General features: G+C 47.6%; 1 pseudogene; it reads right to left on the bottom strand.

Annotated features, from left to right (window-relative positions):
- Positions 1-14,387: 14,387 nt before the first annotated feature.
- On the bottom strand, positions 14,388-32,541 carry LOC119455686 (uncharacterized; annotated as a pseudogene).
- Between the last annotated feature and the right edge of the window lie 28,407 nt (positions 32,542-60,948).

Below are 60,948 nucleotides of genomic sequence, written 5' to 3'. Positions count from 1 at the left end.
TAATAGGCCACCTCATCGAGTAATTTAGAACAATTTGGACAGCACAATTGTGCTGTCTGCCACATGTTCTTAAAATTTAGTTCAGCTGAAATAAAAAGGACCATGTAGAATGAGAACATACCGTATGTTCTCATTCTACAAGGTTTTATTTTTTTTAACTGATCCAAATTAAAAAAAAAAAAAAAAACATTGCATGTGGCAGATAGCACTTAGGCAAGTGCAATGGTCCAGTCATATCACATGCCTCAAACCATTACGTTAGGCTGCTTTCTGTGTCACATAGAGAGAGAGAGAGAGAGAGAGAGAGAGAGAGAGAAACATTGTTTAATGAAATGCTGGAGATGGTAGCCTGGCTATTCGCCTGACATGCTATTCTAGGTGCTTAATAACGTAATGGTTTGAAGTAGTGATATGACTAGCCTATGGCGCTTGTCATGTAATTGTCATTTTAATTGAGTATGTTGTTACCGGTAAGCTGAACCAACCGCTAAGTAGGTTGAGCTTACCACTGAGGCGAGGATGACAGAAGAAAGTGAATACGCCATTGAGGCCTCAGTAATGACAGAACAAGATGTTGGCCTTAAGAATAACACACGGATGCAATGTCAAATCGTTTGCGCCTTTAAATAAATAAATTCTAAGTGTGGCCTGTATGTGCGGCATATGCATTTTTGTGTCCTCATTAACTGCTAGTTTCGACCGAATTTTTTTTTATGCTTCTTCACTTGGTTATTGACAAATCTATCAGTCCTAATTTAAACCACAAGAATGATTAATACGTAGAATTTTGCTCACATTGACTTGCATACTTTGCAACAGCTAGGATAATCAGTTCAAATTCAATGCTGCATCTGGCTTATGTTTTCTCTTGGTTCTGGAGTTCATGTTACAAGAAAAAAAAAACAAAAAAAAAAACAAAGGACGCCGATCAAAAAGTGCTAATAAGAATTTGACGTACGGAAGCCTTGATCAAAACACGAACTGCTCGAAACGACGGCATTCTGCGTCTGCAGGCAGGATATTGCCATCGTTGCGATACAGCGTTTTCTTTTTTCTGTAGTTTTCTGTAGTCTGGATAGCAAGGTATTCGGGAAACTCTTTTCAAATCCAGTTTCTTTAGCAATGATAGAAGCCTTTTCTCGTCGGTGGCATATTCAGCCTGCCACGTGCTCCGCAACTGCAATGTAAACGACATTGTTTCTTCACTTCTGATTCATTTTTAATTCATCTCTTTGACATAATTTCTTGCTTCAAGCGGTTTCAGAGAGACTGCTTTCGCTGATGTAAAGATAGTCGCGATTCGCGCAGGCTGTTCTGTATACAATGCTTGGAACATATCTTCTGAATCTTCACATCTGCCTGTTCATGCTGCAACTAGCGGGCCTAAACGTGGGACATTGACTTCATAGGGTTTCAGAACAATTGCGATGGCCTTGCTCACTCAAGTGACATAGGCGAGGGTCGTGCGAGCTCGAGGGCGCGCGTGGCGGGCAATGGGGCAGGCCTCAACGATATTTCATGTAACGAATGAACATTTCCGGTTATGCTCACTCGGACGTAATCTGTGCAAGTCATTGTCAGAATTCTGGTCGCGAGGATTTTAAAGCAAAAATTTTACGGCGATCCCGGCAAATTTGCTCTAAATCAGAACGCTCAGGGCAGTGGCGTATCAGGTGGGGGTGGGTGACCGGGCTTCCGCCCCTCCCCCTCTCCAAATTTTGTCTATTTCTTTAGGCCGGCGCCCTGCTCCCTTTTGTGCCTGGCACGTCGCCTATATTAACAAAGGCGCGTATCCTTCGAACGTGCGGCTATTATGGGCATTCGCGTCTCAACGCTTCTCCGACGCCTGGGAGCTTAAAAGAACGAAGCACCACAGTCAGGACGATCGCAGTGCTTTAGCTCCCCCAACCCCACCCCTGAAAAAAATATCCGGGCTACGCGCCTGGCTCAAATTACGTCGCGAACATTCTGAGTGCGGTTACCCCGGAAGTGTTTCATTCGTTGCGTAGAACATCGTTCAAGTTGACCAGTGACCTCGCTTGGCCGCGCGTCCTTGAGTCGACGCTGCCATTCAACATGTCCCAAGAGGAGGCCTTGTCACGTTTTCTGAAAACCTATGACGCGCGGCGCATATATGTTCCTGCCTGCACGTTGCATCAGGAACATGTGAAGGACACGGTGTAGAATTGTTTTTCGGCGCAAACTGCTACTACATTTAAATCAACAAAAGATGCAATTTCGAAAAAGGGCTTGCAGCATGTGTATGATTTGAAAACGAAAAATGTCGCTTGCGATGTAGTTGTGGATGACGTGGCAACCTCCAACCATGGCACTGGCCTTCTTGGACAAGGATGTTGTTACCGCCAAGAATCCGGATTTCACGGTAGTATATCGGGAGCTTGCTACCGGGGCTACAGATAAGGCCGAATCGCAGCGATGGCATTATTGCATCTGCATACGGAAGATACCTAGGTCGGATTTCTAACAGTTAGTGTTTCCAAACAAGGCTGCGGTATAAATGAGTCGGAACTCTTACCAGTCATATGCAATAAAATCTTTTTATAGCGAAGCCCAAGGGGGAGCCAAAATTACGTCATTATATTCATTACTGCCGTTCACTGCAATACATGCGCAATGTCGCGCACAAATTTCAACCTGTATAGAAGAAGACGGCTTTTCGGCCAGCAGAACCACTACATGGCCACGTGCTCGCTGAACTTCTGATAAAACAGCAAAAGAAACTTCGGTGTCCTTAACACACCACTTCTTAGCATCTGACACGATTGCCTTTCCGATAGCTGCCTTCTGTTTCAATGTGATGATCTTTCGTTACCGCTTTTATTTGGGTCGTCTCCAGCATCGCGAAACCGCTGAAATGGTGACGGTTGAATAGGTTGCACGCTGCGACACCAACAATGCTCGTCATGTGCGAGCAGCACGTGGTACACACAGGGAGGCGTGGCCTGTGAAATTGCACCGGCGCAATCTCTGAGGCCTCGCCCATAGCTGCACTAACTAGCCTGCGCGGTGCCGCAGTGAGAGGAATTGCCACGACGATCTAGAGTCTGCTTATGCGCACCTACGCGTAGTGGTGACAAGGACCAGTGTTGAACGGTGGATTCAACGCAAATACGTAAACGTTTTAAACATCGGCAAGGAATGTGTGCTCTACCCTGCGGAAAGCAGAAGCGAGCCTGCAAGGGTCGTGCATTTCTTTTTTCGGAGAAAACTGAAGTTTGGTGTATCTATTGGCAGGATAATTTTACTTCGTTGAAACGAGGTTATAAAAACATTCATCTCTTCGGTGATTTCAGCGGGAACGTCATTTTGTTGTATACAGTAATTTGTTATATCCTGTTTCGTTATAACGAAGTTTCACTGTAACATATTTGTTAATCTTTTGTCTTACCTTCTAATTGCAGGTGCAAAATCTGAGGCCAAGCATCATTAGAACGCGCTAAATTTTCTGCGGGTGCATCATCAGCCTGTGGAAATGTCTAAGCCAGTTCCCTGAATTGTGAAGTGACCAATTATAACAGACAGCCACAATGCAAAACTCTAGGAAGTGCATTAGAAACATTTTGCTTATGTAGTGGCATGTTACTGATTTATTAAAAATTCTTTCAAACCTTTGACCACTTTAGCAATTCATTTGTGTGAACAATCTTGCTTAATGTTAAGCCTACGTGGCTTTGACACGTGTTTATCGCTTTTGTGGCTTTGCCAATGTTTCAGTGTTGCTATGGTAGGTTGTAAGAAATGGGCCATAGGGATTGGTACTGTCGGTAAAGCCAACCTTTTTTCAATATTGCAAAGAATACGAACATCCTCATTGATTTCTCTATATAGCAGATAACAAGGAGACACTAAATTCCTTTATAATTAATGCTATAATTGAAGGGTGTTTGGTGTATCTAAATTCTTGAGTGTGCCAAACATCCATGCAAGGAAAACTTCTGTAATAGTGTTGCAGGAGTCTTTGATATTATTCCATCTGCAAATCTTGACCAGTGTTGACAACGTAAGTAAAATGATATTGGGTCTTCCCGGACCATAATGGGCAATGTATGCCGTTTCTAGCAAGATCACTGAAGCTACGCAACATTTCGTTGGATAGTTGACATCGGAAGGAGACAGACCATCTGGATTGTAATATGACGTAATTTCAGCTTCTAGAGACTTTAAAGTATGCTAGTGCTTCCCCTAGCTCACAATAGATTACGTGTTGAACTAAAGTTGTACTTAATATAGTGTGTATATATTGACAGTCACCGTGTTTATTCCTTATTTGTTTCTTCACTTTTTTTCCACAACGGGAAGACTTGGTAACTTTATGGAATACATTGTGTTGAAATAACCTACGTCGTGTTCAGATTTCACGTCCTCTGCACTTTAGACTAAGTATATTTACACTCACTATCTTTTGTAAATACTGTAAAACAATTTAGGGCTTAATTAGCTAAATACGAACGGCTAGAAAAGGTCATGCCTTAGTTGGCAAGTAGATGTTTAAAGCATTTAAAAACGTTTTCAAGACATCCTCAAAACGTCCAGCAGAACGTTTTGTAGCCGTTTTCAAAACGTTCGCAAGATGTCTTGCAAGATGCTTTCTAGCCGTCTTTAAGACGTCTACCAGATGTCTTGCAAGACGTCTGATATCCCAAATTTGGCGGTGCATTAGACGGTCTTAGAGACGGCTACCGAACGTTTTAAGACGTCCGACAAAATCTTGGTAAGATGTCTTCAAGAAGTCTTAATATCTTGCCAGAACGTCTCCAAGACGTCCTGTAAACGTTTAAAATGGTTTTGAAGACGTCTTGCTTATCTTGTCAAGACGTCTTGAAGACGGCTTCTAGACCAATGTGTGTTCAGTGGGTAGTACGCCTGTTGAACTCTGGCGAGAGTTCGGGAGGAGGCTAAGTGACCAGATGTGGGCTCGCCATGGCAGGCAAGAAGAATGTCGTCGCGCATGTCAGCAGGTATGACGAGAAGGTAGGGTTTGCCGTTGCTGTTCGAGTTTTTCTTATACAGGACACCTCTTCGAAGGCAGAAGGACGAGAAACTGCGAGAAAGGCGTCGAGGTATGGGAGAGTTGCGTCCTTCGAGGTTCTCGATGATTGCGCGGATTTCGGTATCCTCGCGCTGTCGTGCAATCAAGTCCGTTGCGGTGAGGGCCCCAAGGAATCCACTGTCATCCTCAGCGGCCGGATCACAAACATCGGTGGGTGCACGCGACAACGAATCCGCATCTTCGTGCTTGCGGCCTGATCTGTATACGATGGTCAGATCGAATTCTTGCAGACGAAGGCTCCATCGTGCGAGTCGCCCAGCGGGGTCTCGTATATTGGTCAACCAGCACAATGAATGGTGGTCGGTCACTACTTTGAAGGGGCGACCGTAGAGGTAAGGCCGAAACTTCATGGTCGCCCATACCACTGCAAGGCACTCTTTTTCTGAGGTGGAATAGTTTGCTTCTGCGCGTGAAAGAGTACGGCTGGCGTAAGCTATCACGCGCTCTGTGCTCTCTTGGTGTTGGACCAGGATGGCGCCAAGACCCACGTTGCTGGCGTCGGTATGGACTTCAGTATCAGCGTCCTCGTCAAAGTGAGCAAGAACTGGTGGTGTCTACAAACGCTCCCGCAGCTCGGTGAAAGCCGCGTCCTGCTCTTCATTCCAGACAAATGGTACATCTTCTCGTGTGAGGCGAGTCAGAGGTTCGGCAATCCTAGAAAAATTGGCGATGAAGCGGCGATAGTATGCGCAGAGCCCCAGAAAGCGACGGACTGCTTTCTTGTCACGGGGAACAGGAAACGAGGCTACGGCGGTGGTCTTGTCAGGGTCAGGCCGAACGCCATCCGCGCTCACAACATGGCCGAGAAACTTAAGTTCTTTGTAACCGAAGTGGCATTTCTCTGGCTTCAGCGTGAGGTTAGCGGCGCGGAGGGCGTCCAGCACAGTCTTCAGACGATTCAGGTGTTCCTCAAAGGTCGCCGAAAATACGACGACGTCATCAAGATAAACGAGGCAAGTATGCCACTTCAAACCAGTGAGAACAGTGTCCATCATTCTCTGGAATGTCGCAGGTGCAGAACACAAGCCGAAAGGGAGCACTTTGAATTCATACAGGCCATCCGGCGTAACAAAGGCCGTTTTCTCGCGATCTCGTTCATCAACTTCAATCTGCCAGTATCCACTTTTCAAGTCTATAGATGAAAAATACTTGGCGCGTCGCAGTCTGTCGAGTGAATCATCGATGCGGGGCAGTGGATAGACGTCTTTTTTAGTCACGCTGTTTAGCCGCCTGTAGTCAACGCAGAAACGTAGTGTTCCGTCCTTCTTCTTCACGAGGACGACCGGCGATGACCAGGGACTTTTGGAAGGCTGTATAACATCGTCCTGAAGCATCTCTTCGACTTGCGTATGTATCGCGTCCCGTTCTTTGGCCGAAACTCGGTAAGGCTGTTGTTTTATGGGCGAGACGTCGGTATATGTAATGATTCGGTGTTTCGTGATGGGCGTCTGACGCACCTTAGAGGACGAGGCGAAACATTCTTGGAATTGAAGCAGCAATTCATGCAGCGCTATTTGTTGTTCCTCCGGTAGAGTCGAATTAATGTCTACTTTGCTTAGTGATGCCGTCGCAGCCCCCGGTGTCGATTGGAGAGCATTGTCCAGTGATGCAGACGTAAAACATTCAGCAGTCTCTGTTATGGGGTAGGCGAGAGCGATGGCAGTGCGACGAAAAAGGTGACGGTGCTCATTACTAAAATTCGTCACAAGCAGCGTAGAACGTCCGTCACGAAGCGTGACGAGGCTGCGAGCGGCGCAGAGACCTAGTGTGAGCAAGAGCGACATGTTGCCTTCAGCGACTGCCTCACCATCACGCAACTTGTCACACACGACATCAACGAGGACACTCGAACGGGGGGGTAACGCGACGTTGTCGGCATAAACGCGAAACGTGCTGAGATGGCTGTCGTCGGTTTTGTCTGCTGCTCTCTCTGTCGAGAAGGTCACGGTGCGCTCCCGCAGGTCGATAATGGCGCCATATTCCCGTAGAAAGTCGATTCGCAGGATGACGTCTCGGGAACATTCGCGAAGTACAAGGCAACTGGAGAGAAACGTACGTCCACGAATGCCAACTCGGAGTGTGCATATACCAAGTGGGGTGACTACACGTCCGCCGGCAGTACGAATTTGTGTTCCGTACCAAGGCGTAACTACTTTCTTCAGGTGTGTCGCTAGTTTTCGGCTCACGATCGAGTAATCAGCCCCTGTGTCCAATAACGCACTGACTTCATGGTGACCGTCGAGCACCACAGGTATATCCAAAGACAGTCGGCTTCCGAGTTCAGTTGTTGTCGAATCACTGCCGGTACCTGGTCGCGTCGCTGGGAGGCCTTGCTCGCGTCGATTATCAGCGGCCTCGCCCCCGAAGGTCGCTGTCTTTAGTTTTCCCGTCTAGGGCTTGGCGAACGCCCCTGCGCCGCCACTGGGGAGCTCCGGGAATTTGGGGAAAATCGTCTCGGCTACGGTGACCGTGACTGCCGTCGCAAGGGCAGTGGCATGCGCTGTTGAGACAGGTATTCCTCAATGGCTCTTGGTCTTTCGCCGAATCTTGGCCTTGGAGAGTCGACGGCAAAACCCTGAAGTCCAAGGCGGCGATATGGGCATTCACGGTACACATGTCCGGCTTCGCCACAGTGATAGCACAGCGGTCGCCTGTCCGGTGTGCGCCAGACATCCGATTTTCTTTGAAGTGGTTGGCGGTTCTCCAAGTGCTGGATCGGTTGCACTGATGGAAGTGTATCGTGAGGTGTGGGGCGGACGAAGCGCGGAGAAGCAGGAATATACCGGCTCGCAGCTTCCGCGTATGATGCGCGCCGAAGCTCCGTCGGCACAGGTGGTGTGACCTCCCTGGCAAGCGGGACTTGCAGAGCATGCTGCACCTCGTTCCTGATGAGGCTGGATATGGATCCCGCAGCAGGTTCAGGCGGGCAGTGTATTCTTTGCAGCTCGTCGCGTACCACTGATCGGATGAGGTCGCAGAGGGAGTCGATGTTGATGCTACCTCCGGCAGCTCCGATCTGATCCATCGATGACGCGACGCTGATTTGCCAGTCGTACACTGCTGACCGCTGCTGAAGCACTTTTTCCATTGTCGTGGCTTCCGTTAAGAACTCGGCCACAGTCGTCGGGGGACTCCGAACAAGGCCAGCGAAAAGCTGCTCCTTAACCCCTCGCATTAAGTGCCGGAGCTTCCTATCTTCTGCCATGTCCGGGTCAGCTCGACGAAAGAGGCGCGTCATGTCCCCAACGTACATCATCACACTTTCGTTGGGCATTTGGATGCGCGACTGAATGGCCCGCTCGGCGCGTTCACAGCGATCAGCATTGGCGTAACTTGCCCGCAGATGACGACAAAAGTCGCTCCACGACGAGAAGGGTTCGCGGTTCTCGTACCAGGTGCGAGCGCCATCCTCCAGGCTAAAGTATACATTCTTCAGCTTGTTCGCATCGGTCCACCCATTGAAATCAGCGACGCGTTCGAACTGAGCCAACCAGTCTTCGACATCCTCAAGGATGGAGCCATGGAAGACTTTTGGCACTTTCTGTAGCGTATAGTGAGCAGCACTAGTAGTGCCTTCCATACCGCTTTGGTGCGTAGCTGACGTAGTCTCGGGAAGAGGTCCAAGCTCAGGGGGCAATCCTCGGACTCTTCGGCTGGCCCGGTGAACAGGTGTTGTCACTGTAGGCACAGGGCTACCAGGAGGCGTGTAGGACATTTGCTGGGACTACCCCGCACCTCCACCAGTTTGTCACGTGCAACAGAAGGCCTTCAGAGCAAGAAGTCCTGCACCGGCAGAGACGAGTACTAGCCAGGAAGATGGCTGACCCCAAAAACGAAAAACCTCTTCTTCTTCTCTCCTTGCCTGAATACTGGCTCGCGCTCGCCGCAGCTCGAGACCTCGTGGCAATATTACCGCCTAAGCATACTTGAAAAAACAAAACAATCGACTTGATATATTTAACCTTCGGGCGAGGGGAGAGGTCCGGATAAAGTATTTAAATCAGCCGCTCCCAACGCCTTACTCATGAATCAGCCTTACTGCATGAAATGGTTGGATTATCAAATGCTGGAACTACTGAATCTCCGTCCAGAGATAGTTTACATAGCGTTGCAGTATATATATATATATATATATATATATATATATATATATATATATATATTATCACCATCAAAATTCAATCAAACCACTTACAGGTGTAACTGCCGAATTTATTTGTGTAATCACGACTTATCGTATATTTATTTATTTATTTATTTATTTATTTATTTATTTATTTATTTATTTATTTATTTATTCATGATACCTCAAAGGTCCCAGAACGGGACAATACATGAGGGGTGGGTACGCTCGCGTGCTCTTTTTAGTAAAGTTTATTCCCTCTCTCTCTCTTCAATATCAGTTTGGAAACGGGAAATGTCGGGAATGAGGGTGGTGTCAGAAGGAAGGGTGTTCTATTCTCTGGCTGAATGCAGGAAAAAAAGAACGCTGATACGTGGTGTAATGGGCGCGTGGTAGATACACAGTATTGGGATGCGTATGGCGGGAGAAACGATGCGCTGGAATGATGATTTGGTTACCTGTGGGCAGCCAATGAAAGAGCCTAAAAAATAAAAAAAGACGAGCGCTTTTGCGGCGGGAGGTGAACGAGAGAAGACACAACCGGGATTTTAAGGCTGAGACACTTGTATTATAGGAGTAGTCAGAGAGAATGGACCTGGCAGCATGGTTCTGAACCGATTCAAGGGAATCAATTATATTAACCTGGTGGTTGTCATAGATAGCACTGGTATATTCTAGTTTAGAACGGATTAGGGTTTTATATGCAAGTTCATTTATTCATGATACCTCAAAGGTCCCAGAACGGGACATTACATGAGGGTCTGCGAGGTGGTATGTTCGTGAAAGTGACCTCGGTTGAATTACGTGAAGAGCCATTTCAGTGCCAATAGAACACTTAACTGAATTTTTTCTAAAGGCCTTTGTCACTACTGCTTTTATCGATTTAATTTTCAGGCCGTTTCTGAGTAAAAGCCACCCTACTACTTGTTTCCCGGCAGGAGCAAGAACAGCAGATATATTATATTTTGAAGAAATGAAGACCACTTTATTGTGACGTGTTCCGAAAATTGAACTGCCGTGATTGCTTACGTACTAGAAAAACCGCTACTGAATACTCGCTTTCACCCAGTTTTTATGCTTTATACACGGCATTTAGTTGTTGATCCCGGTATCCTCAGTAAACTATGCGGGACACGGTGTTAATATGTATTTGAAGTACGAAACAATATCCTGAGTGACGAGTGATAAATGTTTTTTCTGTGTAGGATTAATTGCAAGCCTTTGTAGAAAGTTACATATTGACGTGTTCTAGGGTGCCATACCCCCCCGCTTTCCCCGACTCCTAAAACAATTGCATGAGATGTGGACTTTATATTTCATGAAAGTAGGGAGAATTTTAAGCGCAGTGCGTTGCGAAAATCTCACTTTCCTGGATTAAATGCAAGTGTTGCAGATAATTACTAAACCCTTGTTTTCCCATTTGTTCCCGTGCATCATACGGGATGTGTATAGGTTGCTTCTTCGGTGTCCTCAGTGAGCTATACAAGGCATCTTGTTTATATCTGGGGATAATGAAATTTTCTGACGAAGTAAGATGTGTATTGATGAATTACTGTCTTTATTAAATTTCCAGCAAGAATTGCTTCAAAGCATTACACGGGGACAAGGTTTAAAACGGAACACTAATATACGGGTAACTTTTCAAGGTATGTGATGTAATCACAGGAAACTAAAACATTTATTGCAACTATTCGAGAAAAAGAAACAGCTGCCCTGGAAATCGGGTTGTACTTCACCAAGTTCGCACACCTCTGCCGTCTTTCTTTCTTTTGAGTATTGAGAGTAATTTATGTTGATTATACTTCGTTCTGTATAACCTCGACAGTACTATTACCTTAACTAGCGATACATTTATTCTGTAGACTTAAACACCAAGTAAAATTCGTTAATTAGTAAAACTGACTGCAGCAAATATGCATTTTTTTGTGAGCTGCACTGCTGCTACTGGGTTGGATCAGGGACCTCAGGGCGCTCAATGCCATTTGTCCCTGCATCACATATAGATTTTATAGCGACAAGAAATAAATGCAAATTCAAATAATTTTTCGGGCCTCGATGGTTCATCATGTACGTGTGATTGTGAAATAGGTCTATATGTCTGTTACCTGAGAGAAAAATACCTGACAGATGCATTTCCAGGCTTTTTCACTTATTATAATAGTAATTATATATATATATATATATATATATATGGAGAGAGAGAGAGAGTCAGATCTGTGGTTTGCCCCCCCCCCCCCCCCCCCCCCCATTTGAGAAATAGTTGGTACGCCTCTGGTTTTTAGCACTTGTTATTGAGCGTGATAACGACGACACCCCGGGCCCCTAAAGTGCTTCGCACTTACAAGGCGCCATCACGAACATGTAGTAATAAAACGTGAAAGCGAGCTCGACAAGATTTGCGCGTGACCGGCTAAAAAGGCGAGCTGTTCTTGCGCGTGCCGAGATGGCTGCATTCTTCCTGAGGCCACGTTATATCGTGTGATCCACATAAACTGCTACCCCTTACAGATCCATCCAGCGAAAATGTGATGATAATGCTGTCCTTTTGGAATCGATGCAAGGTTCCTTTCGATGTTCTAAAGTTCACTGAGACGTGATCCCAGGTAGCACAAAATGGATACATAACGTTTTTTTCGCCGTTTATCCTAGACGATGAAAACGTGCAAAGGAAGCCGCGGAATAAAGCTCATACTCTAGAAAACGCCGTATATCTGGTCTAATGTCCGGCTTGAATCCATTTTATAGACGGTCTAAATCTGGTTTTAAAAACTTTGCAAAAAACCTCGTCTAGAAAAGGGGTTCCCAAATACCCAAAGACTCACCGAAACCACTGTCAAAATCCGTTTTAAGACGTTTTCAAACCATTGTGAAGAATCCGGTTCAGTGTTCTGCTCTTGTTTCTGCCGCTTATGTTAACTTTTTTGTACAGTGGCAGCCGAAAAATCTCAGCGCGAGTAACCGGCGATTGAAGCGCCGAAACACGTTGCGCTGCAGCTAAAGAGTACCGGGCCGTGCACACTCGAGTTGTGGTTTGGAAGTGGTAAACGTACGAACCAGAGCTAAACAGATCCATAATTAAGCCGTTGTCAATAAATTCTGATTTCGCCACATATAACAAACATGAGAAAGAGCCCAGCACTATCTGCACATGCCTGCACCAGAGCGTCATGTATTTCGCTGCTCCAACCTTTGCCACAGCTCTTGCACCGTAATAAGTGGATGCCGAAACAGATATTGACCAATTATGATTCTATTTTCACAACAATTACAGTACACAAGTGTAATAAATATTATACTACCGACAATGTAAAACTAAACACAGTCGTTCACCAACACAACACATTGGAAATATAGATCAAGGTAAAAGGCTCCAAAATAATCACAATAGCAGAAACTTACACGGTGTGGTGAACTACAACCATGTAAAAAAAAAATGCCTCCAAGTTTTCAAAGAACGCGTGAAAGGTTTATCAAAAACAAAGACCTTTGATAGCTTTTCAATAGACTTTGTCGCTACTAGTACATAGGATGGTAGCAACCAGTCATCAGTGGCAAAAACACAGGTTACCTAAATATATAGATTTTTCAAAAATGAATATATAATGAAATGTCTTGATTTCAATGAAAGGACATGATGAACTGCCCACTTGTAAGAAAACTGTCTCTGCAAAGAGCACTGCTAACAAAAAAACTTAATTGCAATGCATCCTTTCAAGTGACTAGAACCTGACGGTAAGTGCCAAAAAATTTTCAATTCGTTCCATATAGTTATGATTAACAAAAATGAGGCCCCTCGGTTTCTATTCTTCCAGTACAGTGTTTCTAGTTGCATCTGAAACGGAGAAGACTAAGCACAAAAAGTATCTCGAATGGATTTCTTACCGCCTCATATAAGCAACAACAATTGCAGGCAAATGTATGTAGGTTATCAAAAAATATTGAAACAATGTAGGCAGTTAACAACATCTAACATAGACTTAGAGTCATGGACGTAGAGTCAGACGTGGAGTCAAGGGGCCGTATTCTGAAACGTTCCCCTAGGCGAAATTTCTTTTTTCGCTTTCAGGGTGCGCGCTGATTGGCTGGTTGAGCAAAATTGAATGACGTCGGGCTCAAGCACCCAATCAGCTCATCCAATTTTGCTAAAACAGCCAATCAGCGCACGCCTGAAAGCGAAAAAAGAAATTTTTCTGTCATCATTGTTCTTATATGTTCTATTGCCTCATCTCCTTCTAGCCGAACACCTTGATCTGTAACTATAAACCTCTGCTCTAGGCTAGTCTTATTACTCAAGGAGTTGAGATGTTTCCAAAATTTCTTCGCTGCTTTTCTATCCTTTTTGTTTACTTCTGACAACCATTGGGTCCCCTTTCTTCTAATCTTCTCATTGATCAAATGGGATGCTTCCCTTCTACAGTTCAAGAAGTTATTCAATTTTCTGTCTACATCAGCCTCTGGTTCACCCTTCTGCTTTGAATATCTGTGTTCCCTGGATGCTTCCTGACGTTTCTCTATGGCCTTCTTAACCTCCTCATCCCACCAGTTCTTGGGTTTACGTCTTCTGTTCCATTTGGGCGTGACTCGTACCTTAGCAAGCTCTAGCTCAAATAGCCCTGTGAAATTTGCTTATGTCCATTCTGCTTTAGTATCATCTGTAATTACTTCCTCAGTTTGTTGGGTTCCTATTTCCCGCTGCTTTTCCGAGTAAGATATCCCACCTGGTTGTTCATCTTGCCTCCTACCTACTTTCATTTCCCTTCTAAAACTCACCTTAATACGTTTGTGATCACTACCTAGCCTTCTGGAGCCATATTCATCTATGCTCATTACCTTTAGCCTATCATGCATCCTATGTGACATTAGTGCATCATCTATCGTCGACTGCAGGCTCCCTACCTCCCATGTTATGTGCCCTTCACACTTCTCAGTACTGTTGCATACAACTAAGTCATGCATTTCACACATATCCAGCATCATGTTTCCTGTTGAGTCTGTGTACCCGTCCATGTCTTCTATGTGTGCGTTCATGTCTCCTAGCATAATAATCTCGCACCCTCCTCCTCGCTCATTATTGTCACTTGATATGCATTCCAGCATTTTTTTTCCTCTTTGGAATTTGCTCCTGTCCACAGGTATACAAAGCCAAGGAGTGTCTGCTCTCCTGCCACTTTCCCTTTTAGCCATAAATGCTCCTTGCATTCCTGTTTGACCCTTTGCCAATTCATACTTTTATGAATGAATGTCCCAATTCCACCCCCTTTTCTGCTGCCCTCTGTTCTATTGCAATATTCCCATGCATAGTCAGGATTACAGGTTGGTTGCTCCATGTCGCTAAGATGTGTCTCCACAAACCCATATACCATCAGCTTTTCCTGCCTTAGTTGGTCGTCTATCTCCTCCCACTTCAGCCTATTCCTGCCACCTTGCATGTTAATATACCCTATGTCCGAATAACCTTGTCAAGGTGCCTACGTCTATTTCTTCTCCTACAGACTCTACGTTTCTTGAATCTTGGGGCCTCCCCGGGTCCGTCTTTATCTACACTGGTGGCCTCAGGGCTCTGGGTCCCCCAAAAAAGCCGTAGCTTGGCGCCCTATCCTACTATCTACCCTCCTGCCCGTGGCACCACTGTAGTGAATGCCATCCTGTGCAAAAGGGTGGGAGTTAGACTCGTACACGTCCCGGTTTACGTCCACTACGCCATACCCAAGTGGTCGGCTCAGACCCCTAATGACCCGGTTAGCTACAACCACACTCCGTTCCATCCCGCTAGCCTGGCCCTGGACCTCTGTGATTGTGCATATAGTCACATGCACATTCGCAGAGGCTTCTCTGAGTTTACGCAACCTAACCTCTAACTGTCTCTTTAGGTTCTGGCTCCTTCCCTTCAGCACATCGTTGAGACCAGCGTGGATAACGACCAGATTTTCGTGCTCCATGTTGTCCCATACCACCTTCTGAGCTTTTGCCATTGCGTCAACCATGCACTTCCCTGACTGGGCCTCCACCCTCACCCGCCCGTCTGCCTTCACTTTTGTAAGGACGCCCTGCTCAACCCTCGCTACGTTGGAGTCCCCCACGACCAGGACCCTTCGCTCTACACGTTCGCCTCCCGCCTGCGCCTGCTTCCTCCAGTTCGCGGTAGCTGGTTCTCCACCCGCCTCGCGCCACTGACACGCGGCGACAGGCTCCCTGCTGCTCCCCGCCCCTAGGTGTCCCTCGCTGCTCTCATAGCATGCCTCTGCCTGAGACTCCGCGCTGTCCCCGCCGTCGGCCTGTGCCATTAGCGCCTCCACCCGCTCTTCCAGCACGGCCCGCTTTTCCCGTTCTTCTTGTAGCTCGCCAGCTATTAGCTCTACCAGGCTGGCCTCGGCCCCTGCCTGTCAAGCAACTCACCGATCCGAGTTTCAAGCTCAATCCGACGCTCTCGCTCCACCTTCAGCTTCCCTTTGAGCCCCTCCACACTAGCTGCCCATTCCTCTTCCATCCGCCGCACAGCCCCCTTAAATCCTTCACACGACCTGCACGCGAAGCTAGCCTCCTCAGCGTCGGATAAACTTGCGAAGTGCGTACGTCTCGTCCAAATAGCACCAACGTGTGCACTCCTCGCACTGCACCAGCTCGCCATCACCCCTGACTTTCCTAGCCTGCCGCGCCATCGCCCGCCCGACCACCTAACGAGAAAGCCCACCAAAATACCTGAACCCACGGTAAGCCCTACGGCAATCTCGCTATCAGGCTACCTCCGCTAGCTTCCCTTAACACGGTTTAAAACTGCCGCTCTACACTTCTTTCACCTTGCAACACGTGCGTCACTACCCGCTTCCAAAAAATACAACTATTCGTTACCTACTAACATCCAACCAAAATAACCAAGAAACTAAAAAAGCATGAAAAACAATATATATAGATAGCTCGGTTAACCTAACACTTCTATCAACCAAATAAACATAAACAAAAATTGAACTTATTCTTTGGTATGCTGCTCCTGCTACGCTGAGATCCACTAGGCCACGTGGATGGATGGATGGATGGATGGATGGGGTTGAACCCTTTATATCGGGCGGTGGCATACGCCACCTAGCCATGACTATTAACATATTTTGTACTTTGTGGTGGGTGAAATTTCACTCCTGCCTTGATTTTAGCCACCAATCAGATAACCTCCGTTTGGTTATTTCTACCCGCTTAAAGTCTGTTTTGCCTTCACTGTCCCTAAACCCCAATGCTTTGAAAAAATCAGCCCCGTTGCCTTGCACTGCAGGGTTAAGCCCTTTACAGAAAAGTATGAGGTGTTCAGCCGTTTCCTCTTCTCCACACGCACCGCACAACGTGTACTTAGTACCTTTGTACTTGACTCGGTACATCTTAGTCCGCAATACTCCCGTCCTGGCTTCAAACAACAAAGAGCTTCCCCTAGAATTATCATACATATTTTCTTTGGCAATTTCTTGCTTGAAAGTTCTGTATGTTCCCAGTGCTGATTTCGTCTGCATCTCTGTTTTCCACAGACCCCCCGCTTTTTCTTGGTTTGCACCCATCCTGCAGTCCAAATATTTGATTGACAATTTTCTGGTCAGCTTCCTCCATTTTGTGTCAACATTCCTCATGTACAAATAACTGAAAACTCTCCTTGCCCACCGCTTTTCTGCCATTTCTCTCAATCGCTCCTCAAATTCAATCTTACTGCTGGCTTCCCTGCCCTCGAATGACGTCCATCCCATGTCACCCTGTACCCCCTGATTTGGTGTATTTCCGTGTGCTCCAAGAGCAAGCCTACCTACCCCTCGCTGCTTAACTTCCAACCTTGCTCGAACCTCTGATATCATGCACAGGACCGCATTGCCGAAAGTCAAACTAGGGACCATCACCCCTTTCCAAATCCCTCTCACCACTTTGTATCTATTGTAATTCCACAGTGCCCTATTTTTCATCACAGCTGCATTTCTGCTACCTTTAGCCGTTACATATTTTTCATGTTCCGTTAGGTACTCAGCCCCATTGTTTATCCACACTCCAAGATATTTGTACTTATCCACCACCTCCAGCGTAACCTCCTGTATTCTATGCTCGCTGCACTGAATATCATTAAAAATCATGACTGCCGATTTTTCTTTACTAAACTTCCAACCTAAGCTATCTCCCTCTTTATCACAGATGTCCATTAATCTCTGCAAGTCTTCCTTGCTGTCAGCCGTAAGTACAATGTCATCCGCGTACATCAGTCCCTGTAATGACTGTTTAATCCATTCTCCTTGCTTGAAAAAGGAAAGGTTGAAGCCAAGTCCACTCCTCTCAAATTTTTTCTCTAATCCTTGTAAATATAGCATGAACAACAGAGGTGACAGAGGGCACCCCTGCCTAAGCCCCTGCTGTAATCTCTATAGGCCCAGATACCTTGTTTTCCCATTTTATAAGCACCTTGTTACTTTTATAGATATGTTTTAAAAGATTACTTACTACACGTAAAGCTGACACACAGCGCACCTTGCGGACATTGCACGTATTGTTTAGTCATAAACAGAAGAAAATCCCCAGCGGCGGCATACGGTGGGCAACGTTCAAAACCCGCAAAAAAAAAAAAATTGAACTCCATCGTTAATCCTGTGTGGTTAATTGCTACAACTAGAAAAGCCGTAATATAGCCCTATCATTCTGTTATTTTTCGCGAAAACTACGATCATGAGCAACGGCGACGTCGGATTTAGGCAGGCCTGATCGCACGCCGTTTTTAATATTCAACTATCCCTACAGCTTCTCCGGCATAATATCCGTGTGTATTTGGTTTTATAGAAAACGAAAATGGCATTGCTTCTAGTACAAAAATGTATATATGTTCTTAGTACAAGATCGCATATACACAGCCGGCATTTTTTCGGGGGCGCTAAGAGTAGTGCCAGCCGGCGTGTAAATTCCCGCTGGGTTTCCAGCGGTGCGTCGTGCCTTGTGACAAAATGAAAAGGCAGCAAATGAGATTGCTAATGTCTCACAGCGAACATATACGGTGAACACTTTGTGTTTACAGCAGAAACACAGCGCATCGACGCTGCGCCGGCGACACAAACATTGCTTATACAGCTTCTATTCCAGGCAAAATGATCTCCGCTAGACTAAAGTGACGCGTGTATATTGTTTATTTAATAAAATAAAATAAAAAAAAAAACATGCCCATGATGAAACGAGAGTTCCGATACAGTGCATGCACTGCGAACGGGCTCGGCCGTGCTCGCATTGCATACATCGGCATCTTCGTGTGGAATTATTGCGAGGAAAGCGGCAAAAGCGGTAATGGCACGTACACACTAGCGGAAAAACGCGCGCGGCGCGCCGCCGGCGGCAAGACGCGCGCCGCGAAAGCAGCCGCGAAACGGGTTTTTGTTGCCGCGGCAGAGATCGCCCCTGGACCGATTTTTTGCGGTTTGCCGCGTGCCGCGGATGAAGGAGACCAATGAGAGCGACCCGCTTCCGTGACGTGCGCGCGGGAAACTGGTGCCATGCGGACCCGCCCGACCGCTTGTTTCTCGTTTCGCACTATCATCTGCACGCGTGAGCTCCCGGATAGTTCGAGAAGGGGAGAGGAGTCTAGTCGGTCACGTGATTGCCGCAGCGGCGCGCCGCCGGTTGGTGTGGCTACCCTGTCGCTGCTGCGTTTTGCCGCCGGCGGCGCGCCGCGCGCGTTTTGCCGCTAGTGTGTACGTGCCATAACAAAACATCGCTGCTTGTGAGCGTCGTTCTGAAGCGCCGGCAGCTACAGATTCGAGCAGGCCTAGCGACGATATCGGTGGCGAGCGATCAACGATGGCGACGCTGCCGGCGACGTCAGAGCGCGACCACTCCTCTGTCGCTGAATGGCCACGCCGCTGTGCCGCAGGGAGATCTAGCAGAGAGACCCCTTGCATGACAGGCAGATCACTGTTTTCCAGCAAGATCGCCGTCGGCCGGCGGTCTGCTAACTGACTGCTAACGGCGTGCGGCGAGTTGCCGTGTCGCTACCGTGGACGCGCCGTGGACACCATAAGTGGCTCCAAGGAAATCAACGTCACTCTGCTTACGAAGAAGCTGCCTCTATTTGCGTCTGGAATATGCTGAAATGGAACATGGTGATCGGTTACTTGAATTCCGACGGCGTTTCTTCACTCGATCGTAAATTGGATTTCGTTGAAAGTGAAACCCTGAACCGTCGTTGTCAGGTATCGTTGTCTCAACCTAGAAAGCAATTTACTGTATGAAATCCTCGCCCTTCTCGAGTTATTTTGCATCAAAAGCTCTTACAGTGAGCCGATCAGTCTCGAATCTGTACCGTAACACGATCGGCGGTGCACACTTTCAGCTGCTGGTGCATGCAGCTGCAGTTTTCTGCGCAAGACACTTTTAGGGCGTTTTTCACAGGGAAATTCGTCCTCGATTATCGGAGCCTCTTCAATGTTTTCAATATTCACGCTGAGAGAAACGACAAAGAAAAATAGTTCAAACTCGCTAAGGTTACAGTTTTGTAAAACGTAAAAACAACGTGATTTTTATTTGTTGCTAAAGTCGAGCGAATATGCTAGAAAGAACGACCACACGGTTCATAAGATACTAAATAAATAAATGAAAAAAAACTGAAAAACACGTAACCTCTTGGCAGACATTCATAACGCGCTTAGTCAAAGTGAGAGAAAGCACTGGGCAGCACGAACATTTCCTCAACAAGCTAACAATTCAAATAACACAAAATCAGTACAAACCCTTCTTTTGTAAGAACCACTGGACAATACAAACATTTCCACAATAAACTATATATAATAATTCAAAAATTAAAAAGATATTTTAAACTCTTCGTGTCTAAGAAACACTGGGCAGTATAAATATTTACACAATAAGCTAACAATATAAAATCAAAAGACAGATCATAAACTCTTCGCTATTCAAAAATGTAAACCAAATACCAAACTCGATACAAAACAAAAAGGCAAGAACACTACTCAAAGGGCAGAGGTTGTAATAACGAAGCGGCAAAATGCTGATTTTATGGTAGGGGATAAATTAAGGTCAGGGCCTGTTACAGCTTGAATAAAGCTGGGGCATTATACTGCGATGAAGTTCACTGTCCTTTTATACAAACGCTACAAAACAATTGAGAATGTGTTTCTACGCACAGTTGATCTCTGAATAAACTCGTCCGCAATGTCACTGAGATTTATTTTGCGAGCGAGCTCTTCGTGCCCATGGAGAACTGCTATGTGATTTGACCACGCTTGTCCCATTGTTGACCTAAGGTATGTTTTGACACGACGGAGACATGAAAACGATCTCTCAGATGTGCATGACGGAATAGTAAAAGCGATTTTGACAAGCTTAGCCACCTCCGGCAAAAGATATCGCAGCTGCTCACAGTTATCGCCCGAAACCATCTCTACAACGTCCTGAAACGTTTTCAATGGTATATTGCGTTGCCTTGCTATATCTATGAGCATATTACCATAGAGAAAGAAATTCAACAAGCGGGAACACTCGGCGAAACCTGGCAACAGGAAACATGTCACGCTATAGTATTGATGCCGAACGTTAGCTGCCGCGAGCATCGCAAAAAAAGAAAGTGAAATTAAGTTAACAGACATTGTTTTATTTTTTAATTCTTTGCCGCGAAAACTAAAGCGTTTTGCGTATAAATGAACTTAAACTTTGTGACTTATTTTTCTTGCGTTACCTAGCGACAGGCCAATGACGGGCCAGATGCATGCGTCATCCGCCAGACACTCCACCGAAGCGAGCGAGGACGGCTGCGCGTTTGAGCGCTCGCCCGCGGCGACCCGTCTGTCTCCTTTTTTTTTTTTCTTTAAATGTAGCCTGGTTTCTTGGGCTCCCGGCATATTCTTGCGTTCCTTATGCACTGGGACAAGACACCACTGCACTGCTGGACTACGGCAAAGTGAGAAATATTGTGTCACAGTCTACGACGCAATTAGGCTTACGGCACGGAACCGAGACTTAAGACGCAGTTAGCGAAAAACAGCTCGGCCGTCCTGGCGCAGTTCATTTGAGTTAATGAATCGTGCTGGGACATGTTTCCGACGCTTCCTAGGGGATTATTGTAACTTATTTCGGTTCTGTTGAGGCACACTGGCCGCACACGGCGCTGTGACGCAGTTAGCGAGAACCAATTAACTCGGCCGCGGTGCGTAGTCTAGTGCATCTTGCTAGAAGTTTGTTCCGCTTTCGCTGACGCCAGACATCACTGAAAAGTAATTTCGCTACTTTTTGGGGTACTTTTGAAGCACACTGGCCGCACAGCGCGCTGTGACGCAGTTAGCGATAAGCAGCTAGGCCGTGGTGACATAGTTAGTTTGGCGTGTAATGATTCTTAGAGGGACAAGTTTGTGACGTTTTTTTTTTTTTTTGTGGTCCCGCAACAACATATACCTTCTTTCGATACTCACGCCGGTCGAAAACGCGATGGGCGATTGCCAAGAGGGATAACATGGGAGTGTGTTGCTGGCGCCGGCAGAACGCGCAAAAGATAACGCCGAGGAACATATCAGAAACTTGTAATTCGAAAATTCCATCTTCTAAAGGACTGAAAACAGGCTTTGCACCCACGCATTTGTCTTCAATGCGAGTATAAGGCATTCTGCGAACGTCTAGCATGGTCCAGCTGGGAGCCTCTGTTGCGTCCGTCTCTGTGTATGTATACCGTACCGTTGCGTCGCCCGAGGCCAAGTTTTGGAAACGCGAAGTCGCCCGTGTATTTGTGCTGCTAAAGTGCAGGAAATAATGCCCGGAAATGGTGGAATGCTTGGAAATCAGATGTTTCATATTTTATTGTATTGTTTGAGATGAGTCGGATATTTTCTACGCCATATTTGTAAAAGCGAACTACTTTTGTTTGTAATGCCACCCATTCACCGCTTTCGCACGTTTCGCCTCTACACGCAGTATTCCTATGTCTAAATACCAAAATGACACATGCTGTTACATGCTTGTAAATGTAACATGTTTGTAATTTACTTTTTTTCAGCTGATACCGTCCGGTGGAGCTTCATACGGGAACTACTGCTTACCTGGGGTCACAACGTTGGATGAACGCATAAAAAGCGCGGAGCGAGCTTTTATATAGAGCAAAATTAATATTTCCTCATTTCACAAGGGCTCTTGCGTCTACTTAGTTAAATTGCACGTGGCACAAATTCGATGGGACTTGGCAAAATTGTTCGCAATCATTTTTACCAAATAATAAACCGATTCCGCATGAAGACCGTGCGCGGTCGAGAAAAAAAAAAAAAAAGGCGCAGCCGGTGTGCTAGATAGCGTTCAAAATGCGCGCGGCCGAAAACGGAAGTGGTTGATGCCGACCGCTTGGCGCGTGCTGTCAATAGGTGACCCGTAAAATAGCGAGGGATTGTGGGATGCGCCGTCAGCTAGCTGCTTCCGGTTCGAGTCAGCGCCACCACCGTTTCGCCGTTGAATTAAATTGATGCGCTTGCAGTCCGTTCTTCTTTCTGGGGTTTTACGTGCCAAAACCAGTTCTGATTATGAGGCACGCCGTAGTGGAGGACTCCGGATTAATTTTGGCCACCTGGGGTTCATTAACATGCACCACAACGCAAGCACACGGGCGTTTTCGGATTTCGCCTCCATCGAAATGCGACCCCCGCGGCCGGGATTCGATCCCTCGAGCTCGTGCTCAGCAGCTCAACGCCTTAGCTGACTGAGCCACTTGCGCTTGCAGTCCGGCTTTGTACCACTCGAAGATTACCCAGTTGCAGGTGCCTAGCAAAACAATCGTCGGCTGTTCAGCCGTTGGCTGCTTAAATTCAAGCGTTAAAGATGAACGCATGTAACTACTGCCTTGCAGCAACCCTTGCTGAGCCAGCTGTGCACAAGCATCAGAGGAATGGCTGTCACTTCCAAAACTGTAACAAGGCAGAGACCATCCGTGAACAAAAAGAAAATGAACGTACAGTGCCACTTATCAGGCGGCGATTAGCTGTGTAAGGGCCGACACGGAATGATTCCCCAATATATTTCTTTCTCTAATATTGACTCAGACAACCAGAACTATTTCAGTACTCGCATGCACAAATAGAGGTATTTGAAACGAGGTTTTACGGCGCGAATTTAGGCGGGACACAGCGAGATACACACATAATACTCGTAACCAACTAGCCCTCCTTAGCTGCTTCAGCACAGACAGAGATAATGCGCAGCCGTAATATGACGGCGATACGGCCATTGTTGACAAAAAAGCGAGAACGTCTAACTACGTACCACTTCAAATGAACCTAGAGTTTCGACCGAGACATGCCGTTGACAGCACGCAAAGTTATTTTCAGCGCTAGCTGCGCCGTTATACCGACGATATCGGTTGTTAGCTACGAGCACAGAGCAGCATGCACCGCTGTAGCCATCGCCTCAGCACCCGATTTCCCAAGTAATGCTTCTATACGCTCGATAAATTATCGGATAACGATAACTTTTTCACCTGTCTGACTGACTCGCAGGCAGAGCAGTCAGTGACGGTGCGTCCAAGCAACGGCAAATGTCGTAGAGCTAAACCTAGCAGAAACAAAAAAACACCGCATATCCACGCGGTGAATGATGATGAGTGGGCGAAGCTCCGGAGGGAATCATCGGCAAACCGTGAATCTTCCGTGTAATTCGCCCAGTCTCGCCGCACTAAATCGAACGATTGACTTCCACCAATGACATGCGCCATATGTGACGTCATTCCTCTTTTATAACAGCGCCCTTCATTATAATTGCACCATCTCCCGCTTAAGAGGACGCTAGCACAAACGCGTTAGAAACGTGCAGTACTCTCTAGTAAGGGGGAGAGGCCACAGCGTCTTACGCAGCCGTTTACACATGCCGGAACGTGCACCGCGTTTGCCGACGCCATCACATGACTGCTGAGAGAGTATAACCCCCGTATTCATAAACGCTCCTCGACTTGAACTTGACTTGCCACCGCCTTCAACGCGTTTCAAACGCGCTGCCCAAGGCGGTGGCAAGTCAAGTTCAAGTCGAGGAGCGTTTATGAATACAGGGGTAAGGCGGAGAGGCCACAGCGTCTTACACGGGCCGTAACGCGCTAGCACAAACGCGTTAGAAACGCGCAGTCTTTCGTTAATGTTGGGTATTTATTGTCATCGTGGTGCGTGTGTCCATGTGCGCTTCGTGGCGTAGTGGTTAGCGCCGCGCGTTCGGAAGCGAGGGGTCCCTGGTTCGATTCCGCGCTACGGACACAACTTCAGAAATTATTTTTTCTCATAAAAGTAGACTTGGCTACCTACTACGACGACTACTACTACTACTACAGAGGAGGGACAGACCCACACCCTAAGGAGCTTCGCCCCTAAAAAGGCCGCCGAAACGAAAACCAGAGTTCCTTTATGAATAAAACCGTATCCTTGCCTTTCTTGGCTCGTCATCGTCGCGCCCAGAGTGAACTAAAACCTAGAAATCAGGTACATGAATGGTACGACATTGCTGGTCCACAAAGCGGACGGAAAGCTTCGCACGACTGACAGTTAAAACCACGTAGAAAAACACGTGCGCCGGGCATGCCGCCGGGTCGTCCGTCGAGCCGGAAGCTGCTAGCAGACGGCGCGCCCCACAATTTCCTGCGATTGCCCGTTTTACGGGAATACTTCTAGTTCACTGTAGGGTCACCTATTCGGCCGCTGAGCAACCTAAAGTAGGGTGCTTCGATGCCCAGCGCCGCCGTTCAGGGTGGAGACAACCCCGCTGACGCCGCCATATTGAATCAAACGAGCTGAGAGACTCAGCTACGCTAGCGTTTAGAAATAGTGTTACTCGCGGCGCACTTCCAAGCGCTTTGCCTTGATGAGGATTTTTTTATCGGTATCGCATCTGCACATCTTTATAACCAATAGCCGTTAACTCGTCGAAGGTCCAAGACGTAAATGTATGGCGCCGGGAACATGCCCCAAGTTGCATAATTCAATCACATTTAATATGCCGTGTGTATGTTTGAAATACGCACTATTTTTATTATTTTTTTTTGCACTTCGATGCTTGGTATATAAGGTTTGCGACCCCCTGTGTGTGGAAGTTTTTCTTTTTCGCTCTTGTATTTTGGTTTACACGTCACGCCTCCTTTACCGTAGCCAGCCACTCGCGCACGGCGGTTAGTTTCCCTTGCGTTGCGCGTGCTCTTCGCGTTCGTTGCAATTATTTGACGATATCTACGCGCAATTTTGCTTTTTTTTTCCCACAAAACTGTGTGCTGACAGGATTAAGCTGGTGTAAAAATAACTGCGATGTGAAAATAAGGTTTAGTTAGTGCTGTAGAGAAACATGTAACGTAAATTGTCTGTGTCAATCTTGCGTAGTACACACAAGAAACTAAACGATGCACAAAATGTATTTGCTTATAATGTCTAGTACAATCAGTCATGAAAGAGATATGTACATGAAAAATTACATCTACTGTGTGGCGCCTGAAGGTTATGTTGAAAGACGAGATAAAAAAAAATTCGCAAGGTAGGCTCGACACACAATTCGGGATAGGGAGAGTTTTTTTGTAATTTATTCATTACATGGGGGGGGGGGGGGTTCAAGTGAGTACATCAACCTTATTACACACAATATAAATCGAAAACAAGAATGCCAACAAGAAAACGCAACCGCGGGTAATATTAATCAAGATATCCACCCAGAATACATCAGCTACCATCGAATACGTCGCATCAGCCAAACACATCGATGGCGAGTACAGAACATTCTATAAATAACCATTAGAACACTGATAACTACATTGAAAAAATAAACAACACTGCATACATATCGCGTTCAAAAACCGTAAATGAAACTAAGACAGTCAAATACAGATTAGCAATGTTTTTCGCTTCGAAAATATAGTCCATGATGATGTAAGGCTGTTGACTTTAACAGACGGCGCCCATCTTGTCGATTTCCCTCGTACTGGTCCCCTTCAAAGTGTTTCTAAGTACAAGTAAAACAACAAAAGTGATTATTGATATGAAAAGTTGCCTTGTAAATACAGAGAACCCATAACAGTGCTTAAAAATAAATTTTCGCACAAGTAATGCTGTATTACCTTGCTTCACACGTTTCGAAGAAATGCACAGGCTACAACAGACACCATGCCAGAAAGCGCCGAAACATTTTGGTCCCATGATGCCCTTTAACTCTACTACACCTGGGCATACCGTGCACAGGCATTTAAAGACCGTCACAGTACCCACTACGATCGGGAATGAGCACGAATGACCATCGGCTTACGAGCACCACGCTACAAATATATTCGCCTAAAAAATGAGCTATACAACGTAACAACCTGAGATCCGCAAGATATCTGCTGAGAAATCAGAGAAAATCACAATGCTTCGCTTGCCAGGTACACAACAGCCGCTCTCCCCAGAAGAATCACTGCGTTCTTTAGTCCCAAATAACCAGTAGCGAAAAAAGAAACTGAGGGAAAAAAAAGAAACAAGAGACACACGATGTGTGCTTCCCGTGAAAAAGTAAAATAGGTGGTTTACATGACGATTTGTAGCTAATGTAAGGCTATTTCGCGGCGAAGCATTTTCGTCAGTCCTTAAAATAAGGGTACTACTCGCATAGACTGCGCCGATCAAAACGGCAAAAGCCTATGCGACGCGCGCTCGCAAACCATAGGCTACTCAGACAGCATCGGTGCAGTGCTTAGTTCGTGAGCGAACGTAGGTACGTGAGCGAGGATCAGAGAATACTTTCTTATTTAAATGAAAAACACGATGCGATAGTCTAAACTTTCTTGACACTTACCTCGCAAATGTAGGAGCTATCCGTTGCCTTCCAGTGATACCGCTTTACTTGGGCTTCCCATCTCTTCCTTCGCTCTGGGTCCCGGGGGAAGCGTAAACAACGAAGCCCTTTACGCGTCGATCCGGTGCACTTGGGAACACAACAGCCCGTCATGTCGACTCGATGCACTTGACAAGCTTGTCATTCATGCGGCTGAACACTGTCCAGCAAGTAGAAGCGTCAGCGAAGCATCCGCGCGCACTGTGTCTCGAACTAAGCACCGGCACCAAGCACTCGCAACCGCTCGCTGTGATTCAAGATGGCGTCGCAGCGAGAAAGCGGCGGCGCGGGCATTATCTAGTACACTCTAGCGCGGGTGCGGTCAAAGGATGGCACCACCCTGAACGGCGGCGCTGGCATCGAGGCACCCTAACCTAAAGTTTGCCCGCGCGCCGAATACTCCCCTGGTGGAAGGATGGAAGCGTCGAATGTCGTCGCCCGGCCAGCGCGCGGCCGCGCGCCCGTGTTCTCTACGGCGCGAGCGATCGTACGCGTTCTTTTCGCGACGGCGAGCACGACCTCATCAACCAGCAAAGGTGGCCCGCAATACTGCTGTGTTGTTGATTGCCACAACAGCCTTAAAAGGTCGAAAGCCGCCCGTGAAGTCCTACAGAATTCCGGGGAGGTGGTACGAGAAGGACAGACGACAAACGTGGATAACTGCAGTGCGCCGAGTCAAGTAAGTCACGTACTTTCGCACTCGCGTGCAATATCACGGCCGCTCGATAAAAACGCAATAGTATTATGCCTGTATTTAGCGCATGGTCGTTTGTTTTACACGTGTCGTGTAGTTGAATCGTACAGTGACATCCGCCGTGTTAGCTTAGCGGTATAAATGCATACGTGTTGCTCCGCTAAGCTCGACGACGCGAGCTCGATTCCCGCTCACGGTGGCCGCATTTGGATGGGGGCGAAATGCAAGAACACACTTGCTACCGTGTACTTTGATTTTTGTGCACGTTAAAGAACCCCCCGTGGTCAAAATTATTCCCGAGACCTTCCATTACAGCGTGCCCCATAATGATATCGTGGTTTTGGCACGTAAAACCCCCGAATATAATTGATTGTACTGTTCGTTCACTCGCGATCGGGAAGGACGAGCTCGAGAATTATTTATTATTTATTTATTATTTATTTATTTATTTATTGGAAATACTGCAAGCCAATGATTTGGCTCGGAGCAGGAGGGGCTTCATGTAAAATATAAAAGTACAGTATTAAACAACGCAAGTGATGAACACAAGAAATAGTACATATCGTAAAGAAAATTAAAAGCCGTGTCATGAAAATTGTTTAACAAATGTGGTCATAAAAAGGGAAAAACACAATAGACACGTTGTATAAATGCCTAACAAAATAAGCATAAAATAAGTGTGGTCAGAAATTCAAAACATGGCGCTGCATTTCATTAACAAAATCACCAGAGGTAAATATGCTGGTTGGCAAAGAATTCCACTCCGCGACTGTGCGTGAGAAGAAACTATATCGAAATGCGTTTGTGCGAGCGAAGGTTGGTGCTAAAGAATGTTCATGACTGTGTCGCGTTGTCCTCGTACTAAGGCGCCTAACAGAGTTTGGGAAAGCCAAGTTAATTTTTCCAGAAAGGCAGTTATGAAGGAATGAAAGGCGCTAACTTTTCTTCGGGCTTCCAACGTCGGTATATTATTGAGTTTCATTAAATCTGAAGGAGATTCTAGGCGTTTGTACTTTGCGAATATAAATCTGCTTTCCTTTGAATTTTTTCAAGTTGCATAATATCTTTTTTATAATGCGGATCCGATAAGACGGAAGAATACTGTAGTTTTTAACCTTATGCAAGCATTGTAAGCTAGAAGTTTTTACTAATTGGTGCATTTTAAAGTTTTCTTTTGAGGAACCACAGTTTTCTCAGGCATGCTACACAGATATCCGATATATGTGCTGACCACGTGAACTTGTTTGTTAGCGTAAAGCCGAGGTATTTAAACTTGTCAACTTCTGGAATTGGACTGTTGTGTATGGAATATAAGAATGCACTAACTATCTTTTCCCTAGAAACACGGAGCAGTACTGTTTTTTCTGAGTTGAAAAGCATTCCCCAACGATTGCACCAATCTCCAATTGCACATATACTGTTTTGCAGCAAGATGTGGTCATTAGCAGATGATATATCTTTGAATACGACACAATCATCGGCAAACAACAGAATGGATACAGTACCGGGAACCACCTCAGCCAGATCATTTACATAAATAAGAAACAACAATGGTCCTAAAACACTGCCCTGTGGTACTCCCGCGGTAACTGGAAGCACAGAAGATGTGTAATTCTTTATTTCTACAAATTGGCTTCTATTGGAAAGATATGCACTAACCCATCGGACAATGAAGGAAGGCAGGCCGAGTCATTTTAATTTATACTATAGCTTATCATAGGGCACTTTGTCGAAGGCCTTCGAAAAATCCAGGAAAAGAATATTGTCACGTAGTAGTTACGCTGAAGAAAACAGTCGTAAAACTGTGTATGACGAAACTGATTCTTTATTGGGCGAACCTGTGCCCACAAAAGCAAGCTACACTCAAAGCACAACGATAGCGGCGAACACAGTCGGCGATCGTCGAAAATCTGATCAGCGGCGAAACACGTCGGCTTTTATACCTGAGTCATCGAAGGTTCCAGATTAACCCCTGATGCCCACGTGTCTTCCAGAAAGTTCTAGACAATTCGCGTCGGCCATACAATCAGATAACATAAGCGTCGGTGAAAACAGGCAACGGAAAGAAGCATCGATAACGTTCTAGAAACTTCCGATACAGGCGCGTCCTGCGCCGAGTGATAACGTTTAACATTTGTTAGCCGGTGGAAAGCGGCCATCGGCGAAAGATAAACATGTATACGTGTCAATATCAACCTGTCCAGAAGTACACCCAAGATCTCATGCACAGTTGAAACCAGCTGAGTGACTGTGGATATGGCTTTTCTGAAGCCGTGCTGGTGTGATGACAATACTTTCCGATCGGCTAGAAACTCTTGAATGTAACATGCAACGGCATGATCCAACAGCTTGCAACAAGTGCTTATGACTGAGACAGGGCGATAATTATTTACAGAAAGCCGCTCACCTTTCTTGTGGATGGGTGTAACACGTGCAATGCGCCAATCTCTTGGGATGGCACTTGTAGCTATTGACATGTTAAACATGTTGGTCAAAAACCCCGAAATCTGCTCAGCGTAGCCGTCAGAGCCTGGTGACTTTTTAATATTCAGATTATAGAAACAAAGCAGTGACACCTTCACAAGTAATTACTAGTGTTTTCTCCGGTAACGTCGGGGAACCCTGATAGACGTATTCGTCTAGCTCAGAAAGTACAGTTTGAAAATACTGATTAAAACATTCTGCAATTTCCCTTGATTCATGCATTATTCGATCATTCACTTTTAATTTATGTATCTCCTCATTAGCTTCACTTATGTGGCGCCGAAATTTTTGTGGGTCAGCCGTAATAAATTCTGCCAATGTTTTGCTGAAGAAGTTGTTTCTTGCTTGTTTAACTTTTTCCATTAAGTCATACTTTAATTCAGCGAACTGAGATGTAGAAGTTTTGTGCTGCTTTCTGAAGCGCTTTATTTTCCGTTTCGTCTGAATTATAGCCCTACTGATCCAACGATTTGTGCGACGCTTGTAAATATTTCTTGTAGGAATGAAATGAGGAATGCATTATTCTGTAGGCAGGCAGGCAGGCAGGCAGGCAGGCAGGCAGGCAATGAACTTTATTTTAGGTCCTGAGGAGCGACTCCGAGAAGCCCTTACGGGGGAGGCCCGCCACCGCGGGCCGCTCCCACGTTGGGACGGGCAGGCCGTGCCTGACCGCCGCGTCGTGGGCCCTCTGGACAGCCCATAGCTGAGCGGTGAGGTCGGAGCTCTTGAGCGCCTCCACCGACTCTTCTTCCGTGGTGAGATTATCGTGGTCCCGTAACGAGGGACACCGCCAGAGCATGTGTTCTGAAGTGCAGAAGGGATCGCCGGCAATCCGGACAATCGGGCTCGAACGAGTCCGCGTACCTGCTGACCCTGGCTAGACTGGGATAGGACCTGGTCTGCAGCACGCGAAGGGTGAAAGACTGAGGCCTGGAGAGCTTGGCGTGGGGCGGGGGATAGACCCTCCTGCCGAGCTGATGGTGCTTTGAAATTTCGTTAAACGTGTGGAGCGAGTCCTTGTGGAACCCCGCGTCCGCGCCCTCGAACGGCGGTTCCCCGGCGCGGTGGGTGAGTTCGCGCGCGCGGGCGTGGGCCAGCTCGTTGGCATTGGGAACGACGGTGGAGACCTGAGGCACCATGTGGGCCAGGAACCAAGTGATGACATGGGGGGAGACGCTCCTGCCGCAAAGCAGGGAGGCCGCTTCCCTCGAGACCGAACCCGTGGCGAAGGCCCTGACCGCCGCCCGGGAATACGTGTAGATCTGCGGCCTGCTCCCGTCCCGAAGGTCGAGGGCCACCGCGACCTGCTCCGCCAGTGCCGGAGACCCGCCCCGCACCGACGCGGCGTTAAGGAGGTTGTCCCTGTGATCTACCACGGCCGCTACGAATCGGTCGGATGAACCGTATTGGGCGGCGTCGATGAACGCTACCGATCGCGGATCGCCTGCTACGGATCTGAGAAGTGCGGCCGTCCGGGCCCTGCGTCTGCCTACATTGTGTTGCGGGTGCACGTTGCGCAGGAACGGCGAGACCGTGATGGCCTCCCGCGTCTCCGCGTCGAGCGCGCACCACCTCTCCCAGACGGCAGTGGGATTGCAGCCCAGCGCCTCCAAGATCCGCCTCCCCGCAGGCGAGGAAGAGAGCCTGACAACATGGGCCGTCTGCTGTGCCTCGACAACCTCGTCGAGAGTGTTGTGGACTCCCAGCTCCATGAGCTTCTCCGTGCTGGCGCCCATGGGGATGCCGAGCACCTTTTTGATGCTCTTGCGCATCAGCGCTTCGAGCTTTGCCCTCTCGTATCCGTGCCAGCGATGCGCGGCGGCCACGTACGTGATGTGGCTCATTAGGAAGGCGTGGTACAACCTGAGGAGGTTGTCCTCCCCCAGCCCTCCGCGACTGTTGGAGACTCTATTGATGAGCCTGACCATGTTGTCCGTTTTTTTTTTTGGCGATACAAGCGATCGTCTGTCCGTTACAGCAATTTGCCTCGATGAGCATACCGAATACGCGGATGACCTCCACCTTGGGAATGACCTGCCCGATGGCCGTGCGAATGGAGATGTCGACCTTTTCGAGAGGCACCTGACCCTTGGGGATGCGCCCCCTCCTGGTCGGTCGATACAAAAGAAGTTCGGACTTGGACGGGGAGAGCCGGAGCCCCGTGCCCGCCAAGAAATCATCCGTGTTGCTCAGGGCCGCCTGTAGGGATTCCTCGACTCTGCCTTCACTGCCGCCATCGCACCACACCGTGATGTCGTCGGCGTAAAGAGCGTGATTAACGCCGTCCACTTCGGACAGACGGGCTGAGAGACCGCGCATGGCGACGTTGAAGAGAAGTGGCGAGATGACCGACCCCATAGGGGTGCCCCTTGCCCCCAGCTCGAAGGGATCAGATTTTAGCGCGCCCACCTTGAGAGTGGCGCGCCTGCCCCGTAGGAACGAACCCGTGAAACTTTGATCCAAGGTCCACCTCCGTAACGGAATCGAGGATGTGCCTATGGTAAATTTTATCGAAGGCCTTTTATCGAAGGCCGCTAGGATACTCCTGACGTCTCTGGTGTCCCTATCGATGATCTGGTGTTAAATGAGTTTCATGACGTCCTGAGATGACAGGGACGGACGAAAGCCCACCATGTTGTAGGGGAAGAGTTCGCGTTCCTCAATGTACCTAGATATCCGGTTGTGAATGACGTGTTCCGCGACCTTTCCCACGCACGAAGTGAGCGTTAATGGTCGCAGGTTGTTTAGTCCGGGAATCTGACCTGATTTTGGAATGAGAACTACCGACGCGAGCTTCCAATCGTCCGGGACGTCACCCGAATCCCACACGCGATTGATCTCGTCCGTTAACTTGGAGATGGCATTTTCCTCCAGATTGCGAAGAAGCCTGTTCGAAATTCGGTCCGGCCCCGGGGCCGATCGGCCGTTCAGGGTAAAAAGCGCTGTAGCCGCGCGAAAAATTTGCCACAAACGCTCAACATCATGACTGTCAGAGTCAAGATGCATGTCCAAATAATCAATTATGGCTGTGTCATCAGCCTTATTATAATCTCTAATTACAGTCGAAGAAAATGTTTTCTTATTTTCAACAGCTTGTTTGGTCCAGTTAAAGGATAATAATTTATGGTCCGAAATTCCAGGTTCTACAAGAACTGATCCACTGCTAAACATTTCGGTAACAAATAACAGGTCTAAAATTGCATTTCCGCGAGTGCAATTTTTTACCATTTGCTCAAGATTAAGAGAATACATAATATCCACTAGAATGTCACTGCTAGTAGAACAGCCATACTGTAAACTGTTCCAGTTAATAGAGGGTAGATTAAAGTCTCCAGTAACAATCAGGTTTCTACCGGATAGCTTTAGAAGGTGACCATATGATTTATTCAGACAGGCATCGCTAGTATCCGGAGGTCTATAAACAACGCAAAGAAAAAACGTTATTCCCCGAAATGACACCCTTAAGATTAAACTTTCATGTTCACCGATTTGTTCTGTAAATGTTATCTCAATACCATGTTTTACAACGATTGCCACGCCCCCACCTCGAGACCCTCAATCTCTTCGGAACAACTGGTAACCCGGCGGCACAATTTCATCGTCGCGAATCAAAACGTGCAACCAAGTCTCAGTGCTAATGCAGAAATGAGGATCATGTAACAAAAGCAACTCTTCCAAATCTTCTACTTTGTCAACAATGCTCCTAGCGTTCAAACTGAGCAGACGAAGGTGGTGCAGTTCCGATTGCTAGGTGGGGGGTGGCGATCTTTTTGGTTTACGGGAATTAGAAGTGTTGTCCCACGTGTACATCTTGTCGTCAATACGGATCTTATGTACAAGTGATACTTTCTTGTCCATGACTATCTTCCCTCGAGCTCTCCCATAGCAGTTTTCTCTTTCGCAGTGTGTCAGCGCAGTAATCATTTTGATTGCTTATGCCTGTCCCTTTTAGCTTCTTGGCATTTTTTAAGGACTGCTTCTTTTTCGTTAAAATCCTGAAAATAAAGGATAATTGGTCGCTTTGAGGAAGGTTCACCGATCCTATGAATTCGAGCCACTGACGTGCAGCTCAATCCTAATTTTGTTTCAAAGATGTTTTTAATAACTTTGTCACGCAAAACATTGTTTCCTTTGGTTGCTCAGTTATACCAAAAATCACCAGGTTAGACCTACGGCTGCGATTTTCTAGGTCCACTAGTTTCGTTTGTTGCGATTTTAGCGTATCCTGCATAGCTGCCATGGATACCTTCAATTGCGGAAGCCTTGAGTTGCACGGTTTGTACATTATCCTCCAGGTTTACTAACCATATGCCAAAACCGTTAACAGCTTTTTCTGTTGCTTCAAGGCGTGATTTCAGTTCATTTATTTCAGATAGAATAACCTGTTGGCCATCCATAATAGTTTTAAACATATTGTCACGGCTCACTGGAGACAAGAGCGAAGAGCGGTATTTAATTGAGATAATTAGGACAAAGCGCTCAGTCCAAACTTCTTCTCTAGCACCTCGCTCGCACGCTCGAGGTCATCGTCTTCGTCGTCAGCGTGATTGGGCACAGATAGCGTCGCGGCATTTGCCCCCTCCAGAAGGAGCATCGTCCCGATGCTCGGCGGGTAGCATCCGGTGATCAGCAAACCAAAGAGTACCCATGTCATTCAGAAAAATTAGGTTTCATGCGCACCACGTGCACAGTCTCAGGCAGGTTCATACGGCACCTTGAGCAGGATGGACTGTCAGGAACAACTTCATAGTTGACGTCGCTAAGGCGTCGTAGAACCTTGTATGGTCCGAAGTATCGGCGTAGAAGTTTCTCCGCGAGGCCCCGGCGGCGTACTAGAGTCCAAACCCAGACTCTTTGACCGGGATGGTAGACGACGCATCGATGGTGTTGATTGTAACGTCGGGCATCTCGGTCTTGCTGGCTAGTTATGCGAACGCGCGCGAGCTGTCTTGCTTCTTCGGCGCGCACTGTAAAATCTGCGGCGTCAGTCTCGGAATCGCTGAAATCATGAGGCAGCATAGCATCCAGCATTGTAGTCACTTCTCGACCGTAGAGGAGACTGAATGGTGTCATTCTTGTTGTTTCTTGCCGAGCCGTATTATAAGCAAACGTGACGTAGGGTAATATTTGGTCCCAGTTCTTGTGGTCCACATCGACATACATGCACAGCATGTCTGCGAGAGTCTTGTTGAGGCGCTCCGTAAATCCATTGCTTTGCGGGTGATAGGCTGTCGTCCTTCTATGTGCCGTGCCACTGAGCGTTAGTACAGTTGGCAAAAGTTCAGCCGTGAACGTGGTTCCCCTGTCGGTTATGATGACCGCTGGAGCACCGTGCCTCAGGACGACGTTTTCAATGAATAACTGTGCGGCCTCGGCTGCTGTGCTGCTCGGAAGTTGGTTTCTGCATATCGCGTGAGGTAGTCTGTCGCAACTATGATCCACTTATTTCCGGCGGCACATATTGGGAATGGGCCCAAAAGGTCCATCCCAATTTGTGCAAACGGCGTTTCCGGCACTGGAACAGGATGCAATAGTCCGGCATGTTTCGCCGGTGGCACTTTTCGTCGTTGGCAGTCAAGGCACGTTCGAACGTAGTGCTGCACCTGTGCTGCGAGCCGTGGCCAGTAGTACTTCTCTTTGATCCGCGCTAATGTTCTTGTGTACCCTAGGTGGCCTGAGGTAGCTTCATCGTGACAGGCCTTCAATATTTCATTGCGGAGAGTTTTAGGGACGACTAGTCGATATCTGTTCCCTGTTGAAGAGAAGTTCTTTCTAAAAAGAACACCGTTGCATATGCAGAATGACGACAGGTCCCTTGAGAACATTCCAGGCTTATTTATGGTGCGGCCTTCTAAGAAATCAATTAGAGAAGCGAGCTCCTGGTCCTCGTGTTGTGGTTGAGAGATGGTGGCCGCATCAACAACTTCTAAAAAGCCTGTGGATTCGTCATCATCTCCGCCTGACGACTCGATCGGCGATCCGGAAAGGCAGTCAGCATCTAAGTGCTGCCTTCCCGATTTATAGACCACTGTCATGTCGTACTCTTGAAGCCGTAGGCTCCAGCGTGCCAAACGTGCAGATGGATCTTTCATGTTGGTCAACCAACAGAGAGAATGGTGGTCACTTACGACTTGAAATGGGCGACCGTATATGTACGGGCGGAACTTGGTAACTGCCCATACTACAGCCAGGCATTCCTTCTCTGTGGTGGAGTAGTTCGATTCGGCACGTGACAGTGTTCTACTCGCGTAAGCGATGACTCGCTCAGCGCCGTCTTGCCGCTGAACAAGGACGGCGCCTAGACCCACGTTGCTGGCATCGGTGTGGATCATTGTGGGCGCATCCACGTCAAAGTGGGCAAGAACAGGTGGAGTTTGTAGACGGTGCTGAAACTCATTAAATGCCGCCTCCTGCTCCTCGCCCCACACAAACGCGACATCTTCTCTGGTTAGGCAGGTGGGCGGTGAGGCGATGCGTGCAAAACCCGCAATAAATCGCCGGTAATATGCGCATAGGCCCAGGAAGCGTCTGACTGCCTTCTTGTCCGTAGGCCTTGAAAACTTTGCGACAGCTGCGATTTTCTCAGGATCAGGTCTGACACCTGTGTGGCTTACAACGTGGCCCAAAAACTGTAGTTCTTCATAGCCAAAGTGACACTTTTCAGGTTTTCAGGTTTTGAGTTCATAGAGCCCATCAGGCGTCACAAAAGCAGTCTTTTCGCGATCCCGCTCATCGACCTCGATTTGCCAGTATCCACTTTTTAAGTCCATCGACGAGAAGTACCGTGCATGCCGTAGCCTGTCGAGGGAATCGTCGATGCGTGGTAAGGGATACACATCTTTTTTCGTAATCCGATTGAGCTTGCGATAATCTATACAAACCCGCAGGCTACCATCCACCTTCTTAACGAGTACTACGGGCGACGCCCAAGGACTTTTTGACGGCTGGATGACATCATCTTCTAGCATTTTCTTGACTTGCTGCTGTATTGCTTCACGCTCTTTCTCAGCCACGCGATACGGATGCTGCCGGATGGGTATTTGTCACGGATTTCGGTGGACTAAAGACAGACAGGGACAAGTCGCTCGCTTAAGACAAACATTTATAATTGAAAAAACAAACGGCGAAGACAACAGCACAAACAAACAATTTACAGTACGAGTTAAGTCTCGAAGTTCCCCAAAGTCCTGAGCTATCTTAATTTGATGAGTCCAAAATATTTACATGAAGTCCCTCGACGTGGCCACGTCACCTCGTCGTCGCGGCTTCCGACGACACGTCGTTGGGCCCGCCGATGCGTCGTAGACCCGACGTCGCTGTGTCCGACGCTCGGTCCACGGTTGGCCTGGTTCGGGGGTCAGGATGATGGGGTGACCGAGGCGCCTGGATCGCCCGGTCAACTCCGCAAGCCTGCGGATCGCAGCCGCAGGGAATCCGGGAAGCGGTGCCGTCAGCCTGTAGCTGCGGCTTCCGATGGGGCGTTCGCTCAGCTCGCGGGTCGTGGCCGCGGCAGCTGAAGCACAGCTTCCATTGGGTTGCCGCCGTCTCCGCGATTCACCCGTCCTGTTCGGCCTCCGGCTCCTTCTGCCCCTCGTCGTCCCAGAGCGTAGCTGGGCTGCTCTCTTCGGCTACGTGTCTCTTCTCCCATTGGCCACGTAGCTGCGCGTGCACTTTTGCGCTTCTTCTTCTACTTTCATATTGCATTCCTTTTATTCAGCCGCTCTTATTTTGTAACTTCTTTTTTCTTTATTTCTGCCACCAACTCCTCGTGTCTTCTTGTTCTCTACTTATCTTCTGCTTTTTCTTCTTCTTTCTTTCTTCATTTTGTGGCTCATGACATATGCTCACCTTCAAGAGTTTTTCCATTTGAAAAACTGCTTCTTCCTCCTTGTATCGTCGCCTTTATACGTTGTTCCAGCACTAACACTTGATGGCTTTCACCATTTTCGTCATTTGCACGAATCTGTACACTCACCGCACCTCACTTCACGCGTTCACTTCACTGCACACACCAGAGTTCACGATTTAACACGAAAAAGTCCTTGTCGCGCACTGCTGTATCACAGCACTACTATACCACTTGTTTCTGTAGCACTCAGTGGTCCACTGCTTCACACCAACACTCACACCGCTTAACCAACATTACTAAACTTACTACATCACTAAAAAGCGCTCCTATAACACTGCTCACAGTTACCAATGAGCCTTCACACGACTATACTCATCCACTCCGCCACTATATAATCTGCAACAGGGCAAAATACTTTCCATGGTTTTCGCCACGTAAGTCCCTTATAGAAAAATTCTGCATTTTTACACACCATTATCTGAAGTATGTTCTTGTGATTTCATCTTTCACAATGCTGTCATCATATGCGTCCCTTTAAGAACACTGTTCTGTTATTCATATTTATACATGTAATGACAACAGTTTCTGTAACTTTTATGCAAGCTTTTCTAAAATTCTACTGAACAACTTTCCTTCTAACAAACATCCGCACCCAAATACAAGTTACACTTCGATTCTTCCCTTATAGCCTATTTTACGTCTTAAACAGCATGGTATTCGCAATCAGTTTAACTATCAATCCGAACCGCATAAGAATCCGTGTCGTCTCCCTATTGGAATTCCGTTTGATACCCTTTATGTTGTCGAAGTGACTTTCTCTTTCGTCGCTGTCGAGACTTCCTACGGTGCCTATTTCCCTTCTTAATTCTTCTCTTTCCTGCGCCTGCACGGTTCCTGCCTGGCTTTGAAATTCTCTTTGATGGACAAAGCTTCCTGAACGCATGCTTGTTGGCGAACCATCTCGCTCTCAGCTGTCTCTTCATCTTCCGTCTGTACTTTCTTGATGCACGCCTTCTTGAGCGATTAGTGTGGCTGCTGGTTTTGTCCTTCAACTCGAACTTGAATAAGTGACTCAACACCTTTTTCTTGTCATGAGGACATACTCGCGATCTGCATTTAAGTACTCGTCGCTCTTGCTCTGGACCTTTGTGACCTTCTTTGTAGTCGTCACATTCAGATGTTCTACGACTGTTCACCCTACAGTTAAAGGCCGCTTTCATGGTTGCTTTGCAATGAGCAATACCATAAAGCACCGCCCATCGCTTCTTTCTTCGTGTCTTCTTCTTGGGTGGTGATTTCTTCTTTTTCTTTTCCTCGAAGCAATTTTTTGATCTGTTCTTTCTCTTTTGCTTCTTTCTTTTCTCTTTCTCTGTTTTCGCCCCTCGCTCTATCCCTCTGTCTGCTGTCATCGCTTCCTCAATGCGCCCTTCTTTCTCGCCACTCTTAAAACTTGTGCACCTGTGGTCGTCTGGATCAGCAACATCTTGCTTGCAGGTCACTAGCTTGTGCTCACAGGGGTTTCTGCAGTCTAGAGTCCCCATCTCTTCAAAAGCCTTGCCGCGGTCGAGTACTCTCCCTTCCTGCATGACATCGTTAATTGCTCTGCTCTCAACACACACCCTATGCAGCGTTGCGCTATTCCCCTTCTCGTCAGAGTCCTTTTGAATCTTCGTTTCTGCTGATTGGAGTTTGTGCGCGAGGCCGGCTTGACCGGCAGGTTATGAATGTGTAGTGTTTTCTTGTTTTTTTTGTGTGTGTGTGTGTGTGTGTGTGTGTGTGTGTGTGTGTTTTTTCCTTGTGAACCCCGCCATTGACCCTTACCCCTGCTTAGGCCATTGAGCCATTCTTTCATTAAAGTTCTCTCTCTCTCTCTCTCTCTCTCTCTCTGCTGATTGTTCGCCTTCATGAGCACGACTTTCCGGTACGTACACTGCACTACCGAAAACAGACCCATCATTCCGGTGTTGTGCCCCTTGCTCTCCAGTGGAATAGGACTCGGCGGCGCGCTCGTCGCTATCCTTATAGTGGCAACTATTCTGTCGCAACAGTTCACCTGTACGAGGCCCCTCTTCAGTTATACTATGATTGCTATGTATTCTTTTGACTGCCTCTGGCATCTCCGTCTTCCTCCCCTGGAACTGTCCTCTCTTCTCATATGCTTGCCGAAGTGTCTCAAGTTCTAAAGATCGAGCGGCATGGACACCGTTCATTTTATCCTCAATTAGTTTGAGGCCCTTCTTGCTGAGCTTTTTCTCGCGAACAGTAGCTAATATGCTGTCCCAATCCATCTCTAGACCACCAAAAATCTGTGACAGGGCCGGAAATGGTGGAATATCCTGGCAAGCTCGCCAAATTATCACGGATTTCGGTGGACTAAAGACAGACAGGGACAAGTCGCTCGCGTAAGACAAACATTTATAATTGAAAAAACAAACGGCGAAGACAACAGCACAAAACAAACCATTTACAGTACGAGTTAAGTCTAGAAGTTCCCCAAAGTCCTGAGCTATCTTGATTTGATGAGTCCAAAATATTTACATGAAGTCCCTCGACGTGGCCACGTCACCTCGCGTCGCGGCTTCCGACGACACGTCGTTGGGCCCGCCGATGCGTCGTAGACCCGACGTCGCTGTGTCCGACGCTCGGTCCACGGTTAGCCTGGTTCGGGGGTCAGGATGATGGGGTGACCGAGGCGCCTGGATCGCCCGGTCAACTCCGCAAGCCTGCGGATCGCAGCCGCAGGGAATCCGGGAAGCGGTGCCGTCAGCCTGTAGCTGCGGCTTCCGATGGGGCGTTCGCTCAGCTCGCGGGTCGTGGCCGCGGCAGCTGAAGCACAGCTTCCATTGGGTTGCCGCTGTCTCCGCGATTCACCCGTCCTGTTCGGCCTCCAGCTCCTTCTGCCCCTCGTCGTCACAGAGCGTAGCTGGGCTGCTCTCTTCGGCTACGTGTCTCTTCTCCCATTGGCCACGTAGCTGCGCGTGCACTTGTGCGCTTCTTCTTCTACTTTCATATTGCATTCCTTTTATTCAGCCACTCTTATTTTCTAACTTCTTTTTTCTTTATTTCTGCCACCAACTCCTCGTGTCTTCTTGTTCTATTCTTATCTTCTGCTTTTTCTTCTTCTTTCTTTCTTCATTTTGTGGCTCATGACAGTATTTCTGTTTCCTCCGTAATAATGCGGTGTTTCGTCAGTGGTGTCTGACGCACTCGGGACGTTGTAGAGAAGCAGTCCTTAAAATGGTCAAGCAGTTCCCTGAGACTTCGTTTCTGTTGCGGCGCTAAACCTGGGTCAACGTCGACGACGGGTGCATGTGGCATCGTATCGGTGGTTGATTCCTCTTTCACAGCAAAGCAGTATTGAACGCGGTCAATTTCGTCAAAGTATGCCACAGCGGTGCCTTTACTGATGTGCCGGCGTTAATTGGTAAAATTTGTCAGTAGTACATCTGTGCGACCACTGATTAGGCTGACGATACCCCGAGCGATGGCAACACCTTGATTTAACAGACGTGCAGTTAATTGTTCGGCTACACCGTCCCTGTCAAACTGTTCTCCGCAACTGACGGAGACAAGACTGCATGATAGTGGTGGTATGCAGACGTCGTCGTCGGCGACAAGTAACGATGTACGTTGGCGCTCGTCGTCGTGGCTCGTGTCTGTACTATTCGATAAGGTTATCTCGCCATCCCGTATGTTAACCACGGTGCCGTACTCCCGCACGAAGTCCATTCCAAGGATGAGTGATCTGCAGCACTCTTTTAAAATCATAAAAGAGGCGACAAAAGCGGTATTTCCTATCTGGAGTCGTGCAGTACATTTTCCTGTAGGTGTCATTATCTGGCCCCCGGCATTTCGAATATGAGGGCCCGTCCATTGCGTTTTGACTTTCTTAGGCCCGTCTGCCAATTGCTCACTCATTATCTAAACGTCTGCGCCAGTATCAACTAAAGCTGTCACGTCGTGTCCATCAATCGTTAAGAGTAGGTCGGCACTCAAATTCGTCGGTGTTCCGTTTCTCTGGATTGCTCTGCTCGTTTCTCAGTAATAATGGGGGATTTTCGGCGGTTCGACGACTTGCAACCTTCCCCTCGGGGGTCGTTGATTTCAGTTTTCCCGCCGTGGGCTTGGAGAGCGGTACCACGTCGGCGAAACTCAGACGCTTCGGCGAAGAATAGCGTAACGGAGACGGCGAGCGCGACCGGAGATTAGCTGAGCTGCCTTGTTCCCGAGCGATACCGTCGTCGAAGCGTGGATGTCTCTGTGGAAACTGTAGCGGAGTAGCAGGTGACATTTCCTGGATGCCACCCTGGCGATGAGGGCAAAAACGATAAATGTGCCCTGGTTCGCCACAGTGAAAACACAATGGTCGGCGATCAGCAGTGCGCCATACGTCGGTCCTCCGAAGCTGGGGTCGCCTGAAATGCTCTCTCTGTATCCAGGCAGCAATAGGTGGCCGCTGTGGTACTGCTGTACTGGCACGGTAGAAAGCGGGTGACGGACAGCGTCTGCGTTGCTATATGCGCGCGGTTCGAAGCGTGGCTCGAAGCGCGGCTCGGGACACGGTTCAGAGAGTGGCTCAGGAGATGCAAATGCTTGCCGGATTTCTTGGCGGACAACTTCAGCGACCGAAGCAACAGTAAACTCCTTCGGTGTCGCAGTTTGCTTCGCAATCTCCTCGCGCACAATGTCTCTGATCAGTTGACGCAGCTAGGTCTCGGTCACTGCCAGGACTGCGGCTCCTGCAGGTGCATCGTTAGTCAGGCGTTCGTATTGCTGGCAACGCTGCTGGAGCGCCCGCTCAATTGCTGTGGCTTCCTTAATAAATTCTTCCACTGTAGTAGGCGGGTTGCGCACGAGACCAGCGAATAGCTGTTCTTTGACGCCGCGCATCAGATGGCTCAGCTTCTCGAATCAGGCATGTTGGGATCCGCACAGCGAAACAAACGAGACATGTCCTCGGCAAACATGGAAACACTTTCGTTGGGTTTCTGAATGTGCAACTCAAGAAGGCATTGTGCATTATCTCGGCGATCAGTGCTTCCGAAGGTATCAATTAGCCGACGGCAAAATTCGTCCCACGTTGTCAAATGTGCCTCGCGGTTTTGAAACCACGTCCTTGCGCTACCATCAAGAGCGAAGTACACATTGGAAAGCTTCTGGTCCGGACGCCACTGATTGACCCTAGCTACGCGTTCGTACTGGTCCAGCCAGTCTTCGGCGTCTTCATACGTGTCACCGCGGAAGCTTGTGGGGACTAGATTGTTTTGAACAGTCACCTGTGTTGTTCTTGCAAGCGCCATTTCCTGAGTCGGTGTGGTCGCTGACAAACTTCCTTGCAAGAGACCGAATTCCGGGCCTTGCAGGCGGCGGCTCGCGCGGTGCACAGGTGTCTCGACGCGTGGATGATGTCTTGAAGGGCTGGATGCAGGGCTACTCGCAGGAGTCATCCCAATCATTAGGCGAGGATGCGATACCCAGCACTTCCACCAGTGTCACGGCTCACTGGAGACAAGAGCGCAGAGCGGTATTTAATTGAGATAATTAGGACAAAGCGCTCAGTCCAAACTTGTTCTTCTCTAGCACCTCGCTTGCACGCTCGAGGTCATCGTCTTCGTCGTCTGCGTGGTTGGGCACAGATTGCGTCGCGGCAATATCTTCCACCGATGGCCCTGGATTTTCCTCGACATCACCGCAGAAAAGAAGTTTACATACGCAAAATCATACGCAATACGCAAACATCTGCGTGGGCACGGCAGAATGACAAGGAAGCGATTATCGCTGCGTAATGAATGACAATGACCGACCTGTACGAGAAGAAGTAGACGCATGGTGAGCGGTGCGTTCGTGGCGTTTGTGCCGTGCCCACTGGTCTCGAGCAGCTGCTTTCCTGTGGCTTGATTCTGTGGTTCCGGCCACTTGTCTCGTATCCGAAAGGGCCACATTTTAACTGCTCGTAGGGCTTTGTTTCTTCTATAGTTTTTTTTTTCCAGGGACCGTGAATGCCGGTCTCCGGTCCCGGCCAGGGCTCGCCCTGGTCGGCTAGCCGTCCCACTGAGTCGGTGCCCCTGGAGTGTTTTCTTCGGAACGGAGTCAGTACCTAAATTGCCCGTGGCGCTCGTTCCCACGGATGGTGGTTCCATTCGGCTAACCGAATCAGAAAGGTTCCAGGAGGAGCTGCGCGGTATTACCGAGCTCTTCGTTGACATCTCAGAGGTGAGGTGCTTTGGCCAGACAAGCATTCTATGTAAGTCTTCTAATGTTCAGTGCCTTAATGATTTGCTTAACTCCACGAGTTTCACTAGCATCGCGGTTCATGCTTTCGTCACTCCTCATCTCGCATGCTTGAAAGGCATTGTTCGCGGGGTTCCTACCGATATTACTCCTGAGGCCCTTTTGAAGATGCTCTCTCCGGCTGGTGTTGTTTCCGCTTATAGATGCAATAGGTCGGTGGGTGATAACCGAGTCCCAACTGAGAGCGTCATCGTATCGTTCGCCGGTTTAACGCGCCCGTCTGAAGTGAAGGCCTGGCCGTACTTGTTCCGCGTGGAGACATTGTCACCTAAGCCATTGCAGTGCCGAAACTGCTGGAGATTTGGCCATAGTGCTAATGCATGTAGATCTTCAGTGAGATGCTGTAATTGCGGCGGCTCTCACTCTACATCAGCCAGCGACGAAGATGCACCTAGGTGTTGCTTGTGCGATGGATCTCATAGTGCTACAGATAGTAACTGCCCTGCGCGAGGCCATGAGATTCAGGTGCTTGAGATCGCGGAGAAACGTCATTGTTCCCCTGCGGAAGCAATATCAGCAATAAAGGAGCGCGATGTTGGTTACGCAGCAGCTGCTTCCCGTCAGTCAACATCTCTAGAAGCCACAGTTTCGGCCGCTGTAGCCGCAGCCATTGACAAGGCAATGCCAATAGTTATGGAGCGACTGTTTAATACTTTTGCCGAAGGAATAACTGAGATGCTAACTGCCAAATTTAATAGCCTCCTCCAATCGCACTCTGCTTACCCCACTCCATGTAGTATTCCCGCGCGCCATTCAAATAAATCGAACTTTGAGAATCAGGCAGAGGTTGAGTCCGATACCTCAGTTTGTTCTCCGGTCTCAGTAACTGTGGGACCTAGCCACTCATGTGGACACATGAGGCTTGGGACCATCAGCAATAGACGCAAGGGTTCCCCACTTTCTCCCACGGATACTTCTAAATCTAAGCCTAAAAAAGGAAAGAACAGTGATCACCAGTGGCGTAGCCAGGGGGGGGGGGTTGGGGGGGTTCAAACCCCCCCCGAAATTTTTTCAGCAAACCCCCCCCCCCCCCTACTAACCCACCCTTTGTTTTCGTCGCTTCGCGCTGACATAATTCATGAAACCGGTGCTACTATCACAATTTAATTCCTGGGCGCTTCCGTTTGGGTTGGTAATTTACAGCGAATCATGTCTGCATATGGAAAAAACTGTCACGGTGTTTGTCAAGGCTTGCACACTCTGTGAAGTTTTGGGCGAGAATGTGGCGGCCGCATTCTGAAGCAACAAATGCGCAACAAATGAAGCAACAAATGCGGCAGCCGCATTTTAGATGATGGCGAAAACGCTCGACGCCCGTTTACTTAGATTTAGGCTGCACGTCAAAGACCCCAGGTGGTCGAAATCTCCGGTATACATTTCCGCCGCTTCCCTTCAGGTGCCGGTTAGGCCGCGCTCGCGCAGGATTTTAGGCTACGTTCACACTTGGTCTCGAAGCTGTAGGAAGCGGCAAAATCTCGCCTAGGCGGCAAAACAGGCAGAAAAACAGGCTGCGAGCCAAATCGGCCTCGGGCCGATTTTTTCGCCATGGCGAAACGGAAACGCGGTGGAAAGTCGTTCTGCTTCACTGGAAGCTACACTAGCATGTAAACAACCGGACCCGGTCGTAAAATGGCACCGGGCACAAAAACCATGGCACCAAAAGTGTAGGCTGTAATGCTGATCGACGCGATCAAGAACCAGCCCTTGCTCTACGACAAGAGTGGCACTAAAACGTACTGTCAGCAATACTCGCGATAGTATTAAACGTCGCGCGACCGGAGGTGCGGCAACGAAGCCTTGGCGTGACCCAACTTCTCGCGCTTTTGCAAAGCCAGGCGAACCCACCACCGCCGTTTCCGAGGTGTCCGCGTCTTCCGTTTATTTAGTGTCCATTTCTAGAAAACAAGTAGGTAGAAGTATAAAAGCCATTTCTTCTTCCACTTCCATGGCAGACAATAGTTAGGCAGATTCCTCGTTGGCGCTCCATAATTCTCCTCGCACGTGTACGGGATGTTGCAGAAGTCGCGGGGTGCTTTTCTCGTCGCGACGATAGATTGGGAGCGTAGGTCTCACGTAGGACGCGCAGGCTTTGGCGAGCCCCAACACAAGGGCCAGCCCAGGTTTTAGCTGTGGTGTTCCCGTTGCCCCTTTGGTGTCCTGGAGGCGCCGACAATACGAAATGATGAAATGTTATTACAACTTGTAAATAAAAGCTATTAAAGAAATATCACGCCTAGGCACCAACCTGTGACTCAGCGCTACCGCGCCCGTGTGCGGAGAATTACGGAACGCCAACGAGGAATTTACCGAAGGTCGCAGATGACACGCGAAGTTGCGTAAAATGATCACTTTTCATGACGGTACGTGGGTCAAAGAATGAACATACCGCTCGAAATAATGCGATAATGAGCGCCACCACGCCGACAAACGTACGCAGACTAGATGGATCTGGACGAAAACGGCAGCGGCGGCCGCGGCGGTAGCAAAACAAATGTGAACAACTTGGACAGGCGCGGAAAAAATTTTCCGGCCGATTTGGCCTTTCCGCCCGCTTGCCGCTTTCCAAGTGTGAACGTAGGCTTAGTCTGCGCGAGAAACGTCTCTTGTTTGCGATTGCGCCCCTACGGAAGGCTGGTAATTACTGTTGTGTTGTTGAATCCCAAACCAGCAATTACGGAAGGCTAGTAGTTGCTGTTTTGTTGTGGAATCCCAAACCAGGAATGTACACACGAAGGGGTTGATGACAGCAGTGAAATTCCACCGACTCGCAATAGAATGCACGAAACAGACAGCCGACAAGCATGAAGTGTTGTGCGCAGTACAGCGTAAGTAAACTCTTGTTGCAGACGCTGACAGTTCTCGTCGGAGTTCACGCGTCCTGAGAAATTGTTTATGCGCACTATGCACTGAATAATACCGGAGTTCATTCCTGCATCACTATAGTACACCAATCAGTCGAGATTCTGTGAGGTACAAGGCCGCTTCCTGTTTGCACCGGCGTAAGTGAAGCAGAAAAGACTTGCACGCACTACTTTAAATGCGTACACATGCCATATCTATGCTGTGCGGTGAAATATTCTGTACAATTCTGAATCTGTTGACGTAAAGGCAAATGACGGCTGCACGCTCGCACACAGCGCAAGACACAGCGGCCCATGCACTTGCCGCAGGAAATGCAACCCTCTCGTATAAGGGAGCGAGGCGACGAAAGCTTCGAAAAAAAAAATAATAAAGCCTTACGCGTTTTTGCGCGTATTTAAGTTTTCTAGCGCAAAGACAGCAGCGAACAAGTTATTGCTATGGGAGTAGGTATAGCCTGGTCACACGTACATTTTCACGCGTATAGCCGTCCTTGACTTGTGAAACGCACTTCGCCCCGACGAGGACGGCGCCATCTACGCTTAACGGAAATTAACAATTAATGATGTCTTCTCCGATCGCACGGTGTCAATGATGCGTTTTCGAAGACTGGTCCATTCAGTGGCGCGATGAGAGACCGTTGCTCCAAACGCCCACTGTACCTGTCGTACTTACTGTATTTAATGAGCTTACTTTAGTTTTTACTTAATATCTTCACAAGCACACGCACACGCGAGGGGGGGGGGGGGGGAGGTAGGGGCGGTCCCATGTCTTTGATATACATGTCTAGAGTTTGCTTACACTACCGCTATTTATTATCGATCACGTGACCTAGAGGAAAGCAGAAGCTTGCCCCCCCCCCCCCCCCCCCCCCCCGGTCGGGCCGGTGAACCCCCCCCGAAAAAAATTTCTGGCTACGCCCCTGGTGATCACCACGAGCAGGATGCGTTGCGTTCAGCCGTGGAATCATCCATTCTAGAATCGCCATAGCATCAGTAAAAGTTCTCCAATGGAATTGCCGCTCTATATCGTCAGGTTACGTTGACCTTCTTTATTTAGTACACAAAATAATACCAGATGCTATTTTACTTCAAGAATCATGGCTTTCGTCACATCAAACATTTACTATTAATAATTTTCGAACATTTCGTTTAGATCGTCCAGGTGGGGGCGGTGGGCTGCTAATACTAGTTTCATCAAAAATGTATCATAAGGTAACTGTAACTTTTGAACATGTGTGTTCAGACTGCGAAATTCTAGGATTAGATTTTTTGCTGCCAGGTTGCTCGGTGTTTATACAGTGGTTAATACGTACTTCCCGAACGGAGTCAAGAACACTGATCACCTGGACTCGCTGTTCCGAAACTGTTCAAATGCAACGCTCCTGGCAGGAGATTTTAATTCGCATCATACTTCTTGGGGAATTAAAACAGATGGTTGTGGAAAGAGGTTGTGGAATTGGGTGCATGACAACAATTTTCAATGTCACAATTCAGGACAAATTACCTTTCTACGTGGGCGATTCTCTTCTGCATTAGATCTGACTTTCTCCTCTGCTAATATGTCTATTTCATCTTGGGACACCTTTGACAATGGAACAAGTAGCGATCACTTACCCATCACTTTTGAAATTATGCTTTCACGTCAGGCTCCTATTATACGACTCATTTATTATAAAACTTATAAATCAACTATAAATGCAGGCTTATCAGCGTTGAGTACTTCTGATGAACAACGAAGGGCTGACTCAGGGGTATCGCTTTTAAACTCCTCTATTCAGCCTGCTGAGTTTACGGTTATGTCTTGCAGCTCGCCGTCGAAGTCATCATGGTGGAACGATGCTTGCACACGGGATTATAGGCGAAGAAAAGCAGCGTGGAAAAGTCTCCAACATAATCATTCATCGAAAAATTGGATGGACTATAAATTCTATGCAGCTCTATTTAAACGAACTGTGGCGATAGCTAAAGATGAACAAAAAAATGCACTACATACGTCTTTGTCAAAACCAGAAAGAAGATCGGCACTTTTTAGGTTCTTACGCAACAAAAAAGATGTTCAACTGTCCGTATGGTCAGTTTCTGCTGTTCTATCCCCCAAAGAAGCGGCGGATTCACTAAATAATATCGCGAAAGGGCTTGAAACACGCTTTTCTTCGCTGTGTCCCAGACCGAGGAGGTTCAAAATTTCGACATCTGAGTTTGTAGAAGTTACCATGACAGAAGTATCCGATGTCATCTTAACTGCACGTCAATCGGCTCCTGGACCAGACCGTATCACCATTACTATGATTAAATTATTGTTTAACTCTTTCCCAGATGAGCTCTTGAATATAGTTAACTGTTCACTACTATATACATGGATTCCGACCTCTTGGAAAATTGCAAAAATTGTGCTTTTGCTTAAAAAACATAACCTCGGATATATCTTGGACAACATTCGGCCAATTGCACTTACATCGAATCTAGTCAAAATTGTAGAAAAAGTAATTCATGTCCGGCTCCTTGAATTTACTTCCTCTCGTGGTATTCTGTGCTCGAGACAAATAGGATTTAGGCCTCAATGTGCCATTTGGTCAGCTCACGTTGATTTAGAAAGCCGCATTCGACTCGCAGGACAATCAGAAGATATATCGGCATTGGTAACTTTAGATATTGCAAAAGCATATGACAGTGTCGAACAAGAAATTTTAATTTTCGATTAGTTAGCTGTTCTGTTCCAGACTATTTAGTAGCCTGGATACAAGAGTTCCTTTTTGATAGAGAATTTTTTTGTTTCAAGGATGGGGTGACATCGGATACGTATAAACAGACGAGAGGCGTACCACAGGGATCAGTTCTTTCGCCACTTTTGTTCAATATTTTGTTATCTTCTGCGCCAATCCATCAGGATTTACAACTCTATCTCTATGCTGATGACATTGCATTTTTCTCTTCAGCAAGGGATATTAATACGTTATACCAAATTTTGCAATCTTATTTGTCTGAACTCGAGTCCTGGCTGGACGGCCTGTCTTTTTCGCTTAACGTAAAGAAATGCGCTCTACTGGTGTTTCCATTGTCAAATCCTGTCTCTATTTCTCTTCATTATCGTAATCAGCCGATTCCACAAGTTCCAACTTTGAAGTACTTAGGGATAACTTATGATGGTAAGCTAAACTGGCAGCAGCAAATAGAAGCAAATGCTAATAAAGGAGAACGTGCAATGGCATTGTTGCGCCGGTTCAGCAATAAAAACACAGGGATGCGTAGATCTACGTTGCTGATGATTTATAAGCTTCACGTCCGCCCCATCCTAGAATTTGGTTGTGTTCTTTTTTCAGGATGTGCAGCATACAAGCTAAGACCTTTAATTCTACTGGAAAGGCAAGCGCTGCGTCTCTGCCTCGGGCTGCCAAGTTTTGTGGCTAATAATGTGCTTTATCTGGAGTCTGGAATTATTCCGCTTGATTCCAGATGTAAGCAACTTACTGTCCTGACTTTCCTGAAGCTTTATGATACACCCCTTTCCAATTTGAAACCCGTTTTCCTCAATTCACCAGAATCATTTTTCAGAACAGGATGGCGGCGTTACCGACAGCCACAAGTTATTTTTGTTCAATCGCTGTTATCAAAACTTAATGTTAGCCTACCGCGCCTGATTTCTCCAAAATCTAATTCATTCAAAATAAAACTCACTTTTGATGATATTTTTCCAAAACACGCGAAACTTCTTCCTGCGCGCATACTTGAAGGTCTCCTTCAAGACCATCTTAGTCAATTTCCGTCTCATTTGGTTATTTCTACGGACGCATCACAAAATCTAGAGAAGGCTGGTGTTGGCATCTTTTCGAATCAACTCAACTGGTCTTTTGCTCTCCGTCTCGCTGATTACACTCCAATATTTCTTGCAGAATTTCTGGCAGTTATTCTTGCCATCCGAAAATTGGGTCCACAGAATTCTAAGGTAATAGTTGTTACAGATGCGCTTTCGGTCTGTACACATTTAACTTCCAATAATCAGTCACACCTACTGAGTATATTTTCGACTCTTGCCCCAGAAAATTTATCCGAAGTCCGCTTTGTCTGGGTCCCCGGACATAGTGGAATCTTTTTAAATGAATCAGCTGACTCGCTCGCTTCGACATCACTAAATGGTCCGGTCATAAATATTCTTCCTGATTTCTCTTTTATAACAGGAGCTAGATTTAAACGCTTTTTATTGCTGAGCTGCCATGACTCGTCCATACTTTCTTCAGACGATTTTCAACATTTAAAATTTCGGTGGAACACGAGCAAGTACCTTTCACGCCAATGTGAGGTGACGCTGTCAACTTTCCGCTGCAGAGTTCCCCGCCTAAATTTTTATCTTCATAAATCCGGTTTATCAATCACTGACCTCTGCTCGTTTTGTAATCAGCCGGAGACTATTGACCATTTCTTTCTTTCTTGCCACCGCTTCTCCTCCCTCCGTAGAATGTTTCTGTTATTTCCAAGCAGTAATCTGGGTTTGGCACTTACAACGCCAAACATTTTGTCTTTTGGGGCCTGCCAATTAGGCACAAGTCAGGGTTCTATGATCACCATACAGTTTCATATTACTATAACTAGAGGGCAATGTGGCGCTGCGATCGTTCAACTATCATGGGAATGATGGGAAGTACAGGCTACGGATTGGTATTCTGTTGACTGGCGAACTAGTCTACAGGTATTTTTTGTCAGTTTTGGTTTCGCTAGTTTTGCTCCAAGCGCAGTTGCTACAATCCGTAGAACACAAACTTACTTGTGGTAGGAAAGGTTGCTGCTTCCTGGCTGTAGTCTGCTGTCGCAAAATGGGTAAGCGCAAAGCCACGACATAACAGTTGCTGGCGCGCACTTCAGAAGAAGCAGTACGTCAACATAAAATATAGTGAAGCATGCTCGTAAGAGGCCACAAGCGTCCAAGATAGCACTGCAGCAGATGTGTTTAAAAGTACTCGAAGACGTTCATCAATCGTGACAGCCGATGCAGCCTTTCGAAAGAGCGAGAGAGTTCGCAAGTGCGTCTGCGCAGACGCAAGTGCGTCTGCGAGAAAAGTTCACCTTCCCCGCGTTCGCAGCGAGCAGGCGTCGTAGCAGACGACACTTGTAACATTTCTCTCAAAGGCGCAACACTTTTCTCATAATACAAAATTTTTATTCCCACAAATATTTGATGAGTATTTTTTATATAAGCACATGCACGGTTGTTATTGCTGTTGTGAAAGTAAATAAATAATTATTCAATGGCGCTAAATCAGGCAGAACGATGCATACCCTGGTGGTAAACCATGCTTCAATCTCAAAGTCATACAAACTTTATTCAATGTATTATGCATTATATAAAACACAACATAAATAAAATAAATTTTTGCACGAAAATGTTTTAATACAGCTTCGTTTACTGCGGCGCATGCAAACGCCACCAGTTTCAAGACAGAAGTCAATCCTAAGCCTGTACTTCCCATCATTCCCATGTAGGTTGAGGCGACGTTCAGGAGAACCCCCCTAGACACTAGCGCCACTTTTCCCTCTAGGTTTTTTATTTAGAAACTCTATGGTGATCACTGCTGTGCATAAATTTATTGAAGCATCCGGAAGGTTACGCTGCTAGGGTACCGACCGTGGGACATGTTATCTTATGTTTATTTTTGTAGTTAGTTTTCTCTTAATTTTTATTTAGTTAATTTATGTATAGGACATCTTAACATCTGTGTTAAGGAGTTGCCAAAATCTTAATTTTGATTATTCACCTTTACCCCTTTGTTCGTTGTTAGGTGTATGTTTTATTTTATCCAGTGTGGCCAATCCCCCTCGTGGGTAGGAGCCATGTTTTGAGGCAACAACAACAACAACTGGTACGGTCGATGAACTGCGGTTCTTTTATAAGGCTCGTTGATGACGTGGTGAAGCCTCTTGGTGACGAGGGTATCACTGGTTTATCCAGTACGATAGCGTCGCTTCCCGTGTTCTTCGTGGCGCTGAATAATACTGCTGGAACTGGCAGCGGCGGAACGTATACGCCATCGAGTAGGCTCCGTTGAGTGACGAGATCAAAGCCTGTACGAGAAGAAGTAGACGTATGGTGAACGGTGCGTTCGTGGCGTTTGCGCCGTGCCCACTCAATTATATCCCTTTTCCAAACGCTGCAACTTAACTTGCTAGTTGTGCAGGCAACAAAAGGGTCCGCGCGCTACTTGTCTTGTGTGTGGTAGCAACCCGTATTTAATGCAAGCTGCGGTCATCGCGTGCGTCGGTAAGCGGCAGATCGGAAAGCAGCTGCTCGAGACGCGTTATGTTTGTTGCTTGGTCATGCTTTCTAGGTTCACAATATCCAAGCATGCGTTAAAGTAATTGCCACCTTGCACATTCTTTCTGTTTCACTCTTCCTGCCAAGAATCTTCGTTTCGTGTAGTAGCCGGCCATCGGTGTGAGCTTACTTTAGCTGCGGCGGGGCCATTCGCCCGACGAGAAGCTAGATTTGCTTTGATGAGGCATGTATCGCTAATTCTTGCGCTCGTGCTCTGGTCCCAAGGTAATCGCCGGTTACCGTGATCTGGGTTCATTTCGTGGAGCAGTTTGTACGAGCGATTTCTCACGAGTAGTGAAAAGATACCTTGCTCACTAATGCAATGAGTTGACATGATTGTAACATCTGCATTGAATAAGGCATGACATATATTACATGTTCATACACCATGATATAGGGCATTATGCGCATATGTAATACTTACATCGTTAATTCATTTTATTAGCTTATTGGTGCCTAATGCATGTGTTTTTTCTGTGCTGACAGTGCGGATGCCATTCCCTGGGAGCCAAAATGAGAGCAGCCGTGTGCGCGCGCTCAGCGTACGTCCAACGAAACCAACCGCAATCGTCACCGTCTCTGCAAGCATGCATGACCGCTTTGTGACTGCACCATAGAGAAATAAAAGTGACTAAATTACTAAACTCGGTGCGTACCTCTAACTCGATGTCGTATACAATCTTGTTGGACACCGCCGACACGCACTTGGCTTTCACTGTCGCACCACCGCCCACAATTCGCTCAACGCCATACACGTGTGGAAGCAGACGCTCCCCTTTCTTGAGGTTGCCGCCACGAAAAAAAGCTGTCGGCGTCGGCAACCTTCTTGAAACCGCATTGCAGTCTTTGCATCGCTGTTCAGCAAGCGCGTGATCTGCCGCCGTCGAAAACGGAGCGCCGTGAGCACGAGCAGCGACGGAAAGCGCAGGCGAAACAATGTAAACAAAGCGGAGACTGCGCCACGGCGCGACCGCGCTGCTTGGTATTTCCACATTGGGGGCGCTGCCAGGAGACGCAGTAGCACCTTCTGGAGATCGTTTTATCGTCTATGGGAGTGTCCGCTCTTGTTGAATTCCTTTCTCTATGATATTACGGTGAACGTTGAGCCGTTCAGGCTCAAGATCTTGCCCGTAAAACTTGAACAGGTACGTGCTGTCACCAGTCAAAAACTGCTCAATCTGTGTCATGTGCCGTGACATTTCTGGTGGATACCTGTCGTCCAGCGAGGAATCTACTGTGTCCAATACCTCGAGAACCGCTGGCGGTCCTCGGCCGAAGGAAATGCATGAGGTACAGATCCGTCGTCATAGGGTCGTGGAGTCTGCCTCACACTACGACTCATACCAGGGCCTCCTATATACTTTCTGTGCCCGCGCAATCACTCCGGGAGCGCCGTTCAACCAGGCCCCGGAAAGTAAAGCTAGTTTCGGTTTCAAGGAACATGCGCGTTCCTAGCGGTTGCAGGACATCCCAAGTTATTTTTCTTATTTCTCTTTTTGTGAATTTTAAATCAGCCGAAGCGCGGGAAGTGGTCTCCATCGTGCGTCCGTCGAGCTTGCCTCCGCTCACCCTTGCCACTCGCTCAGCGATATCACAAGCACGGTGTAAGAATAAGCAAGAGAGGTGCTGACACTCTCCCCACAACGCGCGCGAACGCGCCGCCCGCTCGCGTCCAGATTATGTTCGGCTCGGTTACAGCTCGGTCGGCGCCGTTGTAGAGGGCGCCGCGGAATGCGGTCCCAGCCTCGGCGGCAAGGCGCGTGCTGCCGCTGTTCGTCTTGCTGCTTGCATGTGCGGCCGCGCTGTTTTGAAGGCACGCTTTTATTGCGATAGCAGCTATATGGACACTTCAACCGGATTTCTGCCGTCGGCGTCGCCGTCGTCGTCGCCGTCGCCGTGATGTTCCGTATAGATTCCAAGGGCGATAAAATCGTCGCCGCGCGCCGTATGCGCGAGCGAAAGCGCGCGGGGGACGCGCGCTATCACGGAGGGCGAACGCACGGCGGAAAATAAACGCGACCGTCGCGCGAAATGGCGTGGGGGTATGGGAGGGAGGGAGGTGGAGCGGCGCTGTGCACCGGGAACCAAAGGCGTATCTTGCCACTCAATCTCCCACGCGAAAGCAAGAAACGGGAAGAGGGGGGGGGGGGGGCAGCTTCTGCTCTGCCAACAACTTCTCCGCTGCCCTTCGCCCGGCGGTGCCGGTCGCCCACACCGTCTCTTATCTCCACACGGCTCTGACCTTTGTATGCGCTGTGCATTCGCCGCTCAGTTTCCGTTGAAGCGATAGACCGCGCGAACCTCCGCTTGCTGCCAACGTTTTGACAGTCGTTGGCTGCGGTCATTCAGTGTGATCTATTCATGTTTGTTTGTGCGCGCTGACACCACGATTGTTAATTCAGTTAGTAAGCCAATGTGTCCAAGTTTATGCAGCCGATAAAACTACTATCCCTACTCCGAATAGCTCTCTACTAATTTGCTATCGCAATCGATGCTTCGCCTTTCGGGCGAAACTGCGACATTTTTTTCTTCGCGTGCGTTTCAAGAGCTTGTGCTTGGGTATTGTCGCCACGGGCCTTCGACAAAGGTGGCAGCGGCCTTCTGAGGGGCGTTTAAAATGGCTAGAAAGTGCTTCGTTCCGAACTGCAATTCTGGATACCAGACTTGAGCGGAGCGTATGCTTTTATTCAAAGCGCCGTCCGACAGCGGTTGCCTAGAGCAGTGGCGCCGTGCAAATGTGAGGGCACACCGAACTCTAATGCGTACCGACCATGTCTGCGCCAACCATTTTTTCAGAGGATACGATATACGCGGAGCTCGATAAAAGGGTTCCCACCTTATTTCCCAACTGTCCAAAGAACCTCAAAGGGTAAAATAAACCTCGAAAGCCGCTGCGGAAGAGAGAATCTTCTGTGTGCCACAGCAGTTTGTGCAAATTTTGCTGCGTGTACAAGATATATATTGGGTGGCTTAACTATCATGCACCAAGATTTAAATATATGCAAATGTCGCGTAGCTGGACAGAACCAAGGTAATGTCGTCTGCCGTGGCTTACAGATACTCAGATTACTTTTTTTTTGCAATCCGTTTAATCACATACTTATTTTCATGATTGATTGGCAACTTTTCTAATGCTATAATTCGATAAGAAGTGTGAACGAGAGAATTGTACAGCAACATGGAAAACTCCCGATTCAGCTATCTGTTGCTCAATACGTGATACATAAGCGTGTTTTCCGAGCGTGAAAGAAACCCGCGAATTCACGCAAAATTGCCGCGCGACTGGCTGCTCGAGGCACTTTGCGTGTATTCCTGGGCTTCTTTCACGCTCGAAAGAACACTTCGTAGCGCGTAATGAGCAATGGAAAGCTGTATCGGGAGTCTTTCAAGTTGCTCTACAATTTTCTCATTGACACTTGTAATCTAATTATAATATTTGAGAAGTTGATTAAAAATATAAGACTACTTCTGTAATTAGGCGGAATGTAAAAAAATAACCTGAGTATCTCTAAGGAACGGCAACAACATTACTATGGTTCTGTCCAGCTACGTGACATTTGCAATTTTTAAATCTTTATGCATCCTGTATAATACGACTGTTTTCTGTGCAGATGTGTGCCTGATTTTCAAATTTGTTCCATCATGGGGTGCTATGCAGGATGCGCCGAGTTTCTCGTTCGCACGAGTTTCACCCGAGTTTGTTCGATGGCAGTCAGTGAACGGAGATAGCAAGGAACGTGTAAGAACAGCAGGCAAAAAGAAATGTCGAGATAAAGCCGCGTATGACAACATGAGCGCACCCTGCGCGGCACAGTGATTCTGTGCTTCAAGCACACAAGACTGCACAGCAAAACGCGCCAGCGCCGCGTATTGTTATCAACGTATTATCACCATTTAGCAATACCGTGACTGTACCGCTGTCTATCTGCACACTTGCCGTGAGCCACTTGCCACGCCTTTCTAGGGCGCGTAAAGGGCGTGCCTCCTTTTTCGAGCATCATCTTTCTATCCTCCGTCGAATGCAAACAGGGCACATGCGGTGCATTGTTGCGCCTACACTTTCCCTCAATCGATTACGTTAAAATACAACAAATAAAATAAGAAACATTTTATACTTGAAGTATCTGTTTTTCGTTTGGAATGCTATAAATGTTTGATGACAAACAGAGATCGAGCGAATTATTAAATTTTGCACTTTTTTGCCGCGAGTGGCGACAGTGAGGCGAAAGCTTACAAGCGGATACATTGTAGAGGGTCGCACGCACGAGGGAGTTCATACGGTGAGCAGTCGCCAGGGGCGCTGCACTGCTACCCTTGACTACCCGACGGCACATCCTAATGGAATGCGACGGGATCCACCCAGCGAGAACCGTAGGTAACGTGCAACTCTCAGAAGCGCTTGGGTTTAAAGTGGAAGGAAACATAAACAGATCAGCCGTAGAGATCAGCAAGAGACGATTAGAGTACTGGTGGAAAAAAAGCAGGGAAAAGATCGATACGACCTGATCTCTTAAAATCATAGGCAGCGATACAAGCTAAATTTTTGAAAAAGGTATACAAAAATGCGAGATAAAGAACATGTGTAGTATACCTGATTAAATCAAGCAGGCTAGGTGACTATTTGTCGCCACCCCGTTTCAAAGGGGATGCCAATAAATCATCATCATCATCATCATCATCATGACTCACGAGTCAAGGGTAGCAGTGCAGTGACTCACTACCCTTGACTCTCACGAGTGAAGCCGACGGGAGCGGACGTGTCGAGTCGAGGTGCCATTTCAGCGCAGCAGGAGCAGCGTGCCAAAGAGATAAGCTTTGTTTTTTTATATTTCACTTTTTGGTTCTTTTAGGAGGGTTAGCTTAGCCAAACAATCTTTATAAATTATTTTAATGCTTTCTCACTTTCTTGGTCTTCTCGCTTAGATAAAAGTAGGTAAAAAAATTTTTTTTTTCTTTTCCACATCTACGCCTTGTTAGTACGAGATGATGGTTGGTACTAGGGGGAACCCACGCGTGCGTTGTTCTGAGTGCGAGCGTTCCTACGCGCTGGAAGAAACGCGGTTTAAATCAGCACGCGAAGCGAATGGTGCAGATTTTATCTGTAGGATGTGTGTGCTAGGGTCGCGGCTAGACCGCCTAGAGCAAGACAAGGATAAGTTAGCTAAGCGGGTTGGAAAGCTAGAAAAGGAACTTCAAATCGAGCAGAAGCAGAGGAAGGAGGCAGAAGAAAAGCTAGCTAACGCAGAAATCCAGCTGAGCGCCACCATTCTGCAAAGCAATGATGAACGCATCGAGGCGAGCACCGCGAACGGAGCTGGCTCCGATGCGAGTGCAGAGACAGCCGAACCCGCCACGCCGGTAAGCAGTCGCGCAAACGTCAGTGATAGGCACGAAGGGGATACCACTGACGCGGCCGGGGAAGAAAACAAAGCCAAGGGCAAGAATAAGAAAGGAGGGGAGGGCATTGTGACTTCGGGGGCAGCTTTCGGCGGTGAGGGGGAAGGAAAGCGTCGAGTTGTCTTTGTTGGGGATTCCAACATGCGTAAAGTAGAACCGGCGATAGCAGAGAGGGTAGGGGCAGACGAAGAGTCAGGTTAGCGCGCTTCCGGGAAAGCCGATTAGAGAGGTGATCGCGAAGGCCAAGGAACGCATGTGGGACACAATGGAGGAGAGACACCTAGTGGTGATAATGGGCGGAGTGATTGACGTACTGAACGGACGAGGAGCAGGAATCACAAAGCAAATAGCCAAAGGGGTCACCTACCTGCGGAATGTTTCAAAAGAAGTACAAATCGCGGTGTGCACGGTGCCAGAGGTTGAAAGGCAGGGTTATAAAATTGAAAGGGCAGTTCTTGCAGTAAACAGGGAAATTTGGACTCTAGCTAAAGCAATGAATTTTACGGTCATTGACATCAACCGTGAAGTGCACCGAGCAGGCCGCGAAGGCGCTTTTGTGCGTGACGGGATACATTTTAGTGAAAGTGTAGCAACACCGGTCGGAAATCGATTCGCGGCACGAGCTGTAGCTTTTTTAGGCGGGCCCCAGGCAATCAGGAAGCAGGATTAAGTATTGAACATAGCGAAACACCAGTAAGGGGCAGAATTAGGCGACCAGGAGTCAGGGAAAGACGCAGAAAGGATAAGAATAGACAAGGTAAAATTTGCTACATTAACATGCAGGGTGGTCGTAAGCAGGAAAAATGGCTGGAAATTCAAACGCAACTGAATGATGAAGCGATTAGTGTGTACGCCTTGACCGAAACGCATCTACGAGATTTGGAGCAGCCGCCTGTTATTGACAACTTTGTATGGGAAGGGTGCAACAGAATGACCGGGTCAAGGAAAGGCGGAGGCGTAGGCGTACTAATTAGGCGAGGTCTGAAGTGGCGAAGGGTAAACGAGACATGTAAAGAGCATTTATGGATTAGTGGTACATGGCAAGGTAAAAAGACGTGGCTGGGAGTAGCTTACCTGAGGACAGGTAGTGATAGCAGGGAAAAAAATAAGGAATTGGTCGATTGCATTAGAAGCGATATTAATGAGTTCAGTAACTCGGGCCAGGTGATATTAGTGGGAGATATGAACGCGCACATGGACGATTTAGACGGATATACTGATTACAACGGCTCTCTAGTGCTGGATTTGTGTGATGAACAGAACCTTATAGTAGTTAACAGGGAGAATAAGTGTCATGGACAGGTAACGTGGCAATGCGGAAACAGGCAGTCATGTATCGACTACGCCTTAGTCTCAGAAATGGTCTACGAACAACTGGACCAAATGATAATAGACGAAAATGGAAAAAATAGCCTGGGAAGCGATCATAGACGTTTAGCATTAAAGTTTGGGAGAGATACCAGCGCAGAACATGAACCAATAGCCTCAGAGTTTTTAAAAATGAATGACGAGCAAATAACAGAGATCGCAAACAACATAGAGAAGAAAATTGAGGCTTTTCCTACAGCAGTCTGGGAATATAAGGAACTGGTGGAGGTTATGCAGCATGAAATAAGGCGGACACGGCAATACAATTGTTGGATTGGAAAGAGGAAACCACGTAAGTGGTGGAACAAGGAAATTAAACAAGCTATAGAAGAGCGTAAAGAGGCATCTAGGGTTCATCGAGAAGCCAAAAAGTTGGGATTACAAGAAGAAGAGGTGCTCCTTAGATGGAATACATACCGAGAAAAGAAAAGGGTCGCGAGTGAGCTCGTGCAAGAGAAAATTAAATGCGCAAGTGAACGTTGGGTGCATAACATTCACAAAAGAGACAAAGGCGCCCCAAAAAGATTCTGGAACCATATAAAAGCACTCGGAGCTCCAACTAGAAACTCGCAAACGGCTATAAGGGATGAAGACGGTAACATCTATGAAGGCGATGATGCGCTGCGGTACATCACAGACGTTATCAGGCATAACTTCGGTACGAGAAAAAGCGTAGTTCAGACAACAGATCCAGC

The sequence above is a fragment of the Dermacentor silvarum genome, chromosome 1, assembly GCF_013339745.2.
Source record: "Dermacentor silvarum isolate Dsil-2018 chromosome 1, BIME_Dsil_1.4, whole genome shotgun sequence".
NCBI lineage: Eukaryota > Metazoa > Arthropoda > Arachnida > Ixodida > Ixodidae > Dermacentor > Dermacentor silvarum.
The sequence above is the reverse complement of the archived record's forward strand: the minus strand, read 5'-3'. Positions and strand labels throughout refer to the sequence as shown.